Source organism: Protobothrops mucrosquamatus, unplaced genomic scaffold, assembly GCF_001527695.2.
Source record: "Protobothrops mucrosquamatus isolate PMUCROS unplaced genomic scaffold, P.Mucros_1.0 scaffold_149, whole genome shotgun sequence".
Classification (NCBI taxonomy): Eukaryota; Metazoa; Chordata; class Lepidosauria; order Squamata; family Viperidae; genus Protobothrops; species Protobothrops mucrosquamatus.
Genome location: NW_015386225.1, coordinates 581,110 through 653,198, shown reverse-complemented (window position 1 = coordinate 653,198; position 72,089 = coordinate 581,110). Strand labels below are relative to the sequence as shown.

Here is a 72,089-nt window from a genome sequence, read left to right as displayed (position 1 = left end):
TGAGCGACCAAGCCAGCCTAATCATTAGCTGCACACCCAGGAATGTAATGCTGGTAACCATCTCCACAGGCGAATAATTATTGAACAGAGAAGTGTGGCTGTGCCTGCCTTTTCTGATTTCTTTGGTTTTTCCAGTATTTAAAACTAGGATGTTTTCCTTACACCAGTTCACCAACCCCACAACCTCCTTGCAGTAAGCGCCCTCATTGTCACCATGAATAAGGCCCACTACTGTTGTATCATCTGCGAATTTCACAATATGGTTGGTGGCAAACCTAGCGGTCAACAGGGTGAACAGCAGCGGACTTAGGATACAGCCCTGAGGAGAACCTGTGCTCAAGAAAATGGTATTAGAGGTATTTGTTCCAATTCACACATATTGGGGCCTGTTGGTAAGAAAATCAAGAATCCAGTTGCACAAAGGAGTGTTTAAGCCTGAAAGACCCAGTTTGTCTACTAGATGCTGGGGAATGATTGTGTTAAATGCCGAACTGAAGTCCACAAACAACAAACACACATGAGTATTTCTTTTCTCTAAGTGCTTCAAGCTCAGATGGAAAACGGAAGAAATAGCATCCTCCGTAGAGTGATTTGGTCGGTAAGCAAACTGAAGTGGGTCAAATGCTGGCGAGAGGCTAGATACAATAATGTCCTTTATTAGCTTCTCAAAGATTTCATAATGGTGGATGTTTTCCGAATGTTAACTTTCTGCAATGTTTTCTGGACAGAGGTGACATCAAAGCTTAGCACTTGCTCGTCAGGATGGGGCACAGCTTTCCTAGCAGGAGTGCTATTTGATGCCTCAAATCTACCCAAAAATGCATTCAGTTTGTTTAGGAAGTCTGTGTCGTCCTTGCATCTCGATGGAGTCACCTTGTAAGCCGTAATGGCCTGGATTCCTTGCCACATTCGCCTGGTGTTTGTTGGGTCCTGAAAAAAGTTCTGAATTTTCTGGCAATGCGCTTGCTTTGCACCTTTTATGGCACTTTTCAGATTTGTTCTGGCTGTTCTAAGTGCCAGCATGTCACCAGATTTAAAAGCCACATTCCGTGCTTTCAGCATCTTGCGGACCTCATAAGTCAGCCACGTTTTTTCATTCTCCCTCACAACAATGATGTTTAGGACACAGACATCTTCTATGCACTTTTGGATATATGCAGATACCGTAGTGGCATATTCCTCAACATTTGTATGTTGGTTATCAGTAGCTGCTTCCTTAAACATGCCCCAATCTGTGCACGCAAAGCAGTCTTGTAATGCTTCTATACTCTTACTCATACTCAAGCATCAATTTGTAGCAACTTGAATTTCATGATGAAGAATGTTGTAATATACATATAAGTAAATACTTTGATCAGTCATACCAACCTTTAGTCTGAAATTAATATATTGTGTATGAAAAATATATTGAGGTAGTATATATACTTTCATCTATTATATCCAATTATAGCATTTACATCAGAGGTGTCAAACTCACAACATCATGTGACATGTTGTGACGTATCGCGACTTTTTTCCCCATTGCTGGCAATGGGGTGGACGTGGTTTTGGCATGATGCATCCGGCCCACGGACCGGCAGTTTGACATCCCTGATTTGCATGATTAAAAGTTTACTGGTTAAATTGAACTATCTGAATAGTTTGGTAAGCTAGCTTAGTGTAGGTGCAGTTTTTCCTGTTTTTAGGAAAGATGATGACATCAATCTTCACCATCACCCATTATGACTGCAGCAGACTGGATGGCAGGGAATGGGAAGGAGGTCAAGTGCTCAGATAGAAATAGTTAGGACATTTTTAGTAAACGAAGATATTTTGCTATATAGATGAATGTTAGTGATTTCTGTCTTCATAATATAGAATCATAAAGTGTAAGTGGCTGTGTTATAGAATTGGAGGTGCTTTGATAGAGAATGCAATGTCACAACATTAAGAATTCTTCTTGGAATAAGAAAGTATAACTATACTCTTTATTTTTTTATTTTGGAGTATATTTTGTGATATAATTCTTGGTTTTTTTGAAGAAAATTGTTTGGTCCTTTGGTTCTGTCGCCATCTCATAGAAGTATGTTTGACAGTCATAAACTGTTATCATGTAACAGTTTATGAATAACACGAATAACAAAAAAATCATCTTTTTTATTTGCCCCTGGCTATTAAACTCACCAAATAAATGAATAAAGTATCTCGGCATTGCTTATGGAAATTTGAAATATAATTAATAAATTGTATTGCATCCCTATCTATAATGCAAGATAGGAGGAACCTGCAAAATGTTTCAAATTTAAACAGTTATCTCAGGATTTAACTGGGTTGTTTCGTTATTACTACCATGTTTACCGGAAAGTAAGACCTACCCCGAAAATAAGCCCTAGTTTTGGGGCGAGGTGCATGCCTAAAAATTAAGGTTGAGTGGGGGTGAGGGGGAGCTTACCATTGCAGCCAGGCCTCCCATGGGTCGACACTTGCCTCGCCATCCCACTTCTTCTGTGGCCGAAGGAGCAGCTTCATTCTGCAGCTAAGAATAAAGCTCCAGCCTGCATTTCGTAGTCAGAGGCCTTTCCGGAAGGATGAGGCTGTCGAATGGATGGAGATGGGGCTGTCGTTGCCATCGCCGCGAGGTGAGTGGAAAAGATACTCCCTGAAAATAAGACCTGGTGCCTCTTTTGGAGGTAAAAAAAAAAGACCGGGAAACACGGTAGAAGTAGCATGGTACTTTTCTGACTATCCTAGAATTGCTTCAAGCTTGAAACATCTATTTTAGTTCAAAACAGATATCCAGTACTTACTTGGATGTAGCCATTTTGAGTTCAGGGTATTTTAGCAGTAGGCACGATAGCATTGCAAGAGAGAGCTTCAAGCCAGAAACGAAAGTTTTGAATTTTTTTGTACACTACAGGGAGTAAAGGTCTTAAGTTACTGTTGGGTCATGTTAAGATATTAAGAAAATACCCTAATTGGAAGAATAGTTTTCATCATGGAACCATTGTCCTAAGGAGGCAACATTCTTCCCTTGTTGTATGTGCTCAGTGATAGACATTGTAAGTGACGCTTTGTTCCACTGTGCTGACTCTAGCATTTCTGTTCTTTGATTTTAAGAAATGTTTTCCATATTGGTTTTGTTAAGGGCTTTTTGAAAGACTCACTCTCCCAAAAGAAAGATCTCAGATTTCCTATTCTCTTTTCTAAAAGTTGTGGTCTGGTCGAATAATCTGTATTAGCCAGCTGTTTTCATTAGTATTACTTTGATTTGTTTTATGTAATAAAGGATATGAGTACAATATAAAAATACTGGCAAAAAATCTTGTGTGGAAGAGAAAGAATCTTCTATTAAGATGTTTCCATTTTCCTCCTGGAGAAAATATAACAAAATCCAATACCATATTGACATAATTCTTCTAAAGAATGATTACATCTGAGTACACCTTATTTATTTGGGCAGTTCAGGTAGCTAATTTGGGAGATGGTTGGGATAGTAAAACAAATCATTCCTGAAATGTTCTGTTAATAATGTTAATCTATGCCTATTAAGGATAGAATATTTGTAAAATATTTTTGCAGAAGTTGATTTTTAAAAAATACAAATGTCATTTAAGTTATTCTTCCCATTGTACTTTTCCATATGCAATATTGCTTCAATAAAATGGAGTAATTATAGGAAGAGAAAGCATAAGGTTTGTTATTAGAACATAGAGTCTTACAACAGACTGATTTTGAAATTGGATATAAGAAAAGACAACATGGAAGCTGCTTGAATCTAAATAAAAAGAATAAAAAGAATGTGTGGGAGTTGAAATAATGGGAGATATGAAAAAAGTTTAGTAGAATGATAAAATCAAGGAGGCTGTGGAAGAAAAATCCATATAAGAGTTTTGCAAAAACTGCAAAGGATATTGAATAATGTGCATATACTGAAAAATAATTTCAATTATTTTCAAAGTCAAAGAGACAAAGGAATGGTTAACAGACAGAGAAAATACAAACTAATTTTGATGGAAATAAAAATAGCTTTCAAGTACGTTAAAAGAGCTAAAGAAGGAGCCTGTGAAAGAGTGAATGAAATAAAAAAGTAATAATATTAAAACTGAATTTGAAAGTATTAAAATAGTTTCAGAGGTTCTTGGATAATTGGGATGACTATCGAACTTGTACAGTTTGATTGCTATCTGGATAATTATGTGCATTCAATACCAGTGATTGTATGTTCCATTCACTGAGTCAAATTCTGTCAGGTGTGAAAAATTAGGTCTATATATAAAGATTCAGTGAAACTGATTTATTGCTAAAATCTATGCACAGGAATCTTTTCAACTAATGGTCAGCACCTGGTGAGAGTTAGATACGGGTCAATGGTGTTCAAGGGGGGGTTGAACTTTGTTTGCTTGTGCTACATAGGGATTCTAGGCTGATCCCTCTTTTCACCTCTAACTCCAGGTTTTGCCATTCCGTCTATAGAATCCAAGAGAAGTGTAATATTGTTTTGTGAGTATGATTACCATGAATAGCAATCTCTTCACTTAGATGACTTAGCTGTCAACTTTCAAACCATTAATTATATAGAGGTTTTCAAACATATATAAGAATCCTCTGAAATAACTAGTGTTTTGTCAATTGTAATCCATGAAAAAATTAAATAGTTTGGAGTAAAAGTAAGAACTTCACAGTTTACCATTGCTTCAGTTCTGAAAATGGCCTCTATAAAAGGGTTATTGGCCCCTATGTTCAGGAAAAGGCCAGGAATAGAGAGGAACTATAAAAACCATGAAAGTTGAAAATATATAGGGCTTTTAAGCAGTAGGAATAAATTAGATGGTTTTAAAAGTAGAATTGTTCATTGTGCATCTGAATTGGTACCATATAAATTTGTCAATAAAAATTGTAGAGTATGACATAGAAATCCAATTAGGAGCTTTATGAATTGCTTAATTGCTGAACAATTACTAAAAAGGCATTTAAAGTTTTAATAAAAGTATAAAACAGTATATTCACGTAAAATCTTACTTGGGAACACTAGAATGAAAATGTTCCATTCAGCTTTTAGGAGTCATAAGAACTAACCACTGTTGGCAGAGGAAACACCAAACAATAGCGTCAACAGTAAAAATAGAAAAGCCATAAGGAAAGATGGATTTGGCTTAACCTTATGTAAATTATTGGGGGAAACTATTGAATCTGAAGTTCAGTATTTTCACAGTACTCAGAAAAAAGAATGATCAAGAATCATACAGACAAATAAAGCTAATAATATTGCTCAAACTTAGATTCAACTGCTGGACTACGTTTTCCTGGGAAAACAAGTGACAGATTCCAAGTGGCATAAACAATTGTTTACTTCTTTTTATTTATGCCTAATAGCTGCATTAACATGTTTTATAGAGTGGAATTAGACCCTGGAAAAATTATTTTCTTTTAGACTACAGGTGTATTCCATATAAAGTACAAAGGTTTGCATCAATCTAAATTCCATGTTTTCCTTGAGAAGCGGAAATAATTTTGTATTTTTCATTTTAGGGATTGAACCGTTAGTTGGTTATATCTGAGAAAATGCTAAAATACAAACATTTAGGGATTTAATGATTGCATTCCAGTACTAAGGAAAATGTCATCTTTTTTTATTATGAGGCATGATTAGAAATTATTACTGTATAACAGAATTTGCCTCCATAACTGTTTGGCAGAGGAGAATTGAAGTTTGTAGCTTTAGTTCAATAGCTTTAAGTATCTTGAGAATTACAGTCCATAAAATTTTGAAACAATTTTTAAAATGTTTAAAAAGTAGCAAAATAAAATTGTACTGATATACAGTATGTCAAATATAATTTTATTTTGCTACTTTTAAAACATTTTAAAAAAATTTCAAAATTTTAAGTAAGTTAAATGCTTTCAAGGCAGAATAAGTTGAAATGTGGAATATATAAAATAGCTATCAAATTAGTGAGTTTTGCTCAAATCACAATTAGTACTTGAAGTTCTTTATATTTGAATTATAGGGGAATGCTTCAAAAGTTAGAATGACTAACTTGATTTTGGCAGAAAAGTTTTAATTGGTAAATTTCCTGTCTACTACACAGAACTAGAATTGGAGTGGATAAATTAGATTCACTTGACTGCACTTACCTCTTCCTCTTGTTTCTTAGTGTCTTATTCTGATTCTTCTGTTGATTTTTTTCTCCTTTATAGAGCGTATATACGTAGAATATATACAGCAGCGTGTATGAAAAGCTTTATCATTATTATCTTTGGATATTTTGGTTGTCTGTTTTTATTTTTTGTTTGCTTTTTGTTATTAGCCTTATGATTAATATACTATGTAAATGTTACATTTTGATATTCTTTTAGAGGGTAAATTTTCACTGTATAACCAAATAGTGGTTTGGGACCAGATTTGAACTTGTGCTTTTTAAAGTAGATCTATTTGCTGACATTGCTACTTAGTGTAGTCATAAAGTTGTGGAATTTCCTTGGTATTTTGAAGACCTAATTGGGGGGAAAACGTGAGATAGATGATAAAGATACCCATAATGGAAGTCTACCAATAAAGGAGAATATTTGTAGCTGAAGGTTGAAATGGGGGGTTCTTGGTGCTCTCTGAGCTTGATTGTTTTCTTGCAGACCTTTCATTACCCAAACTAAGTAAAATCATCAGTACTAGTCCCAAACTAGGTAACGTTATCAGTGCTAGTCTAATGACTAAACTAGTTAGGATTATGAAATGTCTACAAGAAAACAACCAAGCTCAAAGAGCACCACGGACCCCTCAATGAAATCTATTATAACACAATAAATAGTGAAAATATGTAATCTTACTTTAGTGGTAATGGCAATGAATAAATCATATTTTTACATCGCCATTGCATCTATTCAGTATAATTTATCTTAGTTGTTTAAAATGTAGTTGTTAAGTGAAAGACCATTTTAATTTGCTGGGGGAAACAGTTTTATCTGTACCTACTTGGTGCCATTGTTTTGTGCATGAGATGATAAGCTTAGGGCACAAGCTTCTGAATCCTAAGGATGTAGACAGACTTCTTAGAGCAGCGGTTCTCAACCTATGGGTCGCGACCCCATTTGGGGTCAATTGACCATTTCACGGGGGTCGCCAAGCAAGGCTGTCCGCCATTTTTTTCCCCTTTTCCGGCGGGTGCCTTACCTCCCTTGAGCTGGGCCAGCTGGTGGTCGGCCTGCTCCGTCTCTGCCACTTGCCAGCTACGCCTCGGCCAGCGCAGGGGGAGGAACCACGCATGCACGGCGCTCCCGGGCAGGGAAAGTCCTCAACTTACGACTGGTTGGGTAGTCCTCGACTTACGACCGGTTTAGTCCTCGACTTACGACCGGTTGGGGGTCGCGGCATTAAAAAGGTTGAGAACCACTGTCTTAGAGAAACATACTATTTGTTCTTTAGGCTTTTTTTTTTACTTATGAAGTCAGCCAGAACTCAAGTCTATTGGAGTGGGGTTTTTTTAAGGCAAAAGAGCTTTAAGTTGCAAAGGAGTTTTTAATTTTTTTTTAAAGAAGCAGTACTGAATTTTTTCTTAAATGAAATTTACATCTTATATCTTCAGAAAACTATTATTCACTATTAAGCTGTGTCCACTTAGGTAGTAGCAATCTTTGTTCACTGTCCATTTTAGGTTAATGGGTAGAAATTAGGTTAACTAGTGCAGAGGAGAATACAGAGACTAGTTGCTATAAAACGTCATCAGGGTTAGCTTTAATATTCCTAAAATGGGTTTTACTTACTATTCTGAAAATGAAGAGAAAAGAAAGAATTGGAGAAAATAGTAAAGTCATAAAATATTAAGACCTGCAAATAAAAATAAAATGAATTTGGCAAAAGAAACAAATTTAATACAAATAGTAATAGGTGCCTTGGGTGCAATCCCAAAACATCTGGTGCACTATTTGAACCTCATAAGCATTGACAAAATCACCATCAGTTAATTGGAAAAGGCAGCTTTACTTGAAACAGCTGATATCCTACATTGACACTGTTAACATCAACAAATAGCATCTGTCTATCCCAAGTGCTTGGCAAGGCCTGGTAAGTGGATGAAAATGGCAAATCCACTCTAAACATATGGCTGACTATGCAACCAACCATCATTTTGAATAATAATAATGAATATTAACTTGATGAGTTTGAGAGCTATGCTGGTGGTAGTGTATTCTACCCGAAGGTTCACACATGCCAGAAAGGTTTCAGGAAGGAGCCAGACTAAGTGTATCTACCAACCCATTTAATATGGTAAAAAAACAAAAACATTATACTGGTTATTGCCCAGGTCAACAAGGACTACGTCCTTTTTTAGAATTATAGAATTCCTGGTCATCTGGCAACAAGTGGGCAACAGGACTCAGGAGCTGTGGCTTGGCAACCAGGACTTAACTCTGTAGCATTGCTGGAAGAAGAAGAACCTCAATCAAGATAAACGTATACTGTGTTTGAAAATTGCACCATAATGACCTGCTATTACAAGGTATAAACAGGGTCAACAAAGCAGGGATACTTAAAGTGAATGTTTGAACTATGGAAAAGAATTTATTCAGACTCAACCACTCTGAACAATGAGTAGCAGACGGGGGAATATTCATTACCAGAAATAAAACATTCAGAGATGCCAAACTGGAAGAGATTCAGAAAAATTGTGAAAATGGAAGATACTATAAAAACAATAGAATAGGAAAAGGAACTTGAATAACAACAATTGGAAATATAATGGAAACAGCTGATGTGAACTATGGAAATGATCACTTAGAAGAAGTAACAACAGAGAAGTAATAACAACAGAGTACTATAAATCGACACTAAAACAATCTGTGGACTAACCCCCTCAGAAGAATTAAGAGAGAAAATTATGGTGAAAGCAGAATTACCAGTAGAAAGATAAAGACTGCCAGCATTGAAATTGGTGCTCCAAAAAGACCTGGCACCTATAATGAATGATGTAAATAATGCCCTTGAAGGATTAAAATATCTATTGAACACACTGGATTGCTTGCTATACAGTGGTGGTTACAGAAGAACTGGGTATAAAAATTAAAAGATTAAAAGCTAGATCATATTCAATCCCAAAGTGGGAGATCAGATTGGATGCCAAGATAAATAAAGATCATGAAAGAGCAAAAATTAAAGAAGAAGACAAGCCTAATTAAAGCCCATGAGAAAATGAAGAAACTTTAGAAATCAGAAAGCAACAAATAACAGCAATAACTAGGAAAATTGAATGCTACAAGGCACTAATCATCCAATTTTAGTAAAATCAGCTATGTCAATCAGACTAGAGGTAATACTACCAAGGTATAAATGGCAACAAAAATTCTGAAAAGCATTGAATTTCGAAAAGATCTATGGGAATTTAAAAAAGACTTTAATAAAAATCCTGGATAAAAGAATTTGAAGATGTATTTTGTATCAAACAGCAAAAAATGCTAATGAAATCTCACATTTGCTCCATATAGATCATCTGAAGCTCTATGGAAAATCAAAAATTGAAATCTAGTCATTGACAAAGTGTAAGAATCTTTAGCACAGATATAGCAATGGATTTTGGCCTAGAGAAATGTGCTACAGTAACAATGAATTGGGATTAAATCTGGAACAGTAATAGAACTGAAATGCTAAATGGTCCAAGCATCATGTGCCTATAAATATCTGGGCATCTTACAGTTGGATAACATCAACTATGGACAAGTTAAAAATGTGATTAGTAAAGAATACATGCAAAGAGTGAGAAAATTACTAAAGACAAAATTAAATGGGAAACACCCTCAGAACCATCAATACTCGGGCCATACATCTAATAGGACACACCGGTGGAATTATTAACTGAACACAAGCTGAACTGGATAGTTTGGACTGAAAAAAGGAAATTGATGATTATTCACTATGCATTACATCCCCATAGTTATGTTGATAGATTATACCTGCCCTGCAGAAATAGAGGCAGAGGTTTACTTTAAGTCAAATAAGCTATCAGCAAAGAAAAGCATATACTGACCGATTATGTAAAAGACAGCCAAGGACAAGCACTGATGCAAGTTAAAAATTGGAACTTGCTGCATGTGCAAGAAACAAAACTTGAATATCAAAACAATGTAATAAAAAGAATACTGGCAAAGAAAAGCACCATTCCAAAGGTGATTTCCAAAAAGCGCCTGGACTTTCTTGTTTTTTTTCCCCTTGAAAATGTTTCGCTTCCGAACTGAACTGAAGAATCTTCTTGGATGAGAAGTGAAATGTTGTCAAGGAAAAAAAAAACACCAAGATCCAGTTGCCTTTTGGAAAGCATCTTTGGAACAATCGTGACCTGGATAATTGAGAATCTCCATAGACGTTACACGGTCCATTTATGCAAAACGTTGAGGGGAAAGGGGATAAAGATGAAACCTGGCAATGGCTTACAATTGGAAAATTAAAAATAAATAAATTGAAGACTTGATTTTGGTTGTTCAAGTTATTTGAAATAATGCAATCAAGGCTGGAATTGAAAAATGACCAAATAATTTGGGGTGTAGATTGTGCAACGAAGCAGAAGAAATATCATATTTTAAGCTACCGTGCTTTCCCGAAAATAAGACCTAGCTTGATTTTTTACACGTACACCCAATATAAACCCTATCCCAAAAATAAGCCCTAGTTTTGGGGCAAGGCACACACGAAAAAATTAAGCTAGGTCAATGGTGGGGGGGTGGAGTTGCCCCATGCACCCTTCACCCGCTTACCTTAGGACTGCTGCAGCCAGACCTCCCACATGCTGACACCTGTTGCGCCTCTGCCCGAGTTCGTCTGTGGCCGCACTGCACGTGGCGCATTGCGCTGTTGCCGCTGGTTGCAGCAGGAGGCCATGAGGCTCATCGCGCCAATCACATCGGTGCTGCCGCTTGTGGCAGGCCGTGAGGTTCATTGTGCTGCTCACGATTGGTGTGACGAGCCTTGCGGCCTGCCACAACCGGCAGTGATTGGCACGATGCACTATGCAGCCTCTTGTTGCTACCGGTGGCAGCGGTGCGATCAGCGTGACGAGCCTCACGGCCTCCTGTGAGTGGCAGCAGCAGAGCAATTGGCACGACGAACTCAGGCAGCGGCATGACAGATGTCGGGTTATGGGAGGCCTGGCTGTGGCGGTCCTAAGGTAAGCGGGTAAGACATTGGCAGAAAATAAGACCTGGTGCCTTTTTTGGAGGCAAAAAAAAAAGATAAGACCAGGTCTTATTTTTGGGGAAACAACGGTAGTGCAAGAATATCACAGAAACTGATTATAAATATAACACAGTTGCTGGAGTATTTATAAAAATTGCCATGTGCCAGTGATGAAAAATTGGTGGAAAAATATAGTTGAAAAAGTAGTTGAAAATGACCAGGTTAAAATATTTCTGAATACAAAAAGTTGTGGCTAATAACACATCAGATTTAACCCTGATTGAAAAGAAAAATAATTGGATAATTATGAATCATTGATGTGGCAATACCAGGGAATAGTAGAATATAAGACAAAGCATTGGCGAAGATCACCAAATACCAAGATCTGAAAATTGAAGTTGAAAGATTATGGCATAAAGCAGCCATTGTGGTCCCAGTGGTTATCCACTTAGGGTGTCATACCAAAAAAATCTTGGATGGCACATAGACAATTTGTACGTTGACAAAATTTCCATCTGCTTGGTTCACACATATACTAATCCGATACAGTATGACATCTTAGCTTCTTGGGAAGACCCTTGATGCATATCAGTGTCAACACCAGCTAAATTTTTAATAAGAAACAATATATGGCACCAGTATATCTTTGAAGATGGTACAAGGTCATCTTAGCCAATTCTGTAACTGTTATATAGTAGTAGTTAGAGTATGTAGTTACTTTTAAGAGAAACTAGTGATTCTAAATGTCTTGTCCATTTAAAACGTTAAATGAGCTTCTTAAATCCTATCTACATACTTTACGTTTTGTCTGGTTCTTAATTTTTTTATTTTTAGTAGGTGCAAGGGAGTATAGGCAGTTTTTAGGTGTCCTTCTTTTCCCTCATTTTATCTGCTAATATTGAGGAACTTGAAAATCACTCCTTCGCAGTTTTGCTTTACTTTCTTGACCATATAATTGATTTTCATAGATTTCTAAAATAGAACATGCTTTTATCCTAATGAGTTAAATAATTATTTATAATGGAGTAGTAATATATAGTATTATAAAGTAATAAAATTTCATTTTCATAAAAAGTAGAGAACAGTCTTATCATTTTTAAGATATTAAGGTTCCAAATCAGAATAAATAGTTTCATAAATGTAATTTTATAATTTTATAATGATTACATAGTGTAGTAAATAACATGTTTATCTAGAAATATTGCATTTTTAATTTTGCTACATTTCTTTTTTTTTTTTTTTAGCTCTTCTCATTGATGGAGATGAAGCCTCCAATTTCTCGTGCAAAGATGATTCTCATTACAAAAGCTGCCATTAAAGCTATTAAGGTAACTTAATAAATAATATTTCATCTATCATAGGCAAGGTTGCCCCATCATAGCAAAATACAAGATTTGTAGAGTTTTATTATGTTTTTTTACAAACAAAGCAAGAGTTTGTGTCCATTTTCATTATTTTGCAAAACCTTGAAGAATATTTGGATTCATCTTCCTAATATGTACTCTTCATGGTATGTGTAGAGCTCTTTTAAAAATTTAATTTAAAAGAATTGTTCAAAAGAATTGAACTGATGTTTAAAAAGTTCCGTAACATTTACTAAAAGGTTCCATCTTGCTTTTAATTATAATTGTTGTGCTCTGCAATTTATACCTGTAGAAATAAAATGGTATTTTTCTATATGTTTTATGGAATGAAAGATTTCACACCAAATAAAACATATTTAATTCTTCCTTTCAGCTTTACAAACATGTAGTCCAAATTGTAGAGAAGTTTATTAAAAAGGTAAGTGGAATTACATAACTCAAAATAAATTGTAAAGAGTCGGCAGTTTTCTTCCTATTAACATTTTGTCACATTTAACATCTGAGAAAGGATATTGAACAGGTCATGGAATTATTTTGCTTCCTAGGTGTCCTGGAGGCTGGCAGTGTAGAGTGAGGTTAGACCTGTTCCCTTAACAATTCTGATCAGGTTTGAAGTAGAATAATTTGATCTTCATCCTCACAGCATTCTGTTTGGGTGGATGGAAAAACTGCTACAGTAAATGCATGTATCCTGATTCCATCAGTGGGAACATTCTGCTCACCTCCATCTTTATGTGTGGTTTTAGCGGTTTTTAATAATATTTTGATGTCAGTTCCTTTTAATCTTTTAACTATTTTTCACTTGTTTCTATCATTTGTAAGCTGCCCAGAGTCACCTTATAGGGGAGATAGGCGGCATAGAAATTTAATATAAAATAAATAGACCCTATCCATATCAAGGAAAATAATAGAGAAGAGGGCAAAGTATTTGAATAAGAGGTAGAGTAGGAAAATATTTGAAATTAAGCTGAAAACTTTAAGAGATGGATAACTGGTCATATGTGACTTTTATATTTTGTTTAAAATTCCATCATTGATGATCCTATAGTCTCCAAGATAGAAACTCAGATACAGAATAATAGCCCATTGCAAAGAACCAGTGATATTGGTTCCCCAGAAAGTAGGTGCATCAAAGCACCACATTATTCATGGAGAAAAGAGACAGCAGGTAGTGAAAAACAAAAGAGGAAACTATAGTTCTGAGAATGTGAGCCAGGCACTAGAAAGGAGAAAGTACTGGAAAGATAAGAAACATGATCTTGGGCATCATTCTGAAACCCTTAAATATGCTAGAACAGACATGTCAAACACAAGGCCCGGGGCCCGGATGCGGCCCGCGAAGTGGTTTCGTGTGGCCCGCAAAGCCATCCTGGAAACAGTGAGGGAATGGCCCCCTCTGCCTTGGCCCTGGCCCAGGCCAGCTGGGAACCAATGTACAATTTTGTGGTGGCCATCTATGCTGAAACGCATTCAGTCTTAGCTCCATAAGCCCCCCCCTCTGCATGGCCTGAGAGGAACAGTGAGGCCCCTCCAGTGGACCATGTCTTGGCACTTGCCCTGGTCCCACCCCCTTCTGCCAGAGACCCTCAGATCTATCCCACTCCTGCCCAGGCTCCCACAGGCACCCTTGATGCGAACGATGTAGAACTGGCCACACCCACCCAGTAGGCCGCACCCACCCTGGCCACACCCACCTGGCCCCCTGAGGGCAACCGCAATGCTGATGCGGCCCTCAATGAAATTGAGTTTGACACCCCTGTGCTAGAAGCTCAAGCATAAGAAAGGAATATTTGTTGGCCAAACCTGAAATGGTTATCCAAGTTATCCAACAGACTTATAAGCATTTAGTAATTAATGTTAGTATGTTAAACTTCAATTGTGCATTTAGAAATGGTGATACGTTTTCTTTTTTTAGTGTAAGCCTGAATATAAAGTTCCTGGACTGTATGTGATTGACTCCATTGTTCGCCAATCTCGTCATCAATTTGGAACAGACAAGGATGTTTTTGGGCCAAGATTCTGTAAGAATATAACTGCCACATTCCAGTATTTATATCTCTGTCCATCAGAAGATAAGGTATAGTTGTTGGTTTTAGCTTTGTTACAAGTGAAGGTGTTTAATTTTGCTTGAAATTAATTTATAACCCGTACATGAGCATTTTTCTAGGATAGAGACCCAGTGATTGTTAAATAGGACTCTGGTTTTGAATAAGGGCTTTAAGTTGGATGTTGCTCTTACTTTGCTTTCAGTTTTGTGAGGCACTTTTTCCTCATTACGTTAAGACTGGAAGAACTTTTCAATGGGATTGCAAAGTGACTTGGGAATTGTAGGGACGCACATACCACAATTATTGGTTACTATAAGATAAGCTTTGAGCAATTGTTAACAATTGCTGTATGAGCACCTGTTTACATTCTGTATCAACTTTATTCTTTAGATCTGGATTGCTGCATAAGCCTACTTTCTAATGTAGATAGTCCTGGAATTTGGAAGTTATCCTATTTGAAATAATACTACCATAAGGCTTGATATGATCAATGATTTAGAACAGGATTTTTCAGTAGTTCTCAGCCTATATGATTTGTAAGTTTTTTTAAAAAAAAATCTGGAACCCTTGATCAAAAGGCAAAGTTCTAGTGATAACATGCCCGAGTGATTATTTGGGTGTGTGTGTGTGGATTCCTTCATCTGTCATGGAGCTCATGGTTCTGTTGTACATAGTTAAAAAAAATTGATTTCTAAATGTTCTGCAAAATAGATATTCCCAAGGTTAGAATACCACATTCCAAGTAAGGCTCTGGGACATGTTGGAGTTTGGGTTGGATTTCATGTGATGTTGTCTCTGTACCTAATTACTATAACTCATGCTTTTAGATAGTTCGCCCTCTCCTAATCTTTTTTTCACATGTAAAGACTAAATGATACTTTTCCTTTTCTTTTCTAATGAGAGACTGATATTGTATTGCGGTTCAATACATTTACTTCTTTCTCAGAATAAAAAAATACTCAGATTGGAATATCCTACATTTATTGAATAATGGAAAGGAAGTCGTTGGGTGGGGGGTTATTATTTTATTATTTTTCTTATTATTTTTATTTCTTTTATATGGTGTTTTTGTATCTGTAAGCTGCCTTGAGTCGCCATGTGCGAATAGGCGGCAATATAAAATTTCTAAATAAATAAATAAATACATAAGCTCAAAACGTGTTCCTAGTTTCATGGTACATGAAAGTTAAGTATGCAGGAGAATACTTTCTGTGTAGTGTTTAAAAAATATTAAACTGTTTTTTAAAAGTATACTGACATAATTTCTTGTTGAACAGAGTAAGATAGTTCGTGTCCTCAACTTATGGCAGAAAAATGGTGTGTTCAAAATAGAAATAATTCAGCCACTTCTGGACATGGCAGCAGGAGCTAGCAGTGCAACCTCAGTGGCAGAAGATGCCACCAATAATGAAGGTAGGAATTAGGATCGCCTTGATTAGATCCAAACGATCTCAGTTTCAGTTCTTAATATATTCAAGTAAGATTGAAAAAACTGCCTGGAATCCTGGAGAACTCTTAATATATAACTTAGGAGAACCAGTGATCTGATTCAATAAAAGGCAGTTTCCTAAGTTTGAATATTGATAGCGTTGTTTGAAGTCTTATTTTGTTATAATTTGTGTATGATGAACTGAAATAAGGTTGCTGATTAAGTACTCTTTATAAAGGAATGCATATTTTATTCTGATGTGAGTAAATATATGAAAGATCAAGAGTGCTTTGAAGAGCATTCTAGTATGCTTGGTGTTTTTCAAGACCTGTCCAGATAGGGTTTTTTATATTCTTTTTCTTTGATTTTTCTTCAATATTATTAACTCCTGTGTTCTAAATAAATTTGCCTGAAAATAAATAGTAGAATTAAATTGCCCTGATGGATATGAAAGATATTTTCTTGATGAAAATTATTTTGGTTTAAATATTATGCCTAGGAAAATTTTATGAAAATGTGGGTGAAGTTGTACGTCACAATAAATGATTCAAACAGCAATTTTGTGGTTTTTTAAAATAACAAACAGCTGCTAAATAGAAGGAAAGATATATAATCCAGTAGTACCAATCATAATAATTGTTCCATCTAACCTAGCTTTTGCTACATTTTTTTTTAAAAAACCAATCTTGCCACTGCCATCTGCCATGATTACTCTTGTGTTATGATGTGAGCCTTATACATTGTATGATCTTTAAATAGAATACAGATTGTATTGGGAAAATGCAGAACCTCTTCATGGTTGTGAGACATATATAGAGGACATATTCAATCCAATTTAAAGAATCTTGCTGCAGGAGGTCAAAACTACTTTTAGATTATACTGTAGAAGATCTAGAATTTGATTTACTTTAGAATAACATTGAAATATAAAGTGGTTTATATATAGGAGCATTTCAAAATCTTAAATTGTATTTAAGATTTAAATATTTAAATATATTCTATAGGTTCACCACAACCTGCTACAATTCCATCTGAGCCACCACAGGTTGGTGATAATTCAGTACCTGCTGTGGCACAGGTGCCCAGTTCTGATGCATTTGCTGCTGTTGCTCAGTTATTTCAAACAACACAAGGACAGCAGGTAAGCAAGGGATTTTTTTTTTTAAAAAAGTACTTTATTAAGAAAATATTATCTAAGGCAAACTATGTCTTCAGTAATATATACTGCTCAAAAAAAATAAAGGGAACATTTTACCATGGAACTGAAGGGGGTTTGTGTTCCCTTTATTTTTGTGAACAGTATATGTTTAAAACTATCATAGAAACTTGTGAATTACATTGATAAAAAGTAAAATTTGGTTTTCCACTATATGAGCATATGAGTAAAAAATGTTTAGTCATGCAGTTTACCTATGCTTGCTCTCTGAGGAGAATATCAAATGTCCTAACATATGTAGGAAACTGTATTTTTCATTTTCCCAACTGCAGTCCATTCCCACTGCCATTGCATTCCTCTAAAAGCAATCATGGTATGTTGCAGTGTTTACATGCCAAAATGGTATTGTAGCTGCCTATTCTAACTTTTACACCATGTTGTAATCTGCAAGGTAGATGCATAGTCACAAGAGCAACTATCTTTTACTATAGTATGTAAAATCCATGTCTAGTGGTAAAAAGTAGTTGAAATATTGTTCATTTTATTCAGTTATTTTTGGCTTGCTGAATATTCATAGATCTCAGAGAGAAATTCAACCAACAAGCAATTTAAGAAATAAAATAAGTGACAATATATATAGTTCACATTGAAAAAAAGCTTTAATTCATTTTCAAATAAAAGTGTAGATAAAAAGCCAGGTGTTAAATGAAATAAAACCAAGGGTAGTACCTGTTGGATCTCCTGAGGACTACATTCCATAATTTTGGGTAGCCAAAGAGCCCCTCTCTTGTTTCTACATAAGAGACAGTTCCCAGTAATGAGAAGCAAAGGAGAACTGTTTTAGGAGATTGTAATTCTCAGGCAGGAGAGAATACTGTATTAGTTCTGTTCATCTTGGGAGTGCTCCAAATTTTAGTGCCTAAACAATGTCTCTACTGTCCCTATCCTTAAATTATATTAACAGTTGCAATTTTAATCTGATAGCTCCAACAGATTCTCCAGACTTTTCAGCAACCTCCTAAACCTCAGTCTCCAGTAATAGATAATAATGTAATGGCTCAGGTTCAAGCTATCACAGCTCAGCTGCAGACCACGACAACACAACCATCAGAACAAAAGCATGATTTCCAAATACCAGAACCAAAAACATCTTTTGATAAGGTAGTATTTTTCTTCTACTTGAAAAGGAATTACCCAAATATCTTGTTCCAGGAGAAATCCATGTCAAACTGTAGTTTAGTGCCATGAGAACAAGCCTGAAGGCATCTCCTTGCATTCCCTCCTTTCATATGCATGCAAAAATTCCATCTTCCATTTCTTGTCTTTTGGTAAACCATAATGTTGGGATATCTATGGAATCTTATAGCTTTTTAGAGTGTCTGGCTATATGTTGCTCTTTCTGAAATAATAATATAGTCCTGTGGTTCTTTTTTTTTTAAGTGAGTCTTATTGCATTAATTGAATTAATTTCGGGTGTACATATAGCAGTCATGCAGATAAGCAATTGATACTGACTCTTTGAGGTGATGCAAGCCATGATTTAGCTCCGATTAGTACTTTATCTGACCCTTGGCCTAGATAGCATTGCTGTTCTTAAAATTGTTGAAATGTCTGGAAAAAGTAGAAGAGAGACTTAAAGCTAGTTCTGGCAGGTTTAATGGCTAGGTTAGATTTTAAACAATTAGTAATACTTAATTGGATTTCCAATTTCAACTAAACTATTTATTTCAGCTTTGTTCTTCTAATATTAATGGACCATTTTCTAAGGTTGAGGAGGCAAGGAGAAAAGACTGTAGTACAACTGGGTTTTATGGGGCCAACCAAGGTATAGTTTAAGGATAGAGGCTGCTTTCTTAATCATACATTTGGAAAATACTTACAAAAACTTATATAATCAGTAACATGTTTAGTTTACTGTTCTATTATTATAGAAGAAAATAGAATTGGCTAAGTGTAATATGTTTCAGAAGCTGTTGGATCGCTTTGACTATGATGATGAACCAGAAGCAGTAGAAGATACAAAAAAAGAAGAGTCCACACCTTCTCCTTCACTCTCTCAACCAACATTGTATGTTTTATTTTGTTTTGTTTTGTTTTGACAACCATAAACAGATTTTAACATCAAGGGGATAATATAGAAATCTAAAGTTCATAGGTGATTTGCATCACTTTTTGGAATTTTTTATTAGTGCTTTATACTATAATGTTTTGGTATGTAATTATCGGTTTGTTGAAAAATTGTTCCGTTCCAGTTGAATATTTATACTCTTTATACCAGTGATGGCGAACCTTTTAGAGACCGAGTGCCCAAACTGCAACCCAAAACCCACTTATGCATTGTCGGGTGCCATTGGGTGGGCATGGCTGTGGTGGTAACAGCAGACTGGGTGGGACTAAAAAGTTCAATTAATCAATTCCAACTTTGCAAGATCTTTTTTTTTCCCATGAGAAGTTGAAATTGACTGATTGAATCTTTTTTTTTTGTACATGACGGTGGAGGCCTAAAGCGAAAAGGTTTTATAAAACCCAGCTGAAGGCCTAGGACTGGGGCGACGGCGCGTGCACCCACAGAGAGGGCTCTGAGTGCCGCCTCTGGCACCCGTGCCATAGGTTCGCCACCACTGCTTTATACTCTTTTAACTGAAATCTTAATTTTGACCAAAAAAATGACAGATGCAAAAAAGCAAAATGGAAATTATAGTTAAAATGGACCGGGGAATATGGAGTCAATTGAAAACTGTTCTCATAGGAATGGAACATTGATGTTGTTTTGAACCAGCTATACAAAATATTGCATTATTGAAATCCTGTTGAATTTTTTTTTTATACCTTAGTGGATTTCCAGGTGAAGGCTTACAACCACCAGTTTATCCTCAGCTTCCAAATATAGATCAGTTTCAGCAGAGAATGCTGGGAATGCAACAGGATGCAATGCTTCACCAGGTAATGGAAACATTTCCATTAGATTAATTCTTATTTTTTCAAAATTGAGAGCATTTGCTTTCTATGAAACGCTATTCAGATAATGCTTACATGTCATTCTTCTATTACTTACTTGTGCATTCTTCTTGTGCAAGATCCCCCTCCCTCCAAATGGACAGATGCCTAGCTATGGACTTCTGCCTACACCGCAGTTTACTCCTATAACTCAACAAGTTATACAGTCTTCACCTCAGGTGCAGCAGCCTTTCCAGTCTTCTTTTCCAGCACAAAGTGAATCACATTTACAGAAAGCACATCAACAGGTAAAGAGCTATTCATACCCAATATTTTAGGCTTAATGCTATATATTGTTTCAAGAAAATGCTACTGTACTGCTTACCAAATTCCCTTATAGTATATTTCAGTTACTAATTTTAAATTACATGCATTGATTTTTCAAATGAGATTTTTGGTGCAAGTTACATATTTTAGATTTTAAAGTTGAGGAATTAAATAGTATTCAATGTAGTGATTTGAAATTACAGAAGAATGTAAAAAAGAGGATGACCTTCCCTCTGACAATCAAACTGCTTGCAAATTCTGAAGATCTAGAATGGGAAGCCCATTCTTTTAAATTTGTATGTGTTTCGATCATACATTGATAGATCTGCAATGAATTCTGGTTTACCAGTAAACTAAGATGGAAGAGAAATAGTAAGCAATTTTACTAAGATAAAAAAACAGAATGACTACGCGTATCTTACACACTTGTATAACATTGGTTGATAGAAGTGAGAGCAGAAATCTCTTTGTGCCAATGTTATTTTCAGTGCATTGAATATAAAATTCTGTCTTGCATAATTGACCAGGCAACATGTTTATAACCACAAAGAAAAAAAAAACAGTTTCAGAAATGAAGTAGACTATATTTTTTTTCTTTTTCTTTGTTTAGCTTGTTATTGTTTATTGATGTCTTTTGTGTATTTTTCTTCTGCTTATTTTTTGTATATTTTTTGTAAAACTTGTGAAGTAAAATAAAATAAATTGAAAAATGTGTTACAAAGATCAGGTAAATTAGAAATTACAATTAGTTCAGGTATAATTATACAAATGTATTCAAATTATACTGTATAAGGACCAACAATGTCAAGCTTTTATTTTATTCAGCTATTAGAGCAGAGGTCCCCAACATACGTATGGGCCGCGGCCCACTACTGGGCTGTGGCCTCTTGGCCACTGGGCCGCATAAGTGGTTGGCCAGTGTGTGCGCATGTGTGCGCACGCTTAACCCCCCTCATGCCGCCGTTAGCCTTGGCACGACCCTTGGTGTCACTCTTGTGCCGGTGGTAGCCTCGCCGCGACCCTTGCGCCGGTGCTAGCAACTCCATTTACGGAGTGCGCATGCTCATGGCCCTGTTCATGCGTACACGCGCGTATCTACATTTGGGTGTTTGTGCCTGCGCGCGTAAAGGTGTCTGCCCCTCCCTTTCCCACCAGGCCGCCAACCCAGAAAGGTTGGTGACCCCTGTATTAGAATATTTATGAGAAAATATTTGTTGATAACTTTCTAGTAATTTTTATTTGCCATTAAGTTCATAATCCTATCCAAGGAGCTCAATGGGATTTACTCCCCATGTATTAATTCTATTACTAAAATATTTTTTAATATAAATCATATGTAGCTTTGTGACTCTAACATCATTACATTTTAGGTTTGTTGTGTGTGTGTGTGTTTGTATATTTAACATAATTAGAGGAACAGAAATGAAAACTTCTGTAATTCAAACAGTAACTCTAGTTTTAAAGTTGATACTGATCAGAAAAGAGTACCACTGATCATAAATGCTTGCTGATTGTTTAAGGAACTGGAAGTGGATCAGCATCCAACTCAGGAAGGAAAAAGGCATGAGAACAGAAAGTCAAGATCTAGATCAGCATCAAGGTAGGAGTGCTTTATAATTAATAATATTTTAAATAAGTGAATGGACATAGCTGACACACTGCAGAAGGCTGGGCTTTTAGTATTTATAAACCAGGTTTAAATGGAAGGGGGAGTAATTTTTAAATAATTTGTAAAAAAACAATTTTGGAAAGTAGTACTAAAAATGCAAATGCATAGGACAGCATTAAGCATATAAAGCCACAAAATGTATGAGCCTAACAATAAAAAGAAATAGAGTTTGTTACAAGAAATAACCTCTAAAAATTTCATTTTATTGCTTGAAAGTCATCTTTTTTCTTTTTTTTAAAAAAAAAGACTAATTCATAAACCTATTATTGTCTATTAGATATAGATTTCTCTTTCCGAATTCTATCCTTTCCCCAAACAATTTCTGTTATTTTGACAGTTTATAAAAAAAGTACAGCTAAGAAGAACCTAGGTATCCTTAACATACAATAATTGATCTAGAGTCATACTACTGACCATGATTAAGGTAAAGCCATACCATAAGAGTTAGTATTCCATCTTTTGAGATATATCTCCAACAGCAAGATTGTAATGAGCATTTTCTGAGCTGTCAACTCACAGGAAATAAAACTTTTTGTAGCATGAATTTCATTTTAAAGTAATAGAAAATTACTTTAAGCTTCCATAAGTGTATTAGGACAGGACATTCCAATTACTCACTTTAAAAGTTACATAAATAAATAGGATCAATTTCATAAAGTTTCTTCAGCTAAAAAGAATTACTGGCTTAAGATCCACAGGTAATTTCTCCAAAAGTCTAGCCACTTAGAGCCTCAAAAAGCAGCAATGATAACTGGATCAGACATAATAAATAATAAGAGTTTAAGATGAATATCTTAACATCTACATAAAGCTTCTGGGAGAGATCATCAGTGGTTTGGGGTACAATATCATTAGTTCATCTCTGCCCAAGGTAGGTTGGGCAGTGTAAAATTTGAAGGATCTGAGTGAAATAAAATAAGCTGAGACTGAATTCAAGAAAGATGGAGAATGGCTGTTGATCCAAAAGCCATTTGAGTCCATGACAATCTCACCATTAATTTTTGATGTGTTTATGATCTCGTAGAAAGAATTGATATTTTGCCTATAGGTTTTTTTGGTTCCTATGTTTTTAAACTTAAGATTTATCTACATTTAGCAGGAGATCCTAATTCTTAATTACAAAGGACATTGCCATTGATGTTATTAATGTAGAAAACCATGAGCAACAAAAAGGCATGTTATATTCATCCATACTATACACAGATTGCAACCAAAAGTGAGGGGGAAAAATGATAGAGGTATCTTTGTTTAATTACCACAACTGTGACAAATCTCAGTTGTTGAATGATACAGTGGCATGTGACAGCTTCATTCACTGATCCTAGTATTTCTGGCTGCAGTCATTAATTGAGCTCGTAAGTCGTTAAGCAAATGCACGGAGGTAAAATGCTCCCATGCCTGCGGGCATCTTGCAGCTCTGTAGGCACAGAGAGAGACAGGGAGAGTGTAGCTTTGTGGTTGCTTGGATTTCAGCTTCTGAAACATTTCATCAGAAAGCTCTTTTAGCCAGCCCACAGAGATGTCAGGGAGTTGTCTGGGCAGGCAGCAGCAGTTTGCAACTTTCCTTGCCAGCTTTCCCTTTGACTATCTGGGTCAGCGGTCAGAGAAGATTGCAGATGGTGATCACATGAATGTGGGGTGCTTGACAACCAGTTGTAATTGCAAACAGGTTGCCAAGTACTCAGATTGCGATCATATGACCGTGGATATATTGCATCTTTTGCTTTAACAATCGTTAAGTGAGGACTACCAATAGTAATATGAAAAAAATAAAATTGCTAAATCCCTTACCAGCAGTGGTCAAGCATTATAGATTTTCTCTGCTACCCCATACACAAATTAATAAACTAATCATGATGATTATTAATACTCTTTCTGTTATATGAACAATGCAGAAGAAAAAGGAAAAAATGTAATGAAAGGTTTATTCTTTAATAAATGCCTATTAAAGAAGAGAGTAAAAAAACTAAAGTGAGGAAGGGATCAAAAAAACAAAGATAGCTGTTAAAGAGTTTCAAATTTATACACTTCATTATTTGATAATTTCAACTCTCTTGAAGTCTGATGAAAAATTACCAGCATTCTTGAACAATAATTTTGAGTTATTTGTCCAATATTTTCTGCATCAATGAATTTCCTTAAAAGAACCAGGGAAAAATGAGATTTTTTTTAATTCCCCTATTCATCTATACACATAGAATGAGTCATTTTTGAAATGTCATTTCTCTTTGGCATATTTAAAGCAAACTCACAGTGAATGACTGAGATATATTAGTTGTACAAACAGAAAAAAATAGGACCCAGTGAACCCTCTAGATTACTATATGCATTTCTTTTTATACTAGATCACCTAAGAGAAGACGATCACGATCTGGTTCTCGAACTCGAAGATCACGCCATCGTCGTTCTCGTTCTCGATCCCGGGATAAGCGACGTCATTCTCCTAGGTCAAGGTCCCAGGAAAGACGTGAGAGGGAGAAAGAGAGAGAGCGCAGAGTGAAAGGCCTTCCTCCAATCAAACCAGAAACTGTTAGTGGTGAGTATTTTTTAAAATAATTTTATTAAGAATTTTGATTAAAAAACAAAGTAAACTCAGAAAGGGAGAGAGGGAAAGAGAGAGAGAGAGAGGGAAAGAGAGAAAAGAAATAAGTACAAAGAAAGATCTAAGAACAGAAAAAAAGATACTTGAAGAAGTGACTTCCAATCTTCAACACATGAGTATAAACAAATTTAGTAGCTTTTCACCCTCTATAAGGTTACAAACAAATATATCTTCTTCCCATAACTTGTCCATAAAGGGTTATTAGGGCTTTATAGAAATGTATTTTTCCTTTGGTCAAACAAATCAATTTTATATTCCTCCTTTTTTTCTTTTTTTTTTACTTCTAACCATCTTTTAATTTCTTCAAATATTATCTCTCCAACTTTTCTGCTCCCATACCAAAGGCTTCTTCAAGGCTTTAGCATCCTCTTTTGTAAATCACATAGTTACTATCGAGGCCATTCTCTTGGTTTATATTTTTATGTTAATTTTCAAAGCTTTATCTAACTTTTGTATATTCAATAGAAAGTGCTAATCCTGGCCATTCTTTTGGCTTGTCACTTGTGTTTTCACTTTAGCTGCCTTCTCTGTCTTGTGATTTACACCTTTTTTAAAAAAATACCCAGTATTTCTGGTTCTAATATTTCTACATCAGGCAAATTTGTTTCATCTCTCACATTCAGTAGTTAATATGTTTTGGATATAGCATATCTTTAGAAGCAGACACCTTTACTAACATTGCACCTGCTAATTTCTTACCCTGTTCTTCAAAAATTTCCTGAAGTATTTCAAGTGTAAGAATGTTTGGTGGGATTTTATAAATCCCAGTACTAACTAAAAACAAAAGGCAAGTTTTCACCTTTTTCACTTTTTCTTTTCTACCAGTTTCTGAAATCATAGTCTCCACTCTATGTCATCACTTAGGATAGACAGAATAATTTTGTTCCCATGAATGGCTATATAATTATTCCCAAACTCTTACAGTACAAATTTCAGTATTTCATATTTATCTGAACCATTAATTTGCTTATAACCTTCTTGAATCAAAACCTTATTTAGCTTTTTGCCCCTTATGTCTAACTCATTAAATGTTCGAATGTATTGTTAATTTTTCTTTTGTTTAGAATGAAGGTAAATTCAACAGGTGGCTTTTCAGACTTGTTGTTCTGAAGACATTTGATAGCCTTAAGGTAGCAAATAAGTAATTTCTGAAATTGAAAGTGTGGTTAGTTTAAAAGGTTCTGCCAGAGCTGCAAGCATAATGGACGTTCCTTTATCTCCTGATGCTGAAACCCATGGGAGATTGTTCTCATGAGGAACAGCTGTCCAGAACTCATGTGGATAGAGATAGTCTTCAATTTACAAGCATTCATTCAGCTCCATTTGAAATTACATTGTTGCTGTTGCGGAGGCCCTGCAATCATATGATCAAAATTTGGGCACCTGGCAGCCTGCTTGCATTTACAGCCACGGGTGCTTCAGTTCCCTCCGCCTGCCCACCTCCCCTCCCCCACCTCTGCCCTTTTGGCTGCCCTTCAACCAACCCCAGAATTATGCAGCTTGCCCAGCTGCCTTCTGTCCCAAAATTCTGCCTTTTGTACCCAGCCACCATGCTCAAAGCAGAAGTGCCTTGCTGTATTTGCTGCCTCCTTTTTTGGGTCCATTTTGCTGCCTTCTTTTCAGACCTAGGGCCTTCTGCAAACGTTTCCTACACACAGCTAAAACTGTGCTATTTTTGGAAACCTTCAGATGTGATGGTAGAGGAACAAGGTTTACTGAACAAGACAGAGACTGATCTGAAAGTGAATTTAAAAATAAGGGGCTACAAGGATATGGAAAAAGTGCTGCACTAGGCATACAAAGAAACCAGCTGATGTCTTAATAATTAAAATGGATATACTAAAGGAATACAGGAATAATTTTCCTGTATCGGATTTACAAAAGCTATATGTTAAAGCTTTGAAGAATTTTGTAAAAAGAGTCAATAAAAAAATGAAAAGAACTCAAAAGACATATGAAGGAACTAAGATTGTTAAAAGTAAAAGGAAGGAATATAAAATTGCTTTGTTTGATCAAGGTTAAATTAGATAGGTTTTATCTCTGGTAACCTTAATGGACTTTTTTGCTGATCAGGCAATGAGGCTTTAAGAATTTCTTTATAGATAAGAGATGGACATGGGAAGAATAGATCATTTGTTGTATTTTAAGAGAAAAAGTTAAGCAGGATAAGCTACTAAAATTGTTTATACTTATTGTAATGAACAGTGAAGTCATTTCATTTTTTCCCTTTGGTATTATTTTTTATTTCTATTTCTACTTTTGTTTTTACTATTTTACTTTATATTTTTATCTATTTAATCATAACTTTTAATAAAACTGCTATAAAAGTTTTGTGATCGAGATTTAGTAAGGATTTGTATATATTTGAAGTAATAGTCATTTTAATATTTAAGTCAATTCAAATATATTTCTCTCTTAGTTTGCAGTACAACTCTTTGGGTAGGACAACTGGACAAACGAACAACACAGCAGGATGTTGGAGGTCTCTTAGAAGAGTTTGGTCTAATTGAATCTATAAATGTAAGTGATAGTCTAAAAAAAATAACAGCAATAAAAAGCAAGTTAACATTTCATTTGAAACTAGATTTTTCTGCGACATATGATTATTACTAGTACATTAATAAAAGCAAAAATATGAAAATAACTTTCAGTTTTATAGCTTCTAGAATTTAATTTCCTTGACTTTTGCCTTTAGTTATAGTTTAATTTAGTCATTTATTATTTGGTGCCTTTGAATCCTGGATAACTACCTGGATAAGTTTCTACAATTTTCTTGGCAAGATTTTCAAAGTGGCTTGCCATTGCCTTTTTCTTAGGACTTACAGAAAGTGACTGGCCCAAGCTCGCCAAGTTGGCTTCATGCCTAAGGAAGGACTAGAACTCAGGGTTATTTGATTTTTAGCCTGATGCCTTAATCACTACAGAAAACCAAACTGGCTCCATTATTAATAATAATATTAGGTACACTTAAAAGTCACAATATATTTTAAATAATATATATTATTATTTTTGTAAATTAATTTAATATTTCTTTGCTGAAAATAGATGATACCCCCAAGAGGATGTGCTTATATTGTAATGGTACAGAGACAAGATGCAAACCGTGCTCTGCAGAAACTGAGTCGTGGTAACTTTAAAGTGAATCAGAAATCTATAAAGGTACTATGTTGATATTTTTCCTATCCCAAAAAGAATATTTTGTTTTGTTTATTTATTTTGCTATAAGAACAGCAGTAATTCAGTCCCTATAACTTTATAACATAGAAACTGGATAGCACTAATAAGTACTAAAATAAATTCACTTAATGGGGCTCACTTGTGTTTCTTCATATTTATATTGCTGTAGGATTGAAAAGTAGGAAAATATACTCTAGTTACCTGTAGTTTAATGTCAATTGTAGGGCTAATTCAACTGTTTATAGTTTTAGCTTTTCAGATTTATTATGTATAATAGAGATCCTCGACCTTTTGGGTACCGGGGACTGGTTCCGTGGAGAGAGGTTTTTCTGTAGACTGGAGGGGGCGTGGTTTTTTGTGCTGCCTGCATCTCGCGGATGGGGCTTTGCTTGTTTGTGCAGCCCAGTTGCTGGCATGCCACGGCCTGATACTGGTCCACGGACCGGGGGTTGGGGACCCCTGGTGTATAACACACTTCAAACAATTTAATGAGCATTTGATAATTTTAAAACAATATGTGGCCGTTATTCCTATTTCACGTCCCTCTTTAGTTTCAGAATAAGAGCCCAACTTTGTATGTTTTTAACATATTACTATAAATCACTAAAAAAATGTTTTAAGTAAAATAACCCACGGTTGAGTCAGCTGAACCACTATAATCAGTAGGGGATATGAAATAAATATATGTGGCTTCTGCATAGCTTTAATTTTGATTGAACCACTTCTTTATCTGCCTGATATTATGATTATATTGAACTGAATGAATATAATTTATTATCTTAATAGTAAAACTTGTTGTCTGACAAGTTATGTTCTTTTTCTTTCAGATTGCTTGGGCTTTAAATAAAGGAATTAAGCCAGACTATAAGCAGTATTGGGATATAGAATTGGGTGTTACCTACGTACCATGGGGTAAAGTTAAACCTGAAGATTTGGAAAGCTTTTGTGAAGGAGGAATGCTGGATAATGATACACTTAGTCCTGGTAAGAAAATAAATTTATGTTTAAATAGAAGTTTTAAATTAAAATCTTTGTATACATAAAATATTTTTAATCAATTAAAAACACAGTTTCAGCTTTTCAGGGATTGAACTACATACTACATCCAAAAAGTAGCTTTTAAGGAAAAAATGAAATTTTGAGATAAAACCGCTTAGCATGCATATGAGGCTGGAAAGTAGTTATGTGATTCTAAATATCTGAAATCCTTCAAGAGAAGAAAATACAGTTAGCTATTGTACCCAATCTTAAGCTTACACTTTAAGGATTTGGATATATTAGAATAGGTTCAGAAAAGGCACAATAAGGATAATTGAGGATTAGACGTTAAGTCTTATGGAAAGACTGGAAATGTGCAATCTTGAGAAAACTGATGAGGGATAAGGTAGCCCTTTTCAAGTACTTCAGAGAAGAAGTAAGAACCTATTCATGTTATGATGCCAGTAATTGAGTGATGGATTCAAACTACAAGAAGTGTCTGACTGAATGTAAAGAAAAAAATCTTTCTATTAGAGCAGTGTGGAAGTTGAATGAATTACTAAGGGGAGAGGAGAGTTTCTTTTCATTAAGTGTATTCAGATAGAAAGTTAACCATGTGCCAGGGATGCTGGAGTCTTATATGAAGCAGAGAATTAGACTTGACAGTTTAAATGACCCTTTCAACTGTTTGATTCTATGAGATTGGGATACATAAACAATACTGCTTCTCTTGGTTATACCGGTAGTTGTCTAAGCTGATGAAAATAAATACAGACCCTGTCAAAACATCCCAATATTATAATATGATAGAGGCTCGGTCATAATGAGTTTTGAAAACTCATTTTCAATTAAAATGCTATGAAGCTGAAATATCATTTGTAAAATCTTAATATATTTATTTATATTGAAATATCAAATTTCAAAACTGCCCATCTCACTCACAGGATGACTCTGGACCCAATTATAAAGTTTAAACATTAATTAATATGAAAGTGATACAGTCAAATGATAACACCATTCTGTAAAAAACGCAAAAGGCTTAGTTTAAGATGTGGCCCTTTGATGCTTTTTTAAAAACTAAAGAGAGTTAGTTTGCTCCCAAGAGAGCTTGTTACTTACCTTGAAAGCAACATTAGTAGTCCATTAGGTCAACTTAAAGGGGTTGAAAGCAGGAATATTTTAAAAGAATTTCCTTTTAAGATCCCAAATAGCTGGAACAGGTTTTTAGGAAGTCAGGACAGAAAGTGTAAAACTACGTTCTTAAATTGTGCCTGCTAAAATAGTTAGCAGCCAACAAAGTTGCAAGTGAAAGGTAGTTCCAGTATTATACCCAATTGGCTATATTTTGCATCAGCTGAAATTTCTTTTTGTGTAGCCAAATCAGGCACAATCTTTGATGTATCCAAGGCATGGATTTGGCCCCTTTAGAAATAGTTGTACCAGGTATACAGCAGACATAGTTTTGTAAATAAATTCACTATAATTGAATATTTTAAAGATATACTTGATGATCAAGAAGTATCCCAAATTACACAGCAATCCCAAATTACATAGGTACATTTCAGAGTATTTATCTTATTTTTCAAGTGCTATATTATGAATTATGCAAGTTTGGCATACCCTAGACATAAAATAATTCTCATTAAATTTTATATATGTTTTAGGACTGTGTCTATTTTGAATGCTGAATACTGACTTCTGGAGGAAGTACAAATTCAGACAATAATAAGCAGGATCTAAATAGAATAAATAAAGCTAAATGTCATGTGTCTGATTAACGAAACACTTAAAAGGACTTTCAGGCATATTTTTTCCTAAAAGCATTTATTAAGGTTACAGAGACGTCAGTACAGCAATATATCTAGAAAAATAGATAACATTCATTTAAGAGAGCCATATGATTATAAACTAAATTGAATATACCAAGGATATTTTATATGTGGGTCTTTTTATGCTAAATTCTTCAATATTTACATATAATTTTATTTCATAGTGGTGATGTAGAAATGTAATTTTTGTGCCAAATTGACATGCTAATGTAACTTGGAAAAACTGCTGACAAATATACATACTGTTGCGTTAGCAGGAAACAAATAGGAAAGAAAATCAAAATGCCTGAATAAAATGGTATAGTACACCTTATTGAAGTGCTCTGATAAAATCCTTATGGCTGTCTAGAGTTTGGATTCAATTTGGAAGACATTTGGATGATCCAGGAATGTGAATACATGCTTGCAACTCATTAAAGTAGCTGCATGTCCTTCCAGGAATTTATAGCTTTATCGTTACAGTTGCTTAAATGAGTTCCGACTAGTGCTGTGTTCATACTTCATGCAGCACCACTTTAAATAATATCTGCAAAAATTCAGAGCTCTAGTTCATATATTTAAAAAAATGAAGTTACCTTGACAGCATATACTCACATATTTAAGAAAGAAAGTGTTTTGAGTTTCTGCTTATTTCATCCTTCATCTGTTGTACAGAAAAAACTTGGATATTGTGAAATTGTCTTAAATAGATTTGGGGATATAGATACTTCTTTTTCCACTAATGAAAGTGAAATTTGTATTCATTTCTTCTGTCTATACTTCTGTATATTATTAATCTAGTTTTATAAAGAATCCCTTTCATGAAAAAATGTGTAGGAAGTTTTCTATGCTGGATTAGTATAAAAATATTTCTTGCCTAGACCATAATTCTGAGTATATAGTGATTAGAAAGCAGTATAAGGGGACTGAGTTGAAGATACAGTATTTACAAACTTGCCTTAATCCATTTGTATAAGGAAAAATTAAGACAAGTATGAATTCTGTATAATGCACAAGGAATTAAACATATTTAAAGCAATCTAAGGATAAGTTTAAATGAATGAATAAATTGAGATCAAATATTTTTACATTCTTTTTAATATTCTTTTATAGAATGGAAAGGAATTCCCAAAAAATCAGAAAACCAGTTAGCCCAGAATGGAGGGGCTGGAAGTGGTGATACTGCACATAATGAACAAACATCACCTGTAGCTAAAGCTTTGCCAGTTCAAATGCCTGTACCTATACCTTCACCAATAACAATACCACCCCCACAGGCAAGTTCAACACTTCCCTTTGTTTTTACTTCTCTTCGTGCTTCAGTTGGATACCTGTATAACTTCATATAAATTTTATTATTCCTAAATAAGTCCAATTCTGTACTTTGTTTTGATATATATGTAATATGGGTTTGATTGCCGAAAATTGTGTTTGAAATTCTCCTAAGTGCTAAGATTTTCAGCTTAAAGGGCAGGCAAAAATCCTGTAATAATTAGGTCACTATAACTTTGTTGCGTACAAAACCAGCATGAAAGTTAAATTAATAGAAAACAAAATAGATGTTTGAGGTCCACCCACAGATTTGTTAAGTTGGATTTAATTGTGAATGAGAACCTGAAAATTGATATTAAATGTGTCCTTCAATTGAAATTACTTTTATTACACAGCATTTTTAAAAAGGCATACATAAACTGAGGATTTTTTTGCCATTAAATTGTGGAGAAGATAATAAGTAATTTTCTGTTGAATGGAAAAATATACAGTATTAATTTACAAAGTATAATTTCTGAGGATATTTCGTGAAGAAATTGTGGTCAAACTAAGAATAGATTTCAACAGAATTAAGGCCTTAGAAGTGTGCTAGATTTTCCAAAATGATTACCTCTAGAGCACGGATGTCAAACTCAATTTCATTGAGGGCCACATCAGCATTATGGTTGCCCTCAAAAGGCCAGCTGACCGTGACTGGGTAGGTGCAGCTGGCCCAGCTCCACTGATTCGGGATGGCTGGGTTGACACAAAACAAGTCGCATGGGCTAATTCGACGTGGTGTTTACTCGGTGCCCCACTAGCTCCTTGCCTCCCCAAACTGCCGACAGCCAAGTGACATGTTTGCGCACACACAAATACACCCCACATTCCAAATTTGGGGACTTTTATCCACAGAGGAGAGAGCTCCTCCTCCCCAAGCCCAGCCACAATTGGAAGCTTGCCAGCTCAGATCTGGATAAAAGTCTCCAAGCTTGGAATGGTGTTGCATGCAGCACGCCAAAGTTGGATATGAGCCCAGGGTGTCCAATAAGCCACGCTTTACCCCGCCCCACCTGCACCGCACCTGAGTACCTCAGGCCCCGCAGTCAGGCCACCCCTGCAGTGGCGGCACTGGCAGCAGCAGGAGCCCTGTCCAGCAGGAACCCTGCCACCCCTCTGCTCTCCTCTAGGAGAGCCAGGAGGGGAAGCTGCTGTTGCAGACCGCCGGGCGAAACAGCCACCTCAGAGTTGCGCCCACGAGCCTCAACCCCCTGCTGCCCTCCTGCACCCACCATGAGCAAACTGGCCAAGGACAGCGAGCACAGCAGCAGCAGCCTTGAGGAGGTAACCGCAGCCAGGTGCTGCTCCAAGGTGGCTGCTTTGCCCTCGCAGTCTGCAATGGCAGTTTCTCCTCTTGGCTCACGAGCTTCCCAGGCTGGAGGAGAGCAGAGGGGCAACAGGGCTCCTGCTGGACAGGGCTCCCTGCTGCCACTTGCAGGGGTGAGGTGAGGCAGGTAGCGGGGCGGGGTGGCCTAGCTGCGGGCCCCCAAAGTGCGGTGCAGGTGGTGCAGGGCCGAGTGTGGCTTATTGGATGCCCTGGACATCTAGTTGGCTGGCGACAGCCAATGAAGGGCCAATGAACTGCAGCTGCTGCTGGACACCACCAGCCCCTGCACGCTCGCCGCTTCCTGTGTGCCTGGCTGGGCTGGTGTGGGCTGAGGTGGTGTGGGCTGGCCCCTTGTTGTGTCCAGGGTGGCCCTGTGGGCCTGATCTAAATACATCACAGGCTGGATCTGGCCCGCAGGCCTTGAGTTTAATAGGGAAACGTTTGATACAGAAGAAAAGTGCAAAATGAATTTCTGACAGCAGTTCAAATAAGTCTTGTAGAATTTCACCGAGAGAGAGGATTATAAACGTTCTTAGTAGCTTTTTGTGCTGGACTTTGTAGGTACACTAATTGCACTGCTCCATCTGAAAAACACATTTTTGAAAAACATTTCAAACAGCACTTACAAATGTGACAATGTATGAGCTACAATTTTATTTTATTTCATTTTATAAACTGAAATGTACACTGTTAATTAAAGAAATAATAGATGTTATGCCAAAGGAAGAAGCATTGATAAATAAGGAACCTCTGAATATTTGCTTCTGTCACTACTGTTTCTATAGGAACTGTGTCTTAATTTTAAAAATAACATTTCTCAGTGGTTTATTTTACTTGTGATTCAGAATTTAAATTAAATATTTCTTAGTTAATAGCAGAACTATTAACTCCTAATAAAAATGAACTTTAGAAATTTTCTGTTTCTCACATCATTTTATTTTCACCTGTAAGGATAAGAAACTATGCAGTAAAATGGAAATAATTTTATCCAATTGCAGGTGCCACCACATCAACCAGGTCCTCCAATGGTTGGTACTCTTCAGCCTCCTACATTTACTCCTCCGTTAGGAATTCCACCTCCTGGATTTGGTCCTGGAGTTCCCCCTCCACCACCACCACCATTTATGCGACCAGGCTTCAATCCAATGCATTTACCACCAGGTATATTAATTGTTCCCAGAAAGTTCATAGGCATATGAATTACATACTAGGTATTCTTGAAAGTATGGCTTTTTGTTTATAGATCAATTGAATGGATGGTTGTTCTAAAAGTGATTCTTCATTATTTCTTTCTTCATAGGTTTTCTTCCTCCTGGACCACCACCTCCCATTAATCCTTCGGTTTCAGTTCCTCCAGTTTCTGTCCCTCCTTCTGGAGGAGTAAATATCCCAAATTGTAAGTGAGACTTATTTGGTGTTAAAGATAATTCAAATAGAAGTTTATGCTATTTAAAATGATATTAATGTCATTTTTAGCTACTGTGGCCAGTATAAATGAAGACACTACAAAAGACTCTTCTGTAGGAAACCCTATTCCTACAGTAGTTTCTGGAGCTAGAGGAAATGGTGAAAATGCAGAAGGCTCCAAAGGATATCCAAATGCTCCTCCACCTGTCACTTCTGCTAGTATATCAGCTCCTGTATCCCAACCAGTCCCACTTCTTGGTAAGTTCAGCTTTCAGGTGTTGGCAGTGACACGTTTTTTTTTTAGTATTCATTCCAGACGGATAACTCCGACTAAGCAAAATATAATCTGGGTTGCATAGTTTGCCGCTGGAATGTTACGCAATTAATTTTTGAATTCTGATTATGAAGAATGAAGAACAACATTCACCCTGAAAAGCTTGAATTGATAAATTGATTTTGATAGAGAATGGTATAATACAGATAGTCCTCGACTTACAACCACAATTGAACCCAAATTTTCTGTTGTTAAATGAGACATTTGTTAAGTGAGTTTTGCCTCATGACCTTTTTTCCCCTCAGTTAAGTAAATCATTGCAATTGATAAGTTAGTAACCTGATTGTTAAGTGAATCTGGCTTCCCCATTGACTTGGCTTGTCAGAAGATAGCAAAAGGGGATATGACCCTGGGACACAGCAACGGTCATAAATATGAACCAGTTGCCAAGCATCTGAATGTTGATCACATGAACATGGGGATGCTACAAAGGTCATAACTATGAAAAACTGTCATAAGTCACTTTTTCCAGTGCCGTTGTAACTTTGAACGGTCAATAAATGAACTATTGTAAGTCGAGGACTACTTGTATACATTTTAGCAAAATGAACACTTCAAATATTTTGATTTCAACTAAAATAGCAGATTTGGAATTTGAATGTTAATTTATCAGAGTTTTCCCCTCTGATAATTGAACTTCATCAGTACATTTTCAAATACAAAAGATGACAGTAGAGAAAAACTGTTCCTCTTTGTATTTCTCAAATACACACACTTCCAGACCTTGAATGCTGTCTTTTTAGTCTCTTACATGAAGAATTTTAATCTATTTGTGATACATTAAATATAACTATAGATAGGCAGACCTCCTGTCTCTTTGTCTCTGTCTTTTGGGAGCTTAGTTGACATTTTAGAAAATATATCTAGTGTTTTTTCCTCAATTTAAATCTCATTGTGAGAAGATGTGGAATTTAGCTTTGTGATTCACTGGCTGCATTTATTATTTAGCGGTGACAACTCTCAGACAACAGATATCTTATATTTTTACTCTTTTACTTCTGTGTGCTATGAGGCCTTATTTATCACACAATGCCTATCAGTTGTGTCAAGATTTGTTTTCAGACCACCGAATTATTACTTTCACAATTGTTTCAGGAAACCTATACTGGAATTATTTCCGATTTATTTTTTTTAACAGTTGGCATCCACAATACATAGTTATTAAAGTTCAGATTGTCCATTAATTCAAAACAAAATATGTTCTGAATACGTTCTTAATAAATTTCTAGCAGGTCTGCACAACAAAAACTTCAGGGCTGCTTCCAGCGCCAATGCTGCTACCACTTCATTGGGCACAGAACAACTGATCAGCACATCAGATATTCTTTTGACATATAATCTTTGGCTTCCAGTGGATTGCATCCAGTGTTTTCATTCCATTGTTATAGAACATTCAAATGGCTAATACCAGAACCTTTACATCCAATCAATTGTTCATGTTCATTCATTCGTTCACCATGTCATACTTGTGGTTTACAAAGCCGTGGTCCAATATAGTTGCTAGTCCTTTTTCTTAATCCTATTTTTCCTGCTACCTATGATGTATCAGTTTTGACACCAAGATTGTGCTTCCCTAAATTAGATTTCTTTTATATACAACTATAAAATTATCTTTAAGGTCAAGTAAATTAAAGTAAGGAACGAAAATGACAATAATTTGTAGTATAATAAAAAGATTCACTCTATCTACATGTGTGCATGTAAAATTAGTATACATAAATTAATAAGTTACAAAATCATGAATTATGGAGAATGCTTTCTGATCCTGGCTTATCCTTTTTGATCTGGGCTTTTTATTCTTATTTGTTCATCAGTGTTAGCTTAGAGTACCCCAAATGGGAAGCTGTAGCTAAGGGAGGAATCCATGGTAAAAGAATTTGACATTTATAAATTATGAATTACACCAGTGTGGAGAAAGTTTTAAGTATTTGTGCATTTGATTACATTTGTTAACATTTATGAGCACAAAACTAATATAGGTAGTCCTCAACTTGCAAGTATAGCTGGGGCCAAAATTTCTATTTTTAAGTAAGGTGGTTGATAAGTGAGTTGCATCTGATTTTTTGATTTTTTTTTACTATGGTTGTTAAGGTAGATCATTGCAGTTAAGTGAACCAAAAGGTCATTAAGTTAATTTGGCTTCCCCAATTGACTTTGCATATCAGAAGCCAGTTGGTAATGTTGCAGGTGGTTATCACATGACCCCAGGATGCCGCAACTATTGTAAATACATCCCGGTTGCCAAGCACCCAAATTTTGATCATATGACTGTGGGGATGCTGCTACGGTTGTAAGTGTAAGGACTTTTTTTCAGTGCCGTTGTAACTGAATGGTTGCTAAAGAAATGGTTGCAAGTTGAGAACTACTTATAATCCACATATATTGCTTGGGCTTATAAAAACTTAAAGGAAAAGAAAATCTATTGTCAGATTAATCTTTGCTACTGGCCTATTTTGTTACTTGCATAGTTGTAGGGGAATGGGGATATTTAATGTGCAGTTGAAGATAAAGTTTAATTTCATATCAAAAGGCTTGTGTTAGAAAGTATAAATACTTTTGCAGATGTAAGGCTTAAACTTATTTTCTTCTGGCAGCTGCAACTTGAGGATACGCTAATCAACTACATTTAAAATTGTTAAACTGTCAGTTTGGGATTAGGAATGGTGCCAGGGTTTTCTTGACCCACCTAGGACCTAAGTTATTAAATACCAAATTTAGTGAAATAGTGGATTCAAGGTCTCTGAAATATATGAATCCAAGGAACTAGGTGATGAGGTGCTAATATAAGGGCTTGCTGCCAATTATCACTAATGTATTACCTAATCTCAATTTCAGTTCAGTGTTTATTGTTTAAGGAACTGTGTAAGTTCTGCAGTGGATTTGAAAACGAGGGAGAATGCAAGCTGGTTTCAGCACCCCAAACTTTTATTTTCAAATCAGCACATGTATTTTGCTACCTTAATTTAGCAAACATATTTGCAGCCCTTCAGTGCCTGCACCAACACTTAGGATCTTTTGGGTGTGGGGGATGGGGGCAGAGAAAGGAAACCTACAAATCTTCCTTGACTGTAGTTTAAAATTGCCTCCATGAAGAGCAATTTATTAATGTTGATTGGATGGTATTTTCCTTACCCAGTTTTTATGAAATGTTCATAGTATATTTTCAGAAGTGCAAGTCTGATTTCCTTCAGTTTGAAGATATATGAAGTTTATTTTTTCCAGAAACCAATTTGTTATTTTGTAAATTAGAGTCTTCAAATTTTTATTATTCCACTTAACCTTAATCAATGAAATTGCTATAAGCACTGAATCATTTAATTCAGATTACCTAATCTTTGGATCGAGTTAAATTTTATATAGTGAAACTTATTTCCTACTGAAACTGGTCTATATACTGCAGCCATGTTTCTAAATTTAATAAATTACTTTGATGTTCTGCTTCTAAGAAGCAGATAATAATTTCCTGGATCAGCAAAGTATTGTTGCAGATGGACATAATGTACTCTTTACTTAAACTATAATGCCTATTGACTTAACATGTATTTCAAAATCCACCCGCACATACTTATAAGTTTTTTTTCCTAATGACAGCTGCATAACATTCATATTGTTTTAATCTCTAAAAACAGCACTGTATACTCTAGTCTTTTACATAGAGATTACTTCCAGGTTTCTTGAACAGTTCAGGGTCTAACAAATGAAAAAAATGTAGAAATGATATGGAGTCCCATTGTCAGTCAAAACAAGGTGAACTTGCTGAACAGAGTTCTTTAAAAAAAAACCTAAGGTAAGTTGTGATGTTTCTCCCCAAAAATATGTCATAGTCAGATGCCATGGAAAAGTCTATGAAACCATATTTAAAGGGCATTTTATGTGTATTGTTTAGTCTGAAATTGGTATTGAATAGTATGGGAGGAAAAAAATCGGTGTAGAAAATCTCATGAAAGAACTTGTCACAAATGATTTGAAAGGAAGAGGGCACACTTGAAGGTAATATTCAATATTGTTTTGAAACATTAGTACAAACACAAGCTAGTAGTTCAAATGTTGCTGGGGAGAGCCAAATTCAAGTTCACCCTCAACCATATAAACTCACTGAAAAACTTTGGTCCAGTCACACTCCTCAGCCCAAAATACCTCACGTGGTTTGAGAAAAATTAAAGTGGGGAGCACTGTGTATGCTACCTTGCTCTCTTGAAGGAAGGTGAGATATAACTGTAACATATAAATCAATAAATATGTAAGATAAATAAGTTACCTAGAAGAAATACCACTTATTGGATGTGTCAGAAAAAGAAACTTAAAGAACGATTGTAGCTTAACAGATATAATTTCAAAAAAGTTGTGTGGATTCCCATATACTGTTTCCAATGGAGATACTCATGTGACAGATTGAGAACATTGCATCACTTGTAGCCTCTAATGCTATGAAAGTAATAATGCAGTACTGTATATCTTTGTTTAAAAGAAATGAACTTATTCCAATGTAAATGGATCTAAGCTGTAGTACAATGTCCTGATACATTTTTTAAATGAAATAAAGTTGTATGGATGCATCTTTTCTAGAAATATTGATGGCTATGTAGAATTGCCACCAGCATAGTTGTAATTTTATGTCTAAGATACTACATTTTTCATAAAACCATGGATTTTGCTGCCTGCATAATTTATGCAAATTAATGGGATCATTTATGCTCTATTTTGATCTCGTTAGTGAAGAAAAAAGCCAATATAAGTATTAGGAATTTTTTTTGTTGTTGAAATGAAAACTAAGTTTCTCTATTCCAAGTGAATACTAATGTCATTTACATGAATACACATATGTTTAACATTTAAATCTGCAAAGCTAACAAAACCATTCTGGTTTATAAAACTCCTCTTAAGAAATGTGAGAAAGTTTTCTAGAGGAATTAACCTAGTTGAATTAGTTTGTAATATTTGGTAGAATGATGGATTCATGGATGCTGAATAATCCCATAATAATGAAGCTCTTCATATACTGCTTCAAGATTCAATATCAAGTGATGGGATATACAGTTTTTGTAGCCGAATATCTTCACGTCTGGTGACTACGTTCTGATTTCTACAAATGTTATTTTGCGTTGCTATTATTTTGGTAATTTATGGAACAAGTATATTTCAGGAAAGATTCTTTCATCGCTATCTCAGTTACTTAGACTCATACATAGCACGTCTCTATCTCTGTCCCATAATTATGAGTCTAAAGGTCATGGATACAAAGGATTCCCCATGATACTTCTAATGTTAGCAAAATTGTACTCAGCATTTAGTACACATTACTTTTTGAAAAAAATTACATTGGGCTTTTATCTTTCTGTAAAAAAACATATAACATATGCAGTACCTGCTACTACTTTGGTAAGGGAGAGGTAATTTTGCTGTTACATGAAACAAAGTCACAATGGGCATACATATATTGTCTGCATGTCTTGGAGATGATTAACAAGGCTGGGATAGAAAATGGATGTAAACCTAATCAAAGCAAATTATTTTTTTGCTTTGATTAAATCAAACTATTTTACTTAGGTCATTTTAACATTCATTAATTGACAAAGTAATATATAATTATTAACCATGTGCTGTAAGAAAAGTAACTTAATCTAATCTAATCAATGTATTGCCATTGAATAAACATCTTGACTGAAATGTGACTGAAAAATAAGTAATTGTTTGCTTTGATAAATCTGATACTGGATTTAAAGTTACCATATATAATTCTTTCTAGTGAATAATTCCAAATCATTTGGTACATGAAACATTAATCAGCAGTGGGTTACTGTAGTTTTATTTATAGTTTTTCAGATCAATACCCATAACTGTACAGATTTAAGAGTTCAGAGAAGAACTTTGTGTCCTTGGAAAAATAAGGGGAAAAAATAACATTCTACTATTTATACTCCAAAGAACGGAAATTGCCCATTTTTCTGTGTAATTTTGCTTTATTGTCAAATAGTTCTTACTGTTAGAAAATGTCTCTGTTTCATCTGGATTCCATTTTCATGTAATTGAAATTCATTCTGGAATTAATTAAACATACCTTAATTAGCTATGTACAGTCCTCAAGAATGTTCCATGGAGCAGTTATCAACCGTTTCCTATTCCAAAAGCTTTGCTTCTGGAAAACTGCTAGGTACAACGGCTGTATCAGTACAGGTTAGTTTTCCTTTAGTGGCCACAATTTGGACTGGTAAGATTATTAAGCAAACTGGTCATAGCTATGCTTGTGATTTTTACACAGGACAGTGCATATTAATGTACTATAATGGTGACATAAAAATGCCGTGATGGTCATAAATGCAGCCATTGGTCACCATTTTTCAGCACCGTCATAACTGCAAATGGTTGCTGTCTGAAGCAGTTGCTAAGTAAAGACTACCTATATAGTTCAGAGAAGAACTTTAACAATAGACATCAATCTTTTGCTGGTCAGGAAGCAGACTTCACATGAACTACTGGAACTCTATTGTTGCAGAGTATAATAGGATCTTGAAGGCAGGACAGAGTCTCTCCATCTTCTGCTGAAGGGGATCCTGGCAGGGCAAGCTTCAGTTTGTTTCTCATTTTTCTCATTTTTCTTTTCTTTTAGGGTTAAGCTATGTTTACATAACTACCTTTATAGTCTTTCTTCAAGGTTATAGTCTTGTACAACAGAATATTCTGTTCCTGGCCTGGAATATTTTGTATATGCCTGGTCTTGATTTTCTGTTTGATGCAGAAAGGTTTGCATGTATAATCATACTTAACTGTATGATTATATATAGGATAAGGAACCATTTAGGCCAGGGGTGTCAAACTGCCGGCCCGCAGGCTGGATGCGTCATACCGAAACCACGCCCACCCATTGCCGGCAATGGGGAAAAAGTCACAATATGTCGCAAGATGCCACGTTGCGAATTTGACGCCCCTGATTTAGGCTATCGAATCCAACTCTGCTCAGTTCAGGTATCCAATTCATTCCGTATAGAAGGGTAATTGTTTCCATTTTCAAAGTGTGTGAAAGGTGTTTTTTAAATACTAAAAAATACATTTTTCTGTAATATTCATTACTTTATGTATTTATGTGATGGAATTATGGGAATGATAGGAAAGCAGGCCTGTGTACTTTCAAATATGCAATTATATTCTTGATTTTTAAGACTAAATGTTCTCAGTTTCTTCAGTTTCTCATCATGGGACTTAGCTTCTAAATCCCTGATAGTTTTTATTATCATTTTCTACATTTGTCTAGTTTCTCTAAAACCTTAAAAGTTTTCTGCCTGAAACCAGATGCTACGTGGACTACAACCTGGCCATTGCAGAATAAAACGGAAGAGTTATTTTATATTATAAAATGTCTTTTGTTGCCTGTAGTTGCCTTTTTTCTTTTTAACCACCTCACCACTGACTCGGTTTGCAATCTGTTACTAAACCACATTATTTTTCTGCTTGTCAGAACACTTGCTTTACTCTCCTCCATTCAGCCCCAGTCCCTTAACTTCCACCAGCTTTTGAGCTGATAAGACCACGTGGGAAATATCTAAAGAAATTTCTAAAGAAGTATCAAAACAGTGACAATGCTGGGAATGTCCATATTGCTGATACTCCATTGAATCCATATGCAACTCAGGTCCTGGAGGATGTATTTATTTTTCTAGAAGCCCATTAAATAGCACCTGAGTACAATGGTGGTGGTGGTGATGATGAAGAAGAATGCAAGATGGTGAAGATAACTTAATACTTTTGCCTCCTATTTTTTCCCACAACAACCCATTGAATGCCTTGGTGTCTTTTGTTCCCATAACAAAAAATTCCTGCTGCATATGATGCATGACTTGCCAGGAAGTTCCAGGGAAAATAGCAGACTGCTGCTCCATTAAAAAAAAAAAGACTGGTTTAATTGTTAAGGAAATTTACCTTTTAAAAATGTCTTGAGTATTGTCTTGTGGTATGTGGTTTCTGATTGTTTTGTCATGGTGGAACCGGATTCAAAACTTCCTGAGTCACAGTGTATCTTCTATATTTCTCAGTTCTGCCAGTTTCATCATGTAGCATCCTCTTGTTTCTTGTTATAGCACCTATTTTCTTTGAACTGTTAAAGATTAATCCTTTTACATCAATTGACCTTTTCTTCATAGACCCCTGTAAATGTGCACTCGCTCCTAATACATGCCAATTCATTTTTGAGTTGGATCACAAACATGCTACAAGCACTGCAGGTCATGACTACAGATTCCCTTCTTTATCTTTACATTTGTTTATTAAAGTTCTATAGAAGGCTTTTATTTATTGTTTCTTTCTCAGGTAAGCCAAGGATATACTGTTCCAACAGAGGAAGAAGCTTTTTAAGATTCCCTCCCCGCCCAACAATTCACATTCTCTTTTGGTCAAACTCCATTTTGAATATGGTGTCCATTGCAGTCCCACATTTCATCTCCATTTACTGGAGGTTTTAAAAACAGATTGGGCAGCCAATTGTCTGAAATGGTGTAGGGTTTCCTACTTGAGCAGGTGGTTGGACCAGAAGACCTCCAAGGTTTCTTCCGTTATTCTATTCTGTTATTCCAAAAAGTATTTGGGGAAATTAAAACAGGATCAAAGGAAGGAATCAAGAATGCTAGGCGACTAGAAATCAAGTTCTTGAGCAAATATTGAAGGAATTTGTATGTTTAACCTGAGATAAACACAACTGGGGAATATAACACTCTTCAAATACTTGAAAAGATGTCATTTGGAAGAAGAAGACTTTTTTTTATTCCAGAATATAAAATACAGAATAATAAATGTAAGTCATTGGAAGGGAGATTCTAATTGAAAATTAGTAAAGAAAATAAATAATCACGGAGGCTAAATAGATGGTTAAATCACCATCTGCATAGAATTTGTTAATTTGGATTCCTGAACTCAGTAGATGATTAGACTTCATGACCCAAATCCAATTTTGTGAGTTTATGAAACCTTACTAACAAATTTATGTTGGTTCTCCTTTACCTGCTAACAAAAGCGCTTACATTTTATCTCTTAAGTGTTTGTTTTTCTGTAGATCATCTATATAACTATTAAAATTTTCATTGTTGTGACCTTTAACTAGGAAAAATGGCACATCACAGGGCAACAGTTTTTGATCCAAACTACTTCAAATGGAGTAATGTACAAAATCTGGGACCCATGACTCCTGAGGGAATGAAATTTTGGGAAGTTATGGCTGGTTAGCACTAGTGGCTGCTGCTGTGGTCACATGATCTATTTTCAGTGTTCAGTGATCATTTCCCAGTCAGTCTATCAATCCTTCATTCCTTCCACACCTAGTAGCAGCCACTTACCTGCCTGTTGGAAAGGGGATGGAGGGAGATTTCTGATTCTCCCTGCTAGAGTCCACCTAGGAAATTCAGTGGGAAGCTGGCTGGAAGTTAGAAATTGGCCCCCTACTTTTTTGCCTGCCCTTGGTCATTCTGTTTCTCTGGATAAGGAAATGTCTGAAACAATGACTCAGTGGGGCATGGGTTGTCTAGTAATCTTTTAATTTCTTGACTATTATTCTTACACTTAATTATTGTTATGCTTTATCTTTATTTGAAAAAAGTATGCAAAATATGTCAAGAAACAAAATCTAAATATAATCCTAATTCTAAATAATACAGTCTTTAAAAAGATAGCTTACGTTGCAACTTAATCCCAGCTGAATTTCTTGATCCTTGAGTTCAATCATTTCAATAGTTATTTAGAGATCTTAAATTGTGGCTGTTACTTGATACATGGACCTCTTTAATACTAAACATATCCATTGTTTCCTGATGCTTAATTTTGTGAAGTGAAATGTGTAAGTTGCAGCTGGGATCTAGAACTTGTTGCAGCTACATGGATCATGTTTTGAGTATAATAATAGAAGTATCTCTTTCCATATATGTTGTGCCAAGGCTGGGCATATCTTTAAACATGAGACAAAAACTGCGGGACGATACTAGAATGCATCTCTGTGCCCCCCAAGCTGATCAGTTTCTTTGAGACAGTGTTCTAGCAGTGATAGCATTTTTGCTGAGCTAGGTTATTTTGCCAAATCCTAGGTCAGTGATGGCGAACCTTTTAGAGACCGAGTACCCAAACTGCAGCCCAAAACCCACTTATGTATCGTTGGGTGCTGGGTGGGCATGGCCCATTGGGTAGGTGTGGCCCATTGGGTAGGTGTGACTGCAGTGGTAACGGCAGACTGGGTGGGACTAAAAAGTTCAATCAATTCCAACTTTGCGAGATCTTTTTTTTTCCCCGCGAGAAGTTGAAATTTATTGATTGAACCTTTTTTTTTTTGCACACGGTGGCAGAGGCCCAAAGCGAAAAGGTTTTATAAAACCCAGCTGAAGGCCTAGGACTGGGGCGACGGTGCACGTGCCCACAGAGAGGGCTCCGCGTGCCACCTGTGGCACGCGTGCCATAGGTTCGCCACCATGGTCCTAGAGTCATAAAAATGGGCAGCAAACAAATCTCCCCCCCCAGTTATGAATTATATAGTGGGCATTGCCTGTCAATATATGATGAGACTTGTCTTGCATTCTTTGGGCCACTAGTGAATGGGAAGTAGTGAGGCATTGTAAAAATTGCCTAACCCTGGTTCAGAAAATTAGACTTTCTCATGTGCATTTGAGGTTGCTTAGAAAAATATAGATACAACTCTCAATCCATTCCATTGGTATATTGTAGGGAAAGGGGAATTTTGTTTCTTTTAAGCAAGAAAAAAAGTATTGAGTTTAAAGCGTTTCTAAAAAACAGACTGTGGAGTCTTGTGTTTGCTATGCTTACTGATGTATGTGTATGGAAAGACAATGCTGAAACAGATATACACAGTATTAAAAAAAGTTGTAATTATTATCAACCAAGTATACATAGAATTGAATAGCCTTAATAATTAATATATTAGATTGCTGAAAATAATGCCCCATCAATTTAAAAATGCAAAAACTTTAATTCTTTGTGTTTTGGCTCTTGTATCAGCTTTACAAAGGAATGGGAATTAGTTGTGATGCATAAATACATAAGATGTTTGAAATGCAATTTCAGTTCATCCTTGGACTTATGTTCTGCTCTGGTTATAAGATTTGGTATAGAGTTGAAAATAGAATCTTTAATTACTGAGTTCCTATTTAGATGTTTCTTACGAATGAAGATGGGACTGAAATACCTGTATGGCATAACATAAACAATATATTATAGATTTAAAAAAAACTTCAGAAAATTATTCTGGGTACTATAAGCCCAATTTTATCAGCAAAGCATTTAATACAAAATCTTTAAACATTCCCCTTTGTTACATATATGTATCTTAAAAGGACATATATGTATCTTAAAATGAATTCCATCACTTTAAATTTCTGGATGGATTTTGGATTGGTGCAGGGTGGTTATTAACTGGAAGATAGATAACCTGTCGTATCAGTGCAAGTTTTTTGTGGTAGTTTTGAAATGATCGCAGAACTGTAATTTGTTGTATATTAGATATTGAAAGTTAGAATAGACCTATTAAAACAAAGATTTAAATTGACTTTGCTGATTAAATGGTAGTGATCCATAGATAATCCATCTAATTTACAGTTTAAAAAACTGAAAGATTTTCATGTGCAACCTCCAGTAGCTTATTTTACATATTTGATTTTGAGTTGAATTTTCAGAAAAAGGGTATTCATGGGGTTCGAATTGTGTACTTTTTCATAGTGTTTCAGTTTATACTTTTTGAAAATAAATTGAAGGTAGGTCTCTGTTCACTAAATTTTAAGTGTATTGATAACACTATTTACCATAGTAAAAGCCTGTTTAAATATTGCATGCTTTAATGTTCATAAAAAATATGTTACACAATTGAAGCCTGAAAAAAGAGCACATCTAACCTTTTGAGAGATTATATGTAATCAAGAAGTATCTTGTAATTAATTTCATGTTTTTTTAACTTACTAGGTACTCAAGGAGTTACATCTAGTCCAGTGATTGGGCTTCAGACACCTTCTACTGGCCTTTTAGGTGCCCGACCCGGTTTGATACCACTTCAGAGACCTCCAGGAATGCCACCACCTCATCTGCAACGTTTCCCAATGATGCCACCTCGGCATATGCCTCCTCATATGATGCACAGAGGTCCGCCTCCAGGCCCAGGTGGTTTTGGAATGCCTCCACCTCATGGGATGAAGGGCCCTTTCCCACCCCCAGGTCACTTTGCAAGGCCTAGTGGAATGCCTGGGGGTGGTCCAGGAGGATCTGAGGATAATAGAGATGGAAGGCAGTTCAGGAATGACAGGCCACCATTTACTCCACATAGAGACCAGGAAAGGTTTGGAAGGAGATCTTTTGGGAATCGGATAGAAAATGAACGTGAACGCTATGGCAACCGTAATGATGACAGAGAGCATGAACGCCTTGGTAATCGTGAAAGGAGAGAATGGGGGAGAAGAAGCCCTGAACGTGATAGACACAGAGACTTGGAGGAAAGAAATCGGCGTTTCAGTGGACACAGAGAGAGAGATTCTAGAGATAGGGAACTCCATAGAGAAAAAGATGAAAATCGAGGAAAGGAGAAACCCGAGCTAACAGACAGAGTAGATGGGGTCAAAAACTATGAATCTCAGAGCAGTAAAATAGAAAATACAGACTCTGTTTCAGAACTTAATAAAGAGTCTGAACCTATTGGTGTGAAACCAACTGAAGAAGTAGCATCTGAGTCTACCTCATCTCTTGAAAAACCTGAAAAACCTACTGGCTCAGTTGTGGAGGCTCCTCGCTAGAGACTGGAATTTGTCAAAAATTGCATTGGAGTGTAGAGCTTTAGAATTGTACAGTATGCTGTATATTTGCTTTTGCTATATCACAATTCCCCCATAGTTTATGGGGACATGTAAGCAATTTGATTGCTTCCCTTCTATTTAAAATAGCTACACAATAACATGAAAAGAAATAAACCATTACCCATTTTCTGCTGTAACTTTTTTAAAGTTTTGACTTTAAAAAGTTTACAAATCAGACTTAGAAGTGCTTTCTATTTTTTTTAATTTAAGTGAAGGTAAAATGGTAAAAAGCTCCTAAAATAGGGATGTGTTTTTAATAAACTCTATTTTCATAACAATCCTTAACGTGTGCTATTCTTCCTATGCTGCACTGAAGTGGTAAAGAATTGTTCAACATCTTAAACGTTTGAACTAATGCTGTACTGGAGTCTAAATTAGACTGTTTAAATCTGTTAAAACTGTTTGTATAATAGTTCACAGAAGCTAAATATGTGATAGTTAACATTGATTTTAAATTTATGCATTTTAATTAACTACATTATTAGATAAAAATTAATAGCTTTTAAATGTTTAAAGAAATCTGGTATTTGCAGTGTAGTCACTTTTTTTTCTGGCCATCCAATAAATGCTGTGGTAAATGTTGCCCTATAAATAAGTTTCTGGACTTATACCAGCTCCTTTGGAAAAACTTTTTCTGTGATTTAACCCATTAGTATGTTTGGGCTTGTTCACCTCCTCCAAATTACCACTGTATTTTAATGTGTCTTGAAATAGAGTATATGAAAGCAAACTACTAAGATTTTTAAAAAGACTTTTGCATTCTTTTGCCAGTAACCAAGCTATTTAAGCTGGCTGTGTCATCATCATAACTTGTAAGTGAAAGAAACAAGTATTAACTCCATTAGCAAATGCCAGCAAGCCTTAACAGTGATATACATTTTATTCGGTGATTCTATACACAGTGAAACTCTTAATCCAAAATTGCAGTAAATAGCAAGTACTGATGCCATGAAACTTTTCTGTTTTGATTTGGTGTGTCTTTCAGATAGCTTGTTATGCTCACTTAAGTGAAAGTATAGATTCTCCCCCTCCCTCCACTTAATTTTTGGAAAATTAATTTAGAGGCAAGATTCTTCTTTGCAATAGAATAAAAAATAACTTTATATATTCTTGTGAAATTAATTTGTGTTGAACTGTTTCCATACCATTTATCAGAATACCAAAATTGATTCTAAAATTCATTTAGTAGCAGTCCCTAATTCAGCAAAGGTCTTCATGTATGTACACATAGAAATGATCAATACTCTCTTGAAAAAAATTCAGTGTGTTAGATATAAAATTTATATGCGGCACTCTCACAAAGACTCCAACTTGTTGGCCTGCATTTTGTTCTAGAGCTTAAAACAATACTCTTAATGGGCTGTTGTCATTGCTAGTTACCAGGTGGTGAAACAGACTTGTATGGACAAAGCATATACCTTGCCAAGTACCGTGTAGCCAGCTTTTAAGACAAGGCCACTAATTTGCTCCAACACAGGTAAACACTGCTAACAATTCTGATTTCTCTACCTTTAGCATTAAAAAAATATTAGGACCAGATTTACTAATCAGTTTTTATTTTCAGCATGTTCTTCTTTGAAATTCCATCTTTATATAATAGGATTAGTAATATAAAACCATTACTAAATTTAGGGTTTTTTGCTTTGTTTTAAATGCCATACAGGATTTTGCAGATTTTGTTACCAGAGTTTGTTATCAAACCCTTAAAGGTCTAAAAATGAAGCCCACGTGAGCCATTTTTCAAGTGGCACATCTACATGTTCACTTTCCATAGTGAAGCAACTGCCTTTATAAAGGTAATGTAATATAGTTATGTAGACTTCATAGATTATTACTTAAATGAACATCTTTTATTTGGTTTCTTGTAAAATTTAACATTTTAAACCACATCCCATAGCAAACAGCAACAGTTCTATATAAAACATTAATTTGGATATATATTTGGAGTATGTGGTCTCCAGTGATCAGCTGTCACTTAAGATTTTGACCAGGCTTGATTTACTAATTAGATAAAACCTAAAATAAGAATTTACCAGATTTTTAAAGAATAGGATTGTCAAACTAGCTGAGAACACAGCATTAGAGCGATTTGAGATGTCCAAAGCATTTCCCTTAGAATCTGTTTTTTTAAAACAAAAAAAACCTGCACACTCAACATCCATATAATACCAATACTCTGCATTTGTGTTTTACAGCACTTTAATAACAGATAAAAAGGTAAATGGAACAAGACTTGTCAGCTTAAATTCTAGCTTAATACAACTATAGGATTCTTTTTTAAACCATAACAAAGCCCAGTAATTGGTAATTCTACAGACACATTTATATTCCACATATTGTACTGCTTCTATTCATTGTCACTCATAGAAGTACTTTATGCTTTAGCTAGTCCAACCACCCCACAAGCTAGACGGGCACCAGCATTTCCAGTTTTCAAGCTCTCTTCATTTTGTCCTTTACCCAGATCATCCTCTTTTTCATGAACCTAAAAGGCACAAATCAACAAATTCGGGTCAATGCTATTAGTTAATAAAATTGTAATTTTCTCAATTTTCAGGGTTTTTTTTTAAAAAAAAATCTGTACCTTTGTTGAGTTATAAATGCAAGAAATTACATATTCTACCATATCTTAGTATGAAGAAGAAAGTGTCTACTAGTTTAACAGTAAGTTAAAATTAGTTAAGATGCTGACATATCCTTTGCTCCAACATGAACATAAAATGCTTACAAGGTACTGAGCAATCTTGTTCCAGGGAAAGCAGGCCTCATGAGAAATATGATGAGCCATCATAGTATGTATCAAAATTTATACTGAGGTTCTAGATAAATGCAATTAAGGGATCAAAAAAGGATTACTGCCTTCAGTGTTGTGTGGTTATTCCTATATGCTCGTAATACGGCTAGCAAATCTGGATAGTTTTCTTCATGTGCTGGTGAATTATATCTCATAGCATTCTTTGTTACTGGGCAGCCTGATTTGGGCCACTGGCAACTATAACCTTATGAATAGCCACATGTTCAATATCCTTAGTGTACAGGAACATCTTTCTATGTCGATTAATCTGAAAATTTATGCATATGCAGAATTGTATCTTATATTAGGGATCTCTACTGGATATTTCTCCATCTAGAATTTATACCAAGACATCAAGAAATCTGGACTTAAGGATGCTATCGCCCAGGTTTAGTCAACGGATTCCATATCAACTGTTTTTACACATAGGTCCCTGCTAATTATCACCTACAAATTCTGGGTTTACAGATTTTTAAAAAAATGCTTATAAAGGTCACTCAACTTACAAAGGTTGCGTGAAAGCCAGAATAAAAAAATAAATTCCCATACCACCATAGAACGTCCAATAATTGAATGTGGTCCTGAGAGGGAAATAAGATGATCCTCCATTAACACCTCTGCAACACCTGACTCATTTGCAACCACATTTCCAAGATCACCAACATGCCTGGAATACAGTTATTTCACAGAGTTAACAATAAAACTTGACCAATGTCTTTTCTACACAATTTTCTACAATATTACCGCCATACAGCTGTTTTCAAGCACGAAAAGTCATGTTGATCAGTTTTTGCGATCATTCAATTGTAGTCAACCGTTAGAAATACTATAGCCAGCTAATAATACTCTTAACAATATTAGTCAATATTTAGGTATTAAATCATTTAAAATTTGCTGTAAACAATCTTTCACAAATGCAATATCCAGTTACACCTAAAAGCCCGTAACATTAGTCTTAAGGCTTCATTTGTAAAAATAATCTAAGTATACTTCAATGCCAAATACAATGCTAGTTGTTTAAAGTTTTCCTATGGCAGCCATTGCCTTTTTTACACTGTTATCATGATCAAAATACTGGATCTTCTTTTGCGCAATTCTTAAAAGTAGCAGCTGTTAATGACATAGAGAATTTATAACCATACAAGCTTCCAGAATGTCCTGAAAAGTTCTGCTGGGATCTATTTGTAATATATACCTACAATTACAAATTGATATTTTCATTATAATTCATGTGTATACAAGTACTGATGCCTTTAATTGTATGGCTGTATTTTGCTTGTTCAAGTAGTAACTGTATTTTTATTTTTGGCAATGCTGAATAAACTGTATGAAGCACAAATCTCTTGCTACGTCTTCAAACTAGAGTTCATACAGAAATATTCCCCTAAACATTCTAGCTTGGTGCCTCTGAACAAGATACTAAGGAAAGAACCCCTGTTCATTTAATACAATCTGGTGAAAAATCAATGTATTTATTCATTTACTTATCAAAATTATATCCCATCCCCAGAATGACTACAGGTAGTCCTCGACTTAAAACAGTTTGTTTAGTGATTGTTCAAAGTTACAGCAGCATTGAAAAAAACTGACTTATGGCTACTTTTCACACCACCATTGTAGCAACCCCATGGTCACATGATCAAAATTCAGATGCTTGGCAACAGACATATTTATGAAGGTTTCAGTGTCCCCGAGTCATGTGATCATCTTTTGGGACCTTCTTACAAGTAAAGTCAAGGGGGAAGCCAGATTCACTTAACTTTACAACCGCAGTGATTCACTTAGCAGCTGTGGCAAGAAAGGTCATAAAATGGGGCAACTATCTTGCTTAGCAACAGAAATTTTGGGCTCAATTGTGGTCTTAAGTTGAGGACTACCTGTATTTTTAATCTGTAAAAACCTCGTAGTTGGAGAATACATCCGTTACCATCTTTAGGACACAATATTTATGGCTGAGTTTTAAAACAAATGTTTTTAGAGAGAGAGAAAGGCGGCGAAGTCAAAAGCTGGAGAATACAATAAGATAGGAAGAAGCTAAGTTACTGAAGGAAGCAGGTGTCCTCATAAAGTACAAAAAGCAGCTAAAAAAAAGGTCTTAAGCAGAATCTACGAAATTAATAACTGAAGAGATAATGAAGAGAGACAAAACAACAAGCTAGTGATAGGGCCACTGCACAAAGCTCTAGGGGTTCATAGACTTTTACTTCTACCTTGCATGTGCATGTGCAGATAACATTTCTGAGATTGTGAGCCAAGTCACTGGGAACATGCACGCCTGCAGAAAAAGTTTTGAAAACAGTCTCTGTGAAGCAACTTTAATGCTTCCAAGAGCGATGCTTCTTTTACACTAATGAGCTAGGCAAAGCATCTCTTTCAAATATTTTGAATAGCTATACCAGTGATGGTGAACCTTTTAGAGACCAAGTGCCCAAAAACTGGCCTCGTCCCTGCTCCACCCCTATCCCCCATCCCACCTGCCCACAGGGCCACTCATCGCCTCCAGGGCCCGCCGCAGATTGCCCAGGCAGCCCAGCAGCGCTATGGCGGTCACACCCTCTGCCTGTGCCCTGCAGCATCAGCTGTGCCCAATGGGATGTGAGGGCAGAGTCTTGTCTATACTGCCTGGCTGTCATGTCCTTGGCTGCGCTGCTCCGTGTGGGTCATGCTCAGGGGCGACTCTCCTTCAGGGGGGCTGCTGGAGAGGAGGGGGTCACGGGGGGAGGCGAGGCTAGGGCAACGGCACGTGTGCCCACAGAGAGGGCTCCGAGTGCCGCCTCTGGCACCCGTGCCATAGGTTCGCCACCACTGAGCTATACTATTAGTACCTGTGACTATTAACACTCTGGGAAATTCTTTGGAAAGCTTCAAAGAGAACACATATATCTAACCTCAAGTTAAAGAATTAGAAAGGTGGACTTGGATTGCAAAGTGCAAACCCACTCCACCAGAAGTTAACTTTAAATCACACATAGGAGGAAATTTTTCTATACACACCTTATTTCATCCTGTGGCCCACCGTGAGTTTTCCCCTCAGGATTGAAGTGAGGACCTGCACTGGTACATCCTGTAACATACACAAGTTAACAAAGATAGCTTTAAAAATAAACCTCACAGAAAAATTCTATTATCTTATAGGTATTTAAGATGGTTCCATGTATATATTCTATATAACATATACAAACTATAAGTATTCTTATCAGGATATAAAAGAAATCTACCATTTGAATTCTAAAATAATTGATTGCCTTTCTATCCACGATATGAAAAGCATTCAACACCTATCACTAGATGAATTTTATTTCTTTCATTTAGAAGTTAAATGAAAAACAATCTTGGGCATTTATCATTTATTCATAGTTTTAGGATTATAATCTGTATTCATAATTATCAGAAAGGTTTTAACACAAAAATGTTACCAGTTGTGTTATCTCCAAATTCATGGACGTGGAAACCATGTTTCCCTGGAGTCAATCCTTCAATTCTTCCTTTAACAATTACATTTCCATCATCCTGAAATATTAAAAAAAATGCACAATAATATTCAAACAGGAATTTCACAAAAGGATCTTAAAATATGCAGAATTAAAACTGTTCCTCATATAGACAGTAATTTAATAGGAATTTAGAAAAAAATGTCCCTATATAGAGTCAGAATCCAAATTAAGAAACAGACCAAATCAAACAATACATTGAAAATTGCATGATGAATGCACAGATATCTATAACCCCAAACTGGATGCTGCTCTGCCATATAGCAGGATTATTTCAAAATGTGTACCATATACTTGATTTTAATGTGCACATTCTCAGTGCCACAACCAACAGAGGTATATGATATTAACAAGCATATGCATATATTTGTTAATATCTATAGTATGAAACACCTGTTTCAATTTTTCTCAATCTTAGCAGGCAACCTCTGTGGTAATTTTATTTAAAAAATAAGAAACGTATAAAAATGACTTCCTCTTCATTATAAACAATTTTGGAAACTTATCATCTTCTCTTAAAATACAAATGATCTCCAAATCCCATCTCTTATCAATAAACAAATCCTTAAAATATCCTTGTTCAGTTATAATTACCCAAAGTCTATTAAAGATTACCAGAGATAACTTTATATCACTTCCTTTTAACAATCTTGATCTTTAGTCTCTTCAAATAGGGAGATAGTTTTACCCATTCATAATGGATAGGCTAAAGTTAACCACAGTGAACCATCTCTCTCTACTGTCCTAGTTTGTCTTGATTACTTTGCGGGGGGGGGGGGTGTTTGGCATTTTCAAACGAAACACCAGGCTGTAATTGCCTATTATTTTTCAAGGGTGACTTTTTAGGAATATCACATTCTTATCAAAAGCTTTGTAATATTGCAGCTTACCACTCTGTAATTAATAAAAAGGAGTATTTTAAAATATCAGATGGACAAGGAATTTGGCAAAAGCCTGAGCTCCTGAGGCATGTCGAAGTCTGAAGCCAAGAGATAGACTGCTCCTCTGCATATGCTAAAGGCGAGATTAAACACTTGGAAAGGCTTGAATCGTTGGCAGCTCTGAACATTCTGCTAAAAACAACTTTCAATTTAATTATCCTATGGAGTTTATTAAAATTCCACCTAATTTGATGACAACCAAAAATGTAAAGTTCTAAGAACTTCATTAAGAAGAGTCCTGTTTTACCAATCTCTTCTTCTGGGTTTTTTTAAAACAGGTTTGACCCTTAGATTTTAGAGATTGGCCAAAGATGGCAAGTATGTCATAGACTCTAAATGCCTCCATTTCCAAAGACTATACCTATGTAGTCCAACAGTAATGTAGCCTGTTACACTATTCCCAGCACCCAAAATCTAGGCCAAATTCCAAAGAAAGGCATTTTAATTAACTGTTTAATAGATGTGCAACATCCACAATCATGGGGTAAGTTTATTTCACAGATACTTTTAGAAATTATTTGAAAGTTTGTAATCGTTCTTTGGTTATTTAGATAACCATTAATGCAAGTATTTCATCAGTGCCAGTTGTTACTTATTCACTTTGGAGATTTTCCCCACCCCCAAGAGTTAACATATTGCAGCATCAAAAGCACGAGATGTTGACTTAATGCAAAAAAAAAAAAGTATAGCATCACTAACACCCAACTATAAGAAATTAATCATATCAGTTGAGAGCCACTTTGGTATAATTAAGCCATCAGGCTAGAAACCAGAATTCTAGTCTCAACTTGGGCGCAAAGTCAGCTGGGTGACTTTGGGCCAGTCACTTTGTCAGTTCTAGGAAGGAGGCAATGACAAACCACTTTTGGCAAACCTTGCTAAGACAACTACAGGGATTTATCCAGTCTGAGAACTGATACCAAACAGAAATCATGTTTTATCTAACACCTATGTACCAAAGTGATTTCCAAAAACTATTTATAATTAAGGTACAAACTTGTATGTTATGTAAAACTAAGGAGAATATTTTAATTGGACAAAGTATGGCTAATGTTTCTTTTCTAAAATAGCTTTAGTTTTCTATAAACAAGTACCTTTTGATTTCAACACATTAAGTGATCAAGAAATTTACAAAAATATTATTGGGAATGAAGGATAAATGTATATGACTATGTCACAATGTTAAAAGCAAAGTGTCCATTGAATGCTTACTTCTGAACAAATGCTTATGTTTGAAACCATTCTGCAAACAGTAGTTAAATTTTACTGCTGATCAGAATTGATTCAAATGTTTCAAGGCATTCCTTTTGCCACACTTTAAAACGGCTATTGCTAAAAATTATGCCAGCAGCGTTACCACATACATAATTAGAGTACATACAAAGCTGATGCAATCCATTAAGTAAGTAAACAAGCTGTGTATGGTATGTATGATAAAAGACCAATCTGATCTAGTATTTCCTAAATAGAATACAAAAAATATCTACAATAATCCATAACTTCATCTCCATTTCAGTTTCCCATGGCAGATGTATACTGAGCACCCACACATAACCTTTCTATTGTGTTCAGTCAGATTTTATTTATGAATAGGCACAGAGGGTGCAAAACCTGTTTGTCCAGTGAGGAAAATTCAAAACCCATACTGCCTTTCCCCCCTTCAAAAGCAGTCATAAAGGTCTCTTCTAAAACTGTGACTCAGCAATTATTTTTTATGGAACAGATTAAATAAATCCGGAACGTATGCATCTCCTTTATTATAGAATGAAGAACAGAGATGCTCTGAGGATACTGAGAGAAGTTTTTGAGGAAGTTATTTTCACTGGAAACCAAAAGATAGAAAAATCATAACCTCAAACTATTAGTTTCACTGGTCCAGCTGTGTTATTCTGCCCAAAGGCAAAGAAAATGGAGATAAAAATGCACGATAGAACTGCAAAACTCTGAGCAAGAATTAAAAAATATTTTATCTTCCCCAGCAACACGCTATTTTTTCTTTTTTTTAAAAAACCAAACTTTTCTTTGCCTTTGTGCAGAGTAACATCTGGACCAGTTTCTGACACCTTATCTGGTATTTCACAACTACTACTACTCTACAACCTTAACCGAGCCAAATCTAAAGAGATCAAGGGCAAATCAGGATAAAGTAGCAATAGTAGAAGTTTAGCCTGCAACCACAGAGTTGTGCAATGAATCCAGATTATTTAGTTACCCTGATTTCTGCAACCTTCCGCAATTATAGAAGAAATCCAAGAGGCTCACAGCAGAGCTTCTCCCGAAAGAACAAGACCCCCGGCTGCACGAGGTCTCAACTTGCAACATTAACCCGGTTATCTGGGACATCCTCTTCGGCTCAGCATCTCAGCCCTAGAATAGCAGCCTACAAAAAAAAGCCGACCGGGGACTTCCAAGCCGCAGTTTCTTCTAACGGGCAGAACTACTACGCAGCCCTTCCAACTTACGCTCCCTACAGCGAAAGAGAAAAAAAAAGCCCCCCCTTTCTTAACAATAACCCGGGAGTCAAGCCTTACTCTCTGGTCAAAGTAAATAATGCCGTTGACGTTGGCCTTGCAGGCGGGATCGCGAAGGAGAATGCAAACCGCTTTCCGCGACGCCATGTCTTTCGCCATGTCTTCGACTGCAGCAGCCTCTCCCGAACTGCAACTGCCCTCTCACCGAGCGCTTGCGCGACGCCCCCTTTTCATCTGCGTTTTATAGCCTCCGGGCTTTCTCTCCCTCCCAATCGCGAAGCTTTGTTGAGCTTCGAAGGCCTGCCTTCGCGGGACGTCGGGGCCAATCTGCGAGCCGAAAACTTGCGTTTCCCCCCCCCCCGCCCCCTTACGCAACCAGCGAGAAAGATTAAAGGAACCGAGGTTCCTTTGCTGAATTAGAAATCGTGAGGTCGCGTTTTGTTCGCAGGCTTCGTCTGGTGCAGGATCAAGCATGAATGCCCGCTCTGCTGACTGGGGAATTCTGGGAGTTGAAGTCCGCACCTCTTCGAGCTGCCAAGATTGAGAAACACCGCCTCAGAGGATGCGTTTTATTACCGTTTTCAAATGGCTTAAAAGTAATATAGAGAGTAAAAATAATATAGAGAGCCACCTTAAGGTGTCAGAGACCATGAGTTCTAGTCTGGCCTTAGATATTGTGGGAAGTCAGAGCCTCAGAGAAGGAAATATTAAAAGGGCAGAAATATATATTTCCTCAAAAGTATTTTAAAAAGCAGAAACCAACTTTGGCTCCAAATCTTTCTGCCTCAAGCAAGACCTAGCCCCATACAAATGCAGATGTAAAACCATCAGAAAGTTGAAGCCAGAGCAATCAAGAAGACAAAGAGAAAATCTGCATACTCCACCCAAACTCTAGGAGTCATTAGCCCCATCACCTGGGAAGCAGGATTTGATAATAGGATTAAACCACAGATATCAAGGCCTAGAAAAACACTCAAGGTTCATGCCACAGGAACAGGAAACAGGAACAGGAAACTATTCCAAACAGGGCTAGAGGGGGTATAAAAAACCTTCTACCCATGTGCTCAGTCTCTTTCTTCTCCTCTGCTCCTTCTTGCAAGGACCATCTTTCTTCTGCAATAAACTGTAACCTTCTTCCCAAAGCAGTCGCCATGTTTGCTTATTTATTCCCGGCTTGGATGAACCAGGATGAAGACTTACTTCTAACAGCACAAAGCTGGCTGGGTAACCTTGGGCTGGTCACTTTCTCCCAAGCCTAGGAAGAAAGCAATGGCAAACGTCTTCTGAAAATCCTGGTCCAGAAAACTGCAGGAACTTGTCCAGGCAGTCTCCAAGGATTTGGACACTATTGAAGGGAACACAAAAATTGTGAGACTTCTCACTGTTATATTGTCATTCATTCATTGTGCAGATGACCTTAGTCGAGGACAGGTAGTCCTTGACTTACAACAATTCATTTAGTGACTGTGGGAAGTCATATTTGCCCAGAGAAGGAAATATTAAAGAGGCAGAAAAACCAGCTCTGTAGAAATGCAGATGTAAATAATCCAGGAAGATTGAAGGCCCCCAGCTAGAAGTTTAGGAAGACAAAGACACCTAAAATCTACATACTCCACCCAAACTCTAAGACAGAACATAATAGGATTAACCCACAGATGCCAAAGGGCGCACTCAGACTCAGGTCAAAGTTCATGCCACAACTCCAAACAAAAGGCTCCAGAGGGTATAAAAACCCACTCCCTACACGTGCTCTCTCTTTTTCCTTCCAGAGCCATCTTTCTGTCTGGTTCTTCTCTTTGATAAACTGCAACCTTCTTTCTAAAGCAGTTGCTATGTTGTTTATTCCCGGCTTGGACTGAACCATGATGAAGACTTTTCCTTCAACGGTGACCATTCGAAGTTACAATGGCACTGAAAAAAGTGATTTATGACCATTTTTCACACTTATGACCGTTTCAGCATCCGAGGGGGTCATGTGATTTACATTCGGATACTTGACAACTGACTCACATTTATGATGGTTGCAGTGTTCCGGAGTCATGGGATCCCCTTTTGCGAACCTTCTGACAAACAAGGTTAATGGGGAAACCAGAGTCACTTAACAACAGTGTTACTAATTCAAGAACTGCAGTGATTCACTTAACAAATGGGGCAAGAAAAGTCATAAAATGGGGGAAAACTCAATTAGCAACATAAATTTTGGGCTCAATTGTGGTTGTAAGTTGAGGACTACCTGTAGTAATGTACAAAAATCAAATCATTTGCTAAATAGTGGGATAATTTGCTTTGTTGATATTTTTTGTCCTGAAGAGGTTGGTACCCGAACCCTTTCTTTAAATGATATGACACTTATTATTTCACCGTTTAACCTTAGGTATTGCTTATTTTCTCCTCCAATTCCTTTTAAAAAGACAGTACTTGTCTCAAACTTTCCATCTAAAAATACCATGTACTATAGATATTTCCATAAACCCTAGAACATGTGACACAAGGAGCAAGAGAAATCTGAATACTGCATGCCAAATGGTTTTATGGTACTACATTTTAAAATGTGATTTCATTTTACAGTTTCTAACCTCAAAAATTGCTGTGACAGTTCATCCTCTGTATCACTGAATAGACAAGGAAACTTCGTATTTTTCATCCTAAACTTTAATAATTTGACTTATGAATTTCTTAAAACACAATATTTATGTCACAACTTTTGAAGAGTCAAGAAAAACAATCTAAAATTATTAAGTGTTGAACTCAGTAGTTCCCTTACTTTATGCAAATTCATTATTTTTGTCCTGGATTTTTTTTTGCCCTAGATTATTTACTTATTTATATTAGTTGTCCTAGATCATTTTTGTCTTTATATCGCTTTATATGAACAAATTACTTATATGTTATACAATTTGTGCCCAAAGGTCTGGAAATGTGCCAATACAGCTTTCTGCCTCTTGAAAGTTTTCCTACCAGAACCCCTTCTGCCTTTATACAATTACTGCTGTGTTTTGATGTTGTTCTAGTTGTATGTCCTGTCTCCCACTTTACTTCTATACCTGCAATAGCTACTATTATTGCAGTAGCAGAGTCAAGCAACCATCAACATTTTATCCAACCTCTTACAAGAAATGAAAAGGACCTCTTTAAGACTAGAAAGAAAACTGGACATACTATGTTGGCTGAAGTTAATGAAGGATCTTCAATCTTATGATGAGCTTTTACCCTGGACAAATCTACAGTGTAGAACAAAATGAAGAATGCTAATACAATTTGTAGTGCTGTGATGTAGTCTACCACTTTGTCAATCAGAATAATCATATGAATTAGAAATCCAGCTGTAAAAAAGGTGGAGAAAATACTTTAGATAAATGTAGTGGGGCTGGCTGAAAGGCTTTGCAGGAGCCTGCCCGAGGAGAGGGAAGTTTGGACAGCTGCTGCCGGTTTTGAGCGCGGCGGGCATGGATCTGGCGGAAGGAAAGAAAAAGGAGGAAAGAAAGGGGGTGGGGATGGTTGCTGTTGTCGGAAGGAGACCAGGTGAAGTTGAAGAGGGATTTGAGGTTTTAGCTGACCCCTTTCTGTGAAGGAGAGGGAAAGAGAGAGTGAGAGAGTTGTTCAAACCCAATCCATAAAACCAAGGGGCCCAGGAAGTCTCAGGAATCTATTCAGGGAGAATGGACTGAATGGTGTGAGCAAGCTTTTGACCAATTGAAGTGCAGGCTTACGAACACCTCAGTCCTGGTTTATGCTGACCCTAATTGACCGTATGAGTTACATGTGGATGCCAGTTGGGATGGCCTTGGGGGGATGTTATATCAGGAACATGATCAACAGTTGAAGCCCGTTGCACATATCAGCAGGGGCTTAACTCTCGGTAAAAGAATTGTCCCACTCTTAAGTTGGAATTTTTGGCACTTAAGTGGGTGGTTGTGGATAAGTTGAAAGATTATTTGTATGGAGCAAAGTTTGAGGTTAAGACATAATAATCCACTCACATACTTGCTTACAACCGCTAAACTTGATGCCATGGGGCATCGATGGTTGGCTGCCCTTTCTGGATTTAGGTTCAGTTTGAGATATCACCTGGGTGTGAGGAACACGGATGCAGATGCTTTGTCAAGGAGGCCCCGGGATTCAGGGGCAGGTGTCAGAGAGTGGATACAATTGCCCCCTGATGGCATTCAAGCGCTGTATCGAGGGGTTGAGCATTGAGCTAGGGGAGCAATTGGGGCTGAATCGGTGGGGGTTACTACTGCAGGTGTTCCCAAATTATATTGTAATCCCATTCAGGTCAGAGGAAGGGTAGGTTTGCCCTGACTGAGGAGGGACCAGGTAGAAGATCCCCTCTGTGGCCTGGTCGAAAGAGCTTTGAGAAGTGGTCAGCGGGAGGTTCTACTTGCTGATTCACCAAGAGGAACCCGAGTGCTGTATAAGGAGTGGGATCACTTACAGCTTCGCGATGGAGTGGTTTATTGGAGGGGCCCTTCAGATGGGCCTGAAGAAAGGTGGCAACTTTTGCTTCTGGAAAAACACAGAGAAGCAGTGTTGATTGCGCTACATGACGAGCACGGGCATTTTGGGCCGGAAAAGACTTTTAAGTGAGTAATGGAACGATTCTACTGGCCCTGCATGAAGATGGAAGTTGGGGACTATTGTAGATCTTGTCTGCGTTGCGTTCAGAGGAAAACCCTACCTTCAAGGACTGCGTCGATGGGCCATTTGCAAAGTTATGGGCCCTTGGATTTGATTTGCATTGATTTTCTTTGCCTGGAATCGGATGTAAGTGGGCGAGGAAACGTATTGGTCATGACCGATAATTTTACCTGTTATGCTCAGGCCTTCCCAACAAAAGATCAGTGCGCTGTTACGGTAGCCAAAGTATTGGTGGAGACGTTTTTTGTACATCATGGGCTGCCTCAGCGCATACATTCTGACCAAGGGAGGGACTTTGAAAGCAGGCTTGTTAAGCAACTGGGCTTACTGGGCATTCGGAAGTCCCGTACCACCCCGTATCATCCACAAGGAGATCCGCAGCCTGAGACGTTTAATCGTACTCTTTTGGATATGTTGGGGACACTCACTGAAGAACAGAAGCAACACCGGACGCAACATAGTTCTGCCATCGTGCATGCATATAATAGCACAAGGAATGATGCCACCGGGTATTCATCTCTTCAAATGAGGATTTTATTGTGCAATTGTCTTACTTTATACATAAAATGGGATGAAAAGTCCATTAGTATGTTCTCCCTTTCCCCCTGTTTTCCTTCTTATGAAAAATAAATAAGGAAGTAAAGCCAAGAAATTTCCAGATGAGTCTTTTAATGTAAACATTCTGTCTTATTGAGTAAGATTGTTTTCCATTTATGTCTCCCTATGTTTTCTACCTTTAGTAACTTTCTTCCTTATTTGGAAAGATAGTTATAGAAGAAAAAACTGAAACCTCTACATGGTAGCACTAAGAATTAGCCAACAAAAATCATTCTTAAGAAATATTTTTAAGTATTTGAAAACTTCTGCATTAAACCACTTAAGTACTTGGGCTTATACTGAAACAATCATACCCTGTAGCAGTGTTCCTTCATGATGGAAGATAATGTTTTGGGTGATAGGTAACTGGTCATTTACCTGTACACTACATTTTTTTTCAAGATTTTACCTCTAGCACTGTTATTACTGCTGGAGACAGTTGGACTAATTTTTCAAAATATTGGGTCATAAATATATTACAGGTAGTCCTTGACTTATGACTGGTTGCATAATGATTGTTTGAAGTTATGATTGCCACCCTCTACAGTCATGTGATCTCATTTTGGGTGTTTGTCAAATGGCTCACTTTTATGTCTATTTGCAGCATCCTGTGATAACATGACTGTAATTTTGGACATCCTTTGCTGGTTTTTGGCAAAACAAAAATGCCTATTTGGTAAAATGGATATTTGCTTGACAACTGCTATGTTAATGTCTAGTGCAGGGGTGTCAAACTGCTGGCCTGCGGGCCAGACGTGTCATCGGGAAACCACGCCCACCCCATTGCCAGCAATGGCAAAAAAGCTCCGATACGTTGTGCGACGTCATGTGATGTCACGAGTTTGACATGTCTAGTCTAGTGTGTTTATTTAACAACTGCTGCATTTCTTTAATGACTGCCACAAAAAAATTCATAAAATTGGGTAGGGTCACATGATAACTCACTTAATGACCACAATGACTTACAACTATAATTCTGGGCTCAGTTATGCTCATAAACCAAGAACTACCTATAAAAATATTTTCTGTCATTTATTATATCTTTGTTTGTTTATAAGACTGACATGGCTGCCTTATATAATGCTATGTAATATGATTAATCTTTTACTGTACTGTATTATACCACAGTACAGTATACTAATCCTAGATAGCTCCTAACAAAATCAATAAAACAAGATAAAACCTTCATGCCTTGGCAGATATTTTAGTAATTATACACCCTTTTTCCTGGGCAAAGGCCAATCTACACAGGTTTTGTTTGTTGTTTTGATGTACATTATGAAGAGCTCTTCAGCATTCTTCAAAGTTATTTACTTAACCTACAGCATTTGGAAGTCAAGAATTGCTTGTTCATTGGTGTGAACTTTCTTTTTCTTCAAGTCTTTCTTCAGATCTCATGTTTTCTCATTGTCTTGGCTTAATTTTACCTTCAAAACTTCATTCTCATTTGAAATAATCCATGCTAGGAGTAAGCCATATTAAATACCATCTTCCCTACTTATATGCATGTGCATACTGGCTTGCTATCTTGTTCTCTAAAATCCATCACACATTAGAAATTTCTCCTATTTCTGTCCCATTCTCTCCAAAATAGCCATGATGTTCCATCAGAAAAAGGGAGATATCAGTTGATTAGTATCTTCATTAAGATGTCAAAATGCCAGAAAAAGAAGTATTTGTATATTTTGGAGCTGGATGTTCATAAAAACAATAAACAAGAGAGGAAACAGAAAATCTATTTCTTCTTTATCATGACATGCTTTCACCTCCATCTATTTAGAAAATAATAAAAGACCAACATAACTATATGAAGCAAAACCGAAGCTAAAGAAAGATTGCCAAAGAACTGCCATGATAACTTCTAGATTTTTTTATTTTTATCTTGGCAATGTATTATTCTTTAGGAAGGCCAAAAAAGGCAGTGATCTTCTACAGACATTTTGGAACACAGGATGTTACATTATGGGAGGTGATTCATATTTGGGTGTGGTTGGCTGAACTGGATGATATGTTGTTGTTTACAGATGCTTTTTATATAATGTGATTTTAATATTTTAAGGATGTAAGTCCTCTAAAATCTTTCAAGATTCACTCAAAAATGCAAAAATAAATAAAAAACGTTTACTACATCAAATGTACATTTCTTATTCTATCAAGAACTTCAGTATTTTTCATTGATCCTTCTGTCAGCCTTTTAAGATGGACATATCAGGAAACAGACTCCATAAAAAGAACTATATTTCATTATGATAGATTATATGAACTGAACCTTGCAAATCTTATTATCTTTTCCTATCCTCTCTTATACCCCAAGAAGTTGGGGGAGCCAGCCTGAGTCTCTTCCTAATACTTTTTCCTTTCCCATGAGTCAAGGCATGCTTCTAACTTTTTGTTTTGTAACAGCTGTTGAATTTTTTTTCTAAAACTATCTCCTTGTTCCCCATGTGCTCCCAAGAAAGTCAATTTATATGCTTAGCATTTACAAATACAATTATAAGCGATAATAGTTGGATAAAAGAGTCAGTTTGTAGCCCAGTTTTTGTGGTACACTAAACTAAAAAAAACAGACTTATTGTAAAAGGATGACTTTTAAAAAGTGGCTAAATCAATTAATATTGGAACTATGCTTCAGTTCCTTTGGCAAAGAATGAATAAGAGCATGAAAGTCAAAAAGAAAGTTAAAGTGGAAAAAAAAAGGAAATAAAAAGAGGCTGGTTATTTCAACAAGCCAATGATTCAAGACATATCTCCAAATCAATTTTAGGAACAAAGATAAAGGATTAAACATGGCCTTCAAAAGCAAAAACAGAAATACTCTGAATTGACTATAGGAAAGAAGGGCAAATAGGGTAAAAAGAGGACCCACTTTCTTGTATCTGTGAGAAAGATTACAGTGAAAAACTGCAATTTTTTAAAAAAGAAGAAATTAGGCAAGAATTAGAATTAATTAGAATTAGAATGAGTCATGAACTAAGGACTAAGGACTGCAATACCAATCATAGATCTGAAGAGGCTGGATTGAAGCTGATTGCTGGAGTCAGAAAATAAATTCAATAATGTCAATCTAGGCTGTTGAGTTGACAAATAAGGGAAAGAAAGAAGCAGACAATTTATAAGATTGCAATACAAAAGTACAAATGAATACTATTGTGAAAACAGTCCAATATATATATATATATATATATATATATATATATATATATATATATATATATATATATATATATATATATATATATATATATATATATATATATATATATATATATATATATGCAGGTCTTGGCGTATTCGGGTCTTTTCCTGTGTAAGATTGAGAGTATCTTGGCGATGTTTCGACGAGGTCCCACTCGTCATCTTCAGGCTGAGGACTTCAGCTTCGTGCCTGTGCCTGTTACCTGTCACAACAGGCGCCATCTTCCACAGGCGCCATCTTCCTCAGCCTGAAGATGACGAGTGGGACCTCATTGAAACGTCACCAAGATACTCTCAATCTTACACGGGAAAAGACTTGAATACGCCAAGACCTGCATACCTGTACCCATGAAAATCTACGAAAACAAATTCTCTCATTCCAACCTCCCAACCACCTCCTCTCCTCCTCCTTCCTCCCCTCAACATCCCAATTCGATTCTTCTTCCATGGGTGTAAAGTGTGACGGTCGCCTCTCCCTCCACACTTTCCAGCCCGGAGGTCGCTGGCGGCGCCAAACACATCCCAGTGTTCATCCCCACAGCCTCACTGTCAGTAGCGCTCCCCTCCTCATACCCACACCCCTTTCTTCCACTGGTCTTCCCTTGCCGCCCCCTCGATACACACAGTCCTGCTGCCCTCTTTCTCTATCCTCACCCCCAATCTCCACTGCGAGATCCCCACTGCAACCCCACCACCCTTCCCATTCCCCCCTCTCTTCCTCCTTCCTACCCCCAAGAAAAGATAAAAGAAAAGAAAGAAAGCAGCCCCCATTTTAAGATGCTTTAACTCTGATATCTGTCTTTAAGAGATTTGACACGACCTCTTTTGGGGGTTTAAAGGACACAATGGTTTTTAAATAACCTGACTCAACATGTCTTGAGAATATGGCTCAGCTGCCTTAATTATTTCCGTTCTTTAGAGCTAGTTGCCTTTTCAAACTACCTCTCCTTTACTGCTGATTTTAATGTTATGCTCCATATGTTTTGTCATATAAAGAAGTGTTGGTAAAAACTATGCAAGCCCGTGCTTCCAGGAAAAAACTAATTTTGATTTAATTAAAAATGGTTAAGATGTCATCTTATTAAAGTCATATTTACACTGTCATATTGAAATTATAATTTAGTAACACCCAGGGCTTGGCCAGGGAGCTATATAGGGCCCTGAGTCACAAGATGTTTACCCCATCTTAGGTAAATTGGGTGAAACTCCAGTTCGTAATCATCAAGATATCTTTTTTTTTTTTTAAAAGAAAACTTTAAAAAAAATTAATCTGATTAGCCATACAAAGTTCATGCAATGTTTAGTCAAAGGAAGTAAAGAATATGAAATATTTGATTAAAATGTTGGTATGGATTGATTATACTTAGTGTTATTTTTCCCTTGTGGAAAGGATTTGTTGAACTTGCATGTGATCAATTAGGATTGGAATTGATTAGCTACCATACTCCAAATCACTTAATCTGATTCAATATAATAAGATCGATTATCTATAAACAAGTCATTCCTGATTATATTTGTATCAATACTTGTTCTCAAAATCATTGCAACAAGCCAGCTGATCTCAGTGGATTTCTTTCCATGGCTTTAGACTAAAGCAACTACTATATACTGTACTTCTAGATTTGAGTGGGTGAAAAAGTAACACATTAAAAGATTAATGTTTAATACAGTAAGGCAACCAGCTCAATATAGAACACAATAAACAACTCAGAAATATATAGGTAGATTTCCAATTAAATTTGTGTTAAGAAAACCACACAAAAATACTGGCATAATTAAGCATTAAGATAGAAGTATAAGTATATAATAAATCAATAGGCAGACCTCAAGACACTTGACAACAATTTGGATTCCAGTAGAACGATGAACGATGAATAATCTGAAGGGTAGTGTCAAACACGATGTATTTATTCCATTTACACGCATCTTGATTGCTCTGGTAAATAATTAAAGTACCACTGGCAATAAGAGTAGGTTAACACACTGCTAAACTATGGTTGGTTATGCCAGAAGTTATTGAAAAAGAACAACTGACAAAATTCACACAAAGATTTATACTATATATATATAAAATCAAACCAATCACATTCTGGCTTACTATATTTTGTGAATCAGGGCTAAATGTAAGCTTAGCCATTACATTGCTTCTCTACTTCTGCCTCTCAAGAGATTCTGTTTAATCTGTTTCAGACTAGAGATTGTCAATAACGTTTAGTATAGTTTTTCATTTATAAAATATAGAAATCATTCAAAGCAGTAGAAGTTATAGTGGCTGTGAGGGAAAAAAATCCAAATTTAATCCCTTTATTAGACCAACAGAAGTTGTAAAAATTTCAGTTTCAAGACTTTTAATTAGGAAAGTTGGTTTAGGGAGGAAAAAGAAAGGAGGAATTTGGTTAAATTTGGAGCAATGTCTGCAGCAGCTTCCTGATATAGAGGAAGAGGTGCCAATTGGATATTGTCATATAAAGTAATATGAGACGGATTAAAACACCTTGCTCTTCCTGCAGTGTGTACCAAGCCAGGAGTCCAATAAAACACACCGGTGATCCGGGGAAAGTCAAAATATGTTTATTCAGCAAAAGTTATCAAGTTGCTTTGGATGGGCAGCAGTGCAACACTTTTTTTTCTTTCCTTTTTTATAGGTTTCTGAAGTTTAGAAATTTAGCCAATCATGGAATCATTACAAGCAATGGTTTCATTATATTAGAAATAAAGCAGATGCTGTTTTTGCATTTTCTTGCTAAACCAATATTTCTTTATCTAGAGCCAAAACAGCTGTTTTTATGCGTAAGATGTTTTTTTTACATAAATATGTTACCTGTGTCCATTTGTTTCAAATTGCAAGAGCTAGCATTTTCTTTTTATAAAATGGCTACTATCTATACGATCTTTAGACATATAAGAAAAATATTTCAACAGTTTACCACATAGATTACTATATTAAGTGCCAGATGAAACCATGGATTACCATAAGACCTTAGAGCACACTAGGGGAGAAAATCCTTTTGTAAATTACTATTGTAAATATAGGTCCACATTCACTATTGTTTGTTATACTTTATGCAGGTTTCACAGCAAAGTTGATCTTAGTATGTATTTTAGTAACATTGCTGATACGGGTTTTTGTTTCAGATTTCAATTCAGTAGGTGCCCTTGTTAAAATATATGCTCCAAAGAATATACAAAGTGCTAAAAGAATATTAAGCAATTATTCTAAGTAGCCAAACTGTTTTTTTTTTTAAAAAGTATTCATATTGTGTTGGATGCAGAATATGCACTTAGCTTAGATGTCAATTGATTTCAAAAGAGACTAATTATATTTGATTTATTAAGAATTACATACAATGGGAGAGCCTCTGCGACATCTTCAGAAGTGGGAAACATGAGAAAACTGAAATTCTCTTTTGTCCCTTAAACTCATTTAACAAGAGCAGTCCAGGTGAGAAACAGGTGCAGTGTGTGAAGATCAGTGCTGTACCTGTCTCTTGCCATTTGCCCTAATGGTCAAAACAACACAGGTTTCAAAGTCATGGTGCAATTTCCAACAGTTTTTACCTTTTATTTTGTTTTAGCTACTTATCTAGCTATCAAAAAATGAATGATATATTTGCATAAATTAACAACTTTGTTCATGCAAATTTAATTGTTAAAACTAATCTATCTCAATGCTGCTGTTTTTGCATTTTCTTGCCTGTTTCACCCACCAATCCCAGCACAGGTGTAGTTGAGAAAGGGAGGAAATAGAGGACCTTTTAAGATATCTTGTTTGGGCTGGGCAGCAGCAATCCAGATAACCACTAGATGGAAGCAAGGTTTTACCGAATATTGCTTCCATCCAGAAGTCACATGGATTTTTGGAGCCCAGGTGGGATAGATCTGATCTTGAAAAAAACTCTAAATCTGAGACTAGGACTAGGTAATCTGAGGTTGTAATCCTATGCCCACTTAATTGAAACAGCAAGGGATACACATATTGAAAGGTGGCTGGACTGTAGAGGAATGCATAGTAGCTTGCGTTCCAGTTTTCCTCCCATTATCTTGCTGAAAATCAGTCCTTACGAAAATACAAACTGATTGCACTTTAGTTGGCCTAAGAATGAAATTGAAATTCCAGTCTGATTTTTCTGTATTCATCAAATGAGTTTTTCCAAGTCAGCTGATGTTTTTCTGCTGAAAAAGGCAAAGTTCATTACAGACAAGCATTCTGCCAAGAACAAGCTCAAATGTAACTGAGAAAAGCAGCTATTAAAAAACTGAAATTGAATAAAGGTCCAGGATGATGGTGGTATTTCTTAAATTTACTAGAAATCTTTCCAAGAAATCCTTTAGGAATTTTCTTGACAAAAATATCAATATTTTATTTAAGAATCGTTATTTAGATATTTCTAGATGGAAAAAAATTAAATCTGTGTTGAGTAGGGAGAATCACAGCTGTCAAAATGAATATCCTACCAAGAGTACTTTAATTTTCAAATCATTTCAGTATTTACTGAGAATAAGGTATTAGATATCTGGCACAGATAAGTAATGACTTCAATATGGTTTAACAAAAACCAAAGATTAAATTTAAACAATTGTAGGACTCAGGAGAACAGGAGAACTTCGTGGTTCCAAATTTTAGATTGTTATTATTATGCCAACTGTTTAACATGAATTTCAGAATGGATTATATCTCTTAATGGTTCCCTTACCTTATAGAAGAAGGTGCAGGTCTTCCAGTGCAGCTGCAAAGGGACTTCACCTCAATCAATGCATATAAACAACCTACAAGAGATTTTGCAGTGCTTAAAAACCTACTGAATGTCTGGGATAAATAGAGGAAAAGAATAAATCTATGCTTCCCCCCCTTAGATACTGTAGTTATTAAATTTATTTAAATTACAAGTTTTTATTGATAACAGGACAAATATAAAATTTCTCAAGACTCTTACTATAAAATGGTGTTCTATTCCAACTAGTTTTAGTACCGTCGGATAAGTGGTACAGCAAGTCATAGAGGCAAGGGGAGTATTTTGAAGTTTAAACAATTTGAAAATCTTATAACGCATACCAATGACCATTAATAATAATATTAATAATAATATTATTAATAATAATAATAAAGTTGGAAGGGACCTTGGAGGTCATCTAGTCCAACCCCCTACTCAGGCAGGAAACCCTATCCCATTTCAGACATGTTTTATAAACCAAGAATAAAGTATGAGTCAGAGTCTGAAGAAATTAAAGATTGTATGATTAAAGGATACAGAATATGAATATAGTTATGGAGATATAATAATGGCAATTTAAGTAGAAACAAAGAATTTATTTTGAACAATATATTCCAAAATAATTGGTGTAAGGTATTTTTCCATTGGTATATCACTTCAGTCTTGATTACTAAGATAAATATTTTTTCCTTAAAAGGTTGAAAATGTAACAAGCAGGTTGGTTCTTTCATATGTGATGTCAGTGATTCAACAATATTGAAACTAATTCACTCTAATGCTATTTCACCCAGAGATATTTTTACTAAATTTTACAAAACTATATATCCCTTGAAAATATACTGATATGGCATTGCATATGTTAATAGATGCAAGGACATGCCTTTTTTTTTATTGGAAAAGACCTTTGATTCCCTCTTTGGAAGAATGATTAACTAAACTGTCAGAAGATGCCTCTGTCTAAAATAATTTTCTTTCCATGTAAATCTGACCCATTCAATTCAAACTGGAAACCATTCTTGGATTATAATAAACATGGAATTGTGCCATATATGAAATTTGGTTTTTAGTTTGCTGCATAATTCATAGTATTAGTGGAATATGTAGTGACTTTCTTAATAATTTTAACACAATTACCCTTTTTTTACTTGAAAGCTCAACAAACATAGTGGATTTTTAGTAGAAAATGGGTATGAAATGTCTCATATTATATGTTTCTAATGATGTATTAGAATATTTTATTCCATTGGTTTCCACCCATATATTGGTATGCCTGATTTTATTGTGCTAATTATTTCTTGTTGTTTAAAATATAAATAATAAAAAGTGAAAAAGACTTGTAGAAATTAAACAGTTTGTTGTTTAAAATCAAGAATTAAGTATGTGAGCATGCTTTGTCCCTTATAAATGAAAAAGGAAAA

General features: G+C 36.0%; 2 protein-coding genes across 2 annotated transcripts; one reads left to right on the top strand and one right to left on the bottom strand.

Moving 5' to 3' along the window:
- Positions 1-12,385: 12,385 nt before the first annotated feature.
- SCAF4 (SR-related CTD associated factor 4) lies at positions 12,386-49,884 on the top strand. The gene is made up of 19 exons (XM_015819420.1): positions 12,386-12,465; positions 12,875-12,919; positions 14,417-14,578; positions 15,827-15,962; positions 16,983-17,119; positions 18,119-18,295; positions 19,102-19,202; positions 19,969-20,077; positions 20,212-20,379; positions 21,919-21,998; positions 24,413-24,603; positions 27,089-27,189; positions 27,715-27,828; positions 28,674-28,830; positions 31,746-31,909; positions 34,269-34,431; positions 34,571-34,666; positions 34,747-34,935; positions 46,952-49,884. Exons 1-19 carry the CDS (start codon positions 12,394-12,396, stop codon positions 47,770-47,772), a joined length of 3,183 nt encoding a protein of 1,060 aa, XP_015674906.1. The 5' UTR covers positions 12,386-12,393; the 3' UTR covers positions 47,773-49,884.
- Positions 49,885-50,015: 131 nt separating this feature from the next.
- On the bottom strand, positions 50,016-57,763 carry SOD1 (superoxide dismutase 1). Its single transcript, XM_015819431.1, has 5 exons — positions 57,590-57,763; positions 54,043-54,136; positions 53,621-53,690; positions 51,176-51,293; positions 50,016-50,317 (listed from the first exon to the last, which is right to left on the bottom strand). Exons 1-5 carry the CDS (start codon positions 57,686-57,688, stop codon positions 50,207-50,209), a joined length of 492 nt encoding a protein of 163 aa, XP_015674917.1. The 5' UTR covers positions 57,689-57,763; the 3' UTR covers positions 50,016-50,206.
- Positions 57,764-72,089: the final 14,326 nt, after the last annotated feature.

Excerpts from the sequence above, each read along its gene's own strand:
- SCAF4 (XM_015819420.1), top strand. The coding sequence starts at position 12,394 with ATGGAGATGAAGCCTCCAATTTCTCGTGCAAAGATGATTCTCATTACA. Across the intron at positions 15,963-16,982 it reads AGATGCCACCAATAATGAAG|GTTCACCACAACCTGCTACA; the intron begins GTAGGAATTAGG and ends TATATTCTATAG. Across the intron at positions 34,936-46,951 it reads CCAACCAGTCCCACTTCTTG|GTACTCAAGGAGTTACATCT; the intron begins GTAAGTTCAGCT and ends TTAACTTACTAG.
- SOD1 (XM_015819431.1), bottom strand. The coding sequence starts at position 57,688 with ATGGCGAAAGACATGGCGTCGCGGAAAGCGGTTTGCATTCTCCTTCGC. Across the intron at positions 54,137-57,589 it reads TTATTTACTTTGACCAGAGA|GATGATGGAAATGTAATTGT; the intron begins GTAAGGCTTGAC and ends TTAATATTTCAG. Across the intron at positions 50,318-51,175 it reads TTATTGGACGTTCTATGGTG|GTTCATGAAAAAGAGGATGA; the intron begins GTATGGGAATTT and ends TGTGCCTTTTAG.